Source organism: Aythya marila, assembly GCF_965140915.1.
Source record: "Aythya marila genome assembly, chromosome: 3".
In the NCBI taxonomy this organism is placed as follows: Eukaryota; Metazoa; Chordata; class Aves; order Anseriformes; family Anatidae; genus Aythya; species Aythya marila.
In genome coordinates this window covers 16,605,197-16,676,577 of record NC_139044.1, presented here as the reverse complement: position 1 = coordinate 16,676,577, position 71,381 = coordinate 16,605,197, and the positions used below count along the sequence as shown (strand labels likewise).

The 71,381-nt window shown below is 40.2% G+C and overlaps 4 protein-coding genes across 5 annotated transcripts in view; 2 read left to right on the top strand and 2 right to left on the bottom strand.

Annotated features, from left to right (window-relative positions):
• Nucleotides 1-18,558: 18,558 nt before the first annotated feature.
• WDR43 (WD repeat domain 43) lies at nt 18,559-42,432 on the bottom strand. The gene is made up of 18 exons (XM_082757176.1): nt 42,153-42,432; nt 37,738-37,872; nt 36,021-36,142; nt 30,507-30,627; nt 29,194-29,333; nt 28,590-28,692; nt 27,448-27,512; nt 26,897-27,068; nt 26,354-26,440; nt 25,325-25,456; nt 24,708-24,845; nt 23,811-23,897; nt 22,349-22,380; nt 21,533-21,596; nt 20,571-20,684; nt 20,055-20,124; nt 19,373-19,428; nt 18,559-19,277 (listed from the first exon to the last, which is right to left on the bottom strand). The coding sequence occupies exons 1-18, from the start codon at nt 42,381-42,383 to the stop codon at nt 19,158-19,160; spliced, it is 1,989 nt and encodes a 662-aa protein (XP_082613302.1). The 5' UTR covers nt 42,384-42,432; the 3' UTR covers nt 18,559-19,157.
• A 76-nt stretch (nt 42,433-42,508) lies between these two features.
• TRMT61B (tRNA methyltransferase 61B) lies at nt 42,509-48,581 on the top strand. Of its 2 annotated transcripts, none has more exons than XM_082757178.1 (7): nt 42,509-42,946; nt 43,045-43,147; nt 45,604-45,794; nt 46,777-46,868; nt 47,289-47,527; nt 48,160-48,240; nt 48,389-48,581. In XM_082757178.1, the coding sequence occupies exons 1-7, from the start codon at nt 42,524-42,526 to the stop codon at nt 48,430-48,432; spliced, it is 1,173 nt and encodes a 390-aa protein (XP_082613304.1). In that variant the 5' UTR covers nt 42,509-42,523; the 3' UTR covers nt 48,433-48,581. The 2 variants fall into 2 exon arrangements, with proteins under 2 accessions (XP_082613304.1, XP_082613303.1); XM_082757177.1 differs by having other exon boundaries at nt 48,133-48,240.
• Nucleotides 48,582-48,627: 46 nt separating this feature from the next.
• Nucleotides 48,628-54,494, bottom strand: SPDYA (speedy/RINGO cell cycle regulator family member A; the record flags this gene model as incomplete). The annotated part of the gene is made up of 6 exons (XM_082757179.1): nt 48,628-48,752; nt 50,013-50,307; nt 51,416-51,587; nt 52,842-52,927; nt 53,206-53,264; nt 54,266-54,494. The coding sequence occupies 6 exons, from the start codon at nt 54,492-54,494 to the stop codon at nt 48,664-48,666; spliced, it is 930 nt and encodes a 309-aa protein (XP_082613305.1). The 3' UTR covers nt 48,628-48,663.
• An 11,312-nt stretch (nt 54,495-65,806) lies between these two features.
• The window catches only part of EPCAM (epithelial cell adhesion molecule), a 7,404-nt gene continuing 1,829 nt past the window's right edge, over nt 65,807-71,381 (top strand). The window contains exons 1-9 of the mRNA XM_082757723.1: nt 65,807-66,129; nt 66,586-66,690; nt 67,330-67,570; nt 67,867-67,932; nt 68,919-68,982; nt 69,336-69,437; nt 69,598-69,795; nt 70,210-70,251; nt 70,838-71,381. The exon at nt 70,838-71,381 is cut by the window's right edge and continues 1,829 nt beyond it. Coding sequence (XP_082613849.1) covers nt 66,066-66,129; nt 66,586-66,690; nt 67,330-67,570; nt 67,867-67,932; nt 68,919-68,982; nt 69,336-69,437; nt 69,598-69,795; nt 70,210-70,251; nt 70,838-70,879 — 924 coding nt within the window. The 5' untranslated portion in view covers nt 65,807-66,065 and the 3' untranslated portion in view covers nt 70,880-71,381. The remainder of the gene's footprint in view (nt 66,130-66,585; nt 66,691-67,329; nt 67,571-67,866; nt 67,933-68,918; nt 68,983-69,335; nt 69,438-69,597; nt 69,796-70,209; nt 70,252-70,837) is intronic.

The window sequence follows — 71,381 nt, the reverse complement described above, 5'->3', positions numbered from 1 at the left end:
CAAACCAAACATCCCTCACAGTTGGTTAACAAAATAACTTGCCTTGAAGCCCCCTTTCTCTAGAAATGAAGCATGGCCTCTCCATTTTAACAAATACATCTTGGACATATTTGGTTAAATCTCTGTGCTCTGTTTCACCAGCAGCCTGCTCCCAAGCTACATCTTCCTACAGTAGCAGGCAGGAGTGCAAGGCTGAGCAGGGCTTTTTCTGCCATCTAGAGCAGATATAGAAATAATGCTATGTTAGGCAGGTGTAATCAGAAATCTACTTATTTATTCCTCTTCGCATTTTTCCTTTCACATGGTGCACTTGTTTAGCAGCATGATCCTTTGCAGCAGCCTCACAGCACACATCCTGCTTCTTTTTTGCTCACTGAAACTTCTGCTGGGTTAGGAGCCCTGAGGCTTTCCCCATTGCAACCTCATTTGTGCGCTGGGGATGGGCAATCAACACTGATTCACCACCTGAGCTGGTGAGGGAAACAGCCCAAGCCCCCAGTATTAATTAGCCCAGCAGACAGGTCAGAAGCCAGCAAGTTTATACAGGCCTTCTGGTTATACAACCTACAGCAGCAGAAGCAGGTTATTAATTTAGTACTGGAGGTGCCAATGAAGCTTTGCAAACTGGTAGGAAAGGCTAGAGTTTCACTAACAAATACAAGCTGTGCTCCAAATCCTCTTCCAATTATAAAGATCAATGCAAGCTGAAATACCAACATACAGAAAAGATGGCTGGGTATGAAGACTTTTTATTTTCAAAATAGTCATTTTTTGGTAATACTTAAGTTTTATAACTACATTGCAACTCCTCTCTGATGAGCCCAAAGCAGTTTGCACTCCCACAAGTGGCACTTATCTCCTTGTGTTGATTCAAGCACTGTATAAATATACGGGGACACTGAGGCAGGCAACAGCACTCCTAACTGCACTCATGGCCTTTGAGTAAATAAACTGCAGTGACACCAGCAAAATAAGGTTTCTCTTGATGCAGTGACAGCTGTCTGTGAATGGGTAGCAACTGGGATCAGGGCATCTTGAGGAGAAAATGCTGAGACATTTTTAAAAAATGACTAAAATGAGGTAGGGTTTAAGGGCACTAGTCTCATTTACAGAGGTGCTATATTAAGAGCTGCCAACTAAGCTTTACCAGAGATTTATCCTGTGGGGATCAGGGACTTTCAAACTGATGGATAGAGTATCTTGGCTGCAGCTTGCCGAATATTTTTTAATGGAAAACAACGATTCCACAAAATTGATGTGATCTGTGAAAAAGTGTTTGTTTCAATTATTTCTATGGAGAAAAAAATAAGTTTTAGAAATGAATGTTTGGTGTTTTCCTCAAATTCCTCAATCAAATAAAATGGAGATAAATTTATCTCTATTCTGAATAGCCTTAATTCTAAGCAGTGAAAACCTACCTTACCAAAGACACGTTTCCAGACCAGACCTTGAGACACCCTCTGGTGATTCGGGGCACTGTACACGCATCATGCTTTCCAACCTAATTCGTTTAGGATCATATGGTCCTAAATTAAGCCCACTCAGTTCCCTATGTTGCTAATCTAGTTAACTGCGTATTGGCTAATTGCAGGCTTTAACTCACCACCAAATGTAGCAACTCACCATCTGTTCATTCTGGCTACCCAAAAAGTCAGCAACCACGTGAAGTTGCACCTCATCGGGGGATGCAGAGAAACCAGCTGTCAGCAGCTGCGGTCTAGCACAAGTCTGCATTGTATTTGATTTATCATAATAAAATGGGTATTATATAACAGGGGAAAAAATGAAAAAAGCAACTCAGGACAGCCTTCACAAACAAAGTATGGGGGCAGAAGGACACAGGAAAAAATAGTAATAATAATAACAATCAGACTTCCCTATGATGCTGATTCTTTTGCAGCTATGTCAAAAGCAGGGCACACGAGCCAGACTGCTAACCACACATATGCACATGCACCTCTGATTTTCCTGAGGGTAAGACATTACTAAAAAGACCTCAGTCTTCTCCCCAAGCTTATAAGAATTTAGCATAAATCATTTTGAAAACTGAACCCAAATCCTGTAGTTTTCACCACATGCCTGGTTTACTGAGCTGAAGAGTCAGAGTATGGGCACCCATCTGTTGGAGGCAGACCTTGGCTGGTGCACCTTTAAGGACGTGGGCAAAGTCCATTAGCTCCATTAATGCCACACCATGGACTTTTACTGCAGAGCAATGCACAGCGCTAACTGCAGCCCTGCTATACCTGTGCTGCTGCCTTGAAGTACAGCTGCAGTGCGTGCAAGCCCCAATAACTTGCTTCAGTGTGCTTTGGTAAGCTACTGTACTCACTGAGGCAGCTGAATAACATCAAAGCTGCACAAAAAAATAAATGCTTTTCCACAACGTCACATTAAGGCCTAAAAAGAACCAGAAATCAAACCCCATTGATGCAGAGTTCAGGCCTCAGACTTTAAAATCCTTCTGCTCCTACAGAAGGATTAGTTGTTTCTTTCCCAAGAGCCCTGTTTTCCCCCAGCACCATTCATCTGCCAAGCAGAAAATCTGCCTGACCAGTTTGGGGTGAAGGACTGAGGCTTCAGGACTGCATCTCTGATTTGGAGGGCTCTCAAAGATCACAAGCAGAGAATGCATAACCACAACATCTGTAAAACAACAGGTACATTCACTGGTAACAGAGGTGAAGAAGATGGAGATGAAGGTGTAAAACAGGTATACGTAGGAGCCCACGTTACATCCACACGTTTTACCAGCTGGCAGCCACCAAACCATTTTCAGGAAATGGGATCTGCTAAGCGCTCTCAGTAATCCCCTGTAACACAGCACAGGTCAGAAAGTGGATGTTCCTGAGGGCACTTTATGAAAACTGACACAGGAAAGCGTTGTTGTTTCTTTATGTCTTATAAACTGCAGAGGTCCTACAAACAATTTCAGCTTTGATCAATTCCTTGATAAGAGCCTGGCAGAAATGTACTGTGAGCTAGAGGATACCCAAATTTCCTAAAAGTCTTCCTAAGTCTCCCCAATCAGAGAACATCATCAAAATCAACACAGAGATGAGACAAACTGAGTCAAGATGAGAAAGGACTCAATTTCCTTGTTCAATGGCTTTCCATTGAAATCCTCTAAAGCTCCAGAAATTATCTTCTTGAGCTCTATGGAAAGGAAAAATAGGCACAGGCTAGTAATTTTTCTCCAATAATTACAAAAACTAAGAATTTACATACCAGAACAAAGTCATGGAGAAGACTGCTACGGTAGATGAGTAAGTTCCCTTTTTCACCGTCACTGTTTCAAACAAACTCTGTGCCTATAGTGAAGAAAAAGTTTTCCATGGCTACCTTGAGTTTAATGTGCGTGAAAGGGATGGTAGCTTTTTGTTGTTTCTTTTATGTAGCTGCTCTTGAAATAAAATTGTACAGGATGCAGTTCTATCTCCTTTACCCTTCATTGAGTTTGTTGGGGAAAAAAAAGAAAAGTAAAAATAAGAGGACTGAGTGTGACCCCACTAAAATCAAGCAGCCACTGTGCCCAGGCTATGGACATTTTGAGAAATGATTCCTCTTCCAGATCACATTATCCCTGTCAGTCCTGAGCAGAAAATGATTTCCAGTCACTAGCCTACAGCAGACAATAATAAAGGATGAAAAATAGCCAAGCTATCATTCATACTAGATGCCAGAAATGAAGTATGAGAGAATCTGGGGGGCTTAGCACACTGGTGGGAAAGCCAAGGAAGAATGGGATCAGCCCCTGCCTGCTCCACGGTGGCAGCAGCATGGTGGGAACAGCTCATTTAGCAGATGGCTTTTTTCAACAGGCTGGTAGCTGTGTATGGAGCCTTCAGTATGAACTGGAGTTTGGTCATGACATGAGGCAAACAATGAGTACATTGAAGTGCCATAAATCCCATGTTGGCAGAGCTCGAAGCGTTTCAAGACCCCATGCAGCATTAGGCCTCATGACTGCACCTGAAGGCAGGCTGGTAATCAAAAAATCAGTACATCTAGAAGAGACCATTTCAGTGACAAAAAAAATAAATAAAAATAAATAAAATAAAAAAGGAGAATTTGGGAGCAGAAAGAAAAACTCACATAGAACTATGACTTGCATACAGGTGGCTGCTAACCAGCTTGTGGATTGCAAGCCCGCTGCTCCTCATAGCCCTGCAAATTACATCCCACAGAGCCTCACCAAGAACAAGGGTCAGCACCTCAACGGAGTTTGATTTGCCTTATCACGCCCTCTCTGCGTTCTGGCTGCAACAGCATCTTCTTTCGCTCACCTTTTTGATGTCCTTGCCTATGTAAACTGAAAGCTTTTTCAGGCAGAGGCCAAAGAACCTTCCTGCAGGGTTTTCCTCAGGACAGGAAGAAGCACATACTTTGCCTCCACTGTATATTTTTCTCTAAAAAACTCCAAGCATTCAGCCATAGAAAACAAAGAATTGTGATAAACTAGCCAAGTAGGGCTATCCCTTCCTTACACATGGAGAAACTGACACACAGAACTTGGGTTTCAGCCTTGGTGGTCACTGATTTCCCATCACTCAGTTCTGAGATACTTTGGAAACCACTATGATAGCTCCAGCTACTAGTGAAGCAAAGCTTTCTTCATACATCTTACACTGTGTCATTCAATTCCTCATCTGAGAGACAGTGATCACGTCATTTGTACCATTATCTTAAAGAAAAGCAAGGACTTCACCATTTTTTCTCCAAATATAAAAAGCCATTGTCTAGTTAACATTTTCCGAGAGTTTAGTGAGGGTTCTTTTTTTGTTTGTTTTGTTTGTTTAAAACAAGACATGCTGCCTCCGAAGCAAATGAGATGACTGAAAAATGAGATTTCTAAATGGAATAAAATCTTGCTCTGTTGTGGGGCATCAAGTGCTGCTCCTTATCACTGAGAGCTCTTCTTAATGCCAAATTGGATGGGGTTTGAGCAGTTATTGAAAGACAGGGGAGGTGTGCACTGCTTGTACCTAGGAGCACTAAGCTAGGCATCCCAACAAGGGTTTGGCCTTGAAATCTGAGTCTCAGAGAATGCTTAGTACTGTGACATGCTCCTCTGGAGACTCAGGCATGTCCATCTTCCTCTCTGTAGCTGCTAAAGAGCTTTGAATCTGTGGGGCAAACTTTCACCATGAAACTGTGATCATCCTGAGGACTGATTGAACGTGGCTGCTTGAGTTTTTTTATGGTGTTGTTGTTGGGTTTTAAACCGTAGGAGCCACAGGAAACCATGAGAGGAGATGACAGTTTAGGTCTTATCTCATTCTCATCAGTGCTAATAGCAAAACCGTAATTGATTTTGATTGTCATGCAAAAACCTTCAGCACACAGACTAAAACATGGAATGAAGCTTCTCCATGCAGTCTGTTGTCTGTGCATTTTTTAAAGAAGCGATAAAAACCTTCATTAGAAATATAGTCTTCAATTAAAATATATTTTTTTATCTTCAAACACACACTTAGGTTGTGATCTTTTATTTTCCACAAAACAGGTTAAAAAAAAAGAATGATAACAGTTTTCAGTTGAACAGTAATAAAGATGTTTGAAAACATTTGACAAAGCCATACAACCATCTGAAACATAAACAGCTCTCATTTTTAATGTCTGCCTTCTTAAATTTCCACTAATCAAAACAAAAAAAATGGGGCGGGGGGGATTTGGATAATATACATAGGACTTTTGTAAGAAGTCTAAAGTTTTAGAAACTTTCCAGTGAAGCTAAACCTTAGAGACGAAGTTCTCAGCTTTTATTTATTTATTTATTTTTAAAAAAGTAAAAAAAGTTCAAAGGAATGGCCAGAATGGCCCACTGGGATCTCACTGTTACCCAAAGAAGCCATAAGGAGAGCCCCACGGAAGCTGTGGAAGGGACAGAGTACGCACAAGACTTGTACATACTCCTGCAATCCAGGCTGGTACAGCATTCCACAATGGAGCTTTGCCTGGGATAGACCAAAACGTGCCGCTGTTTCGGCCACCAACAGGTGAACACAGAAGCTAGCTGCAGAGATGTAAAGTCCAATACACCAGGCATTTTAAGCAAATCTAGGCGTGTGCTGCAGTAAAACCATGGATGTGTTCCTTGGACAGACTCAGCCACCCACCTCACGCTGGCCAAAAAGGCAACTGCTCCTCAGTTCAGCATCCAGCTGAGTGGTCTTCCCGGGGTGAAGGGAAATGCAGCACACCGTTTCTTTGAGAATCAGAGCTATGAACTGCTTTTTCAGAAGTGGCAGAATTTTGCATACCAGCCCTAACACATAAAACTCACCTGCTAAAGAGCCATTGGTACATCACCACAGGAGACAGAAGGAGCTAGCATGGATTGAACCTGTTTTTCCCATGCATTTTGCTAGGAATAATAAAGGCTATTATAATCCTGCCCTAACAAGGGATCCTTTAAAAAAACTATTGAAACTATGACTCAAGGAAACAATAATAAGTAAAATCTACTGCCATGCAGCTTGCCAAGGAGTTCAAGTTCCTTTGGCAAACAACGTTAATTGCAAAGCAAATAAAATGCTTGCTGCAAGAATGACAATAAGGGAGACCTACCTTCATCTTTGTTCTTATTTACACGCTTCCATCAATACCCAGAGAAATTTAACTCTGGGCTGAAGGACCTGGCAAGGTGAAGTCCTCAGGTTTCAGCATTCCTCTGGCAATCCACCACCCCTCAACTTCTCCTCTGCAATTCAGTCCCAAGGCATTAAACTGTCACCACTCACTAAGAAATTGGACTTGAAGACACCTAAGCAGATTCATTAACGTATTAGGTAAATGCAATCTCATTGGCTCCTTTTTTTAGGCTTTTGGCAAGCAGTGTGCAAACAAACCTGGAGGATGAGGCTCTCAGGGGAGGGCAGGCATCTTGCCAGTGTTCTTGCTTAAATGGAGGGAAATAAAGCAGCAGCTCCTCACAGCCGCACCAGAGTTCGCAACCTGCTGCTTTGCTTCAGGACAGCAAAAGACACAAGGTGGTATCAGCTGCCTCAGCCTTATGGATATGTGATGTACCTTCTGTATGTGCCATGTACATCACAATGCACAGGGCATTTCTACTTTAAAGGCAGCATGGTACTACTCACAACCAAAACAAATCCCAAGAGGCTGTTCCTTGCATGTAGACTGACACAAACCATCTCTAGATTAATATTCAGGACTGCAGAGGGTTTATTTTCATTATCCATAACCAGGCAGTTGGTGGCTATGTAGCTGCACTGACATACAGCCTTTATACCTCACATCCTACTAGCACAGACTAAGCTATAAGGCCACCAAACCAACAAAACGGGAGGTATTTGCTGGTGTCAGGCATGTATCTACCCTGTTAATTCTGTCATGCCCCATGACACACACCAGCTGTCAAACTGTGAGACTTAGGCATCTGCCCTTCCCAGAGATTCACATTTTGTCACTGATAAATATAACTATTGGTCTCTAATTTGTTAGAGTTACAATTTTGCAGTACACTTGAACACGTTATGATTGGCATATGTTTGACTTGTGCAGGCAATTCATCCATAGCACTTCCACCCCAGGCTATGAGCTCATTAGACTTCATTAATTAAGCAGAACTAGACTCGAAAGATGCTTGGAGGAGAATCTTAAAGTGCATCAGGAAGTAGGATGAGCAATTCAGTAAGAAACATTATTCTAGGAAATACTACTATGCCAAAAATTAGATAACACATTTTGTACATGACTGCAAATCTTGACATCTTTTGGGAAAAGAAAGCAGTAAATCCAAACAAATATGCTCTAAACATTAAGTATTCCTATACCTAAGTATTTTACATTACCACATCTAGGCATTGCACATCACATACCACTTTTCCAGGAAAAGGCTACCTATGGTTGCCTCACTTTCCTTCAGTAGCAAGCAGAGTTCAGAACTGTATTGATCATTTCCTCATTTTGTTTTTAAAAATCTTTCTGTTTATTTCTCTCAATACCTATTTAATACTACTGATTAATATTTAAACAGAGGAGACATTTTGGTAAAGTTTTAACTTAGCTGCTGATTCAGGTAATGGCTGATTGAGCTCTCAAGTCTTACAGCAAAACTACATATATTGACACATTCTCTTTGTCTATAAAAGCAAGCTTTTCTTTAAATGCTTGTATACAAATTAGCTGACAAATAGCTCATTTTGCTAACTACAAACCAATACTGATTTTCACTTGGAAATTGATTATTAGCAAATATTTTCCAAATTCCTCACACAAACAATATTCAGATGAGTGAACAATTGTTCTTGCAATAATTCACCACACTGCTGCCTTTGCATTCATGTGAAAGTGGGCACCCAAGTTATACGGCATTGTTTCTGCTTCTTTGGTAAACAAAATAGGAAAAAAAAAAAAAAAAGAAAAAAAAAAAAAAAGAAAAGAAAATGAACCCTGAATTACAACTACATTTCAGTTTGAGTTTTCAGAAAGCAATTGTCTGTTCCAAAATTCTTGAATCTTTGTGATTTCTGAACATAGCAGTTCAGGCAAAGAACTCCTGCAATGATTACAACACAGCTCTTCCCCAATGATATCACGAGATCATGTATTTCACTCCCATTTTTAAAAAGAGAAGAAAGAAGGACTTGTTGAAAGAGGTTCAACAAGCTAAAGTGCAAGGTTCTGCACCTGGGTCAGGGCAATCCCAGACATGAGTACAAGCTGGGAGAAGAACTCATTGAGAGCAGCCCTGCAGAGAGAGACTTGGGGGTTCTGGTGGACAAAAAGCTTGACGTGAGCCAACAGTGTGTGCTTGCAGCCCCAAAGGCCAACTGCATCCTGGGCTGCATCAACAGAGACATGGCAAGCAGGTCAAGAGGTGATTGTCCCCCTCTGCTCTGCCTTTGTGAAGCCCCACTTAGAGTGATGTGTCCAGGTCTAGGGCCCCCAGCACAAGGAGGATGTTAGAGAGGGTCCAAGAGGAGGGCCATAAAGATGACCTGGGGCTGTTCAACCTGAAGAAGAGAAGGTTCCAGGCTAATCTTGCTGTGGTTTTTCAGTACTTAAAGAGGACTTATGAAAAAGATGGAGACTGACTCTTTGCTCAGTCAGATAATGACAGGATGAGGGAGAATGGTTTTGAACTAAAAGAGGGGAGATTTAGATTAGGAGGAAATTCTTCACTGGGTGGTGAGGCACTGGCACAGGTTGCCCAGAGAGATTGAGGATGCCCCATCCCTGGAGGTGTTCAAGACAAGGTTAGATGAGGCCCTGAGCAACCTGATCTAGTTGGTGGTATCCCTGCCTATGGCAGGGGGATTGGAACTAGATAGTTTTTAAAGTACCTTCCAACCTGAGCCATTCTAAGATTCTACGATATGCAAAAACATAAGCCAACATTTCTTTGAACCGTTCAGCCTGCTCTATGACTATATGACTAATCCACTGTATTTTGGTGAAGGGAGTGAGAGAAAATGAAGTACTACCATGCTGCATTGCCTGTTCATCACAAAGTCTTCCCAGCATATTTAATGTACTGTCAAAGTCTCCTCACTAACAACTGCAAAGCATGCAGATTCTTACATGACACTAAATAGTTAGATATATTTCCACACAGTCTTCTACCTCCTTTTTTCAAATAGGAGTCAATGTCTTACCCTGCTTCTCATCTGGCCATCACTTCATTTTTTATTTATTTTTTTTTTTTTTATATCTGTGTAAATAAGAGCTTATATAATGTTGATTTAAGGAGAGTCTGCAGTCTGGATGACTCCACTGAGAGTGAGACAGAAGAGCCTCAACACGTCAGGGTAGTGTTCATTTGCAGTTTTCTTCGAGTATCTGAATTTTCAAGGAGGGGATTACACCTGAACAGAGGTGTGACTGAAAACCACATCCCTTGGGGATCTTGAGTTCTTATTTAACTCACAGATTATCAAATGGCTCACATAAGGCACTATGAAGCATAGATTACACCTGGGTTTATGTCCTCCATTAGGATGAAATACTGTGTCTGCTCACTGCAGGGCTCTTGTGCCTTTCTCTAAAATATCAAGTCTGAGACTGTCAGAGATGGGATTCTGAACAAAACAGTTTACCTAAACCCAATCCAGTCTGTCAATCCACATATTCATGATTAAGCACCCCTCATCTCTGGCCTCTGCGAAACAAGAGAAATTAATTAGCTGCAGATTTATTCCTTTTACAAACCTCTGTCTGATTTCCAACTAGCTGATTTCACATGCATTTGCAGCCACATAATCAGTAGCTTATTTATAAATACCTCCTCCAGCTTTGCAGACAATACCAACAGGTAATAATAATTCCAAAAACAGGTACATGCTCCAACATCAGAAGTGAGGGAACATGCTTTCATGTTTGAACTATAATTAGCAAAGCAAATCATATAAAGACAAACTCAGTAATATATGACCAGGTTGTTTCTGGGTACTCAGCAAAGGTTTGTGGGTTCAGCATACAAACACTAAGCTCCTTGCAGAAGCTATTTGAGGACTGTTTGGAAAAGGAGGAATGAGCAGGAAACTAGAGTCACAAAAGGGATAAGGACAACTGTTGAGGAGGCTGTTTCTTATTTTTCAGTCAGATATTAGACCTGAGACCTTCAGCTCCAGATCTCAGTAAAGCTTTTTCAAAAACTGTGCACCTATACCCCAAGCCAGCCACAGGAACAGGTCTTTTCCTATATGGGAAACAGAAAAAGCAGTGTACAGACGACATACATCACCCTCCCCCACAGACTGGAACCTGCTGCACTGTGTACATGAGGTGCCCAATGGCACCAGCAGTCCAAAACAAGGCTGGAAACTCTCTGAAGATCAGACAAAGCAAAACTGAACCAGTTAATGAATTTTCCCAAGAAACTAAACACTTGTTTAGCATATACTCCTGGGGGACATAACAGGAACCTATGATGAGGCATTGGCAGGGGGCTGCTGCAGGGCCACCCCTGTGAGGTGAGGCCGGGCCTGCCCTGTGCTGGACACAGCTGGTTCCAGATGGCCCCAATAGCCCCATCCCAGGGCACAACTGAGACCCTCATCCATGCCAATGGAGCCTCTGTGAAAACTACGTAAGGGTTAAACTCTGCACCACAGTGAGGGAAGAAGTGTGAGAAACAGCCTTGTGAGCACCAAGGTGAGACAAGGAGGAAGGGGATGAGGCACGAGGGCAGAGATTCCCCTGCAGAGCCAGTATTTCCCTGCAGACCACAGAGAAGAGACCATGGTGGAGGAGACTGAGTTTTTCCTGAACCTGTGGCCCATGGAGGAGCAGGTTTATCCATTGGTACAGAGATTGCAGCCCTTGCAAATAACCCACAGTGGAGCAGGAGAAAACTACTCCCATTCCCCAAGGCCACTCAGTGGGTGGTCAGGAATGAAGCTCAGTCTGAGGAAAAAAAGCAGGATAGGGAGGGACATGTTTTAATTTTGCCTTTGTTTTTCACCATCCAAATCTCTTCCAAATCTCTTTCAACTAGCATTAAATTAAATTCATTTTCCCCAAATCAGGTCTGTTTTTCCCACAATGGTAAATGGTGAATGAGGGACACCAAAACTCCACAAAATCCACTCTAGATGCTACAAGATAGTTCAGACACAAAGGCAATCATTACTTATATAAAACACTATGATAACTCCTAGAGGCCCAGTTTGGCAAGATCTTGGAAGCAAGGGAAGATATCTGCAGCTGTTCAAAGACTTTTCCTTGCTTGCTGTATTCATGTTTCTAAAAGGAGATTACAGGGCTACACTTGAGTACTTCCCCAGAGGCACACATCAGAGTTGTGCTTGCACAGTTGCTCAGTATTGTTTCCCCCACATCTCTAATGAATGAGGATTTCTTGCACATACACACACTTCCCTTATGCTGTCAGCCTTTTCTCATTTCACATACTGAGCAGGATCCCTATGGAACCGTACTTTAAACTGTTTTGGACTACAGAAATGCAAAACATTGAAGCTGAGATAACTGGAGCAACTGAGACCCCCCCCCTCATCCTCCCGTGTCTTCAAGATAGTACAGCACTATCATACAAAACAGCATTAAACGTTGTTTTTTAAATGACACTGTTAATTTGGCTCTAGCAACTGAGAAAGGATTACAAAATGGAGGACTGACAAATAGAGGGATGACAAGAGGAACAAGAGCAGGCACTCATAGGAGGTGCTAATCCTACAACTGAAAGAGTCGAGCTAACTGGGGAGGTTAATGGAGGGAAGATTTGTACAGGAGAATCTACTCTAATCTTTCAGCAGCTATAATGCGATGACACTTGGAGCTTCACTCAGCAAGCACTATTTTTGATGTTCAGAGCATTTCTTATCAGATGCAATTAAGGCTGTAATCTTCAGTCCTCAGGAGAAAATAAATCTTTGGCCTCAAACTTACATGAGATCACCTTGCCTAATCAGTCATTTCCTCTCCTGAGTGTTACAGTGACATCAGCTCCTGTACCTGGGCTCAGCGTTGCATACTGAACTCCTTTCAGCAGTTCACTCACTATCAGAGGCCTCAGCAGATGATGCTTGCAACTCACATAGGTCTCCAGGGCCTCAGCTACTCTCTCCACTAGTTTCTCCTCTCCTCCCAGTACACGTCAGTGATGTACCAGTATCAGACTCTCAAAAAGTCAGCTTCTGCAATATATTCAACCACATAGTTCAGTCTAGAGCAGAAATTTTGACAGCGCAAATGTCACGCTCAGCTATCACTGCCTTCAAGAGATCTGTGAAAGGATCAAGGAGATAATGCAGCCTTTACAGATGAACTAATAAAGGCACTTAGATTTATTAATTTATTTTTTTTTTACTCATCCCTTGAGGAATATAACTTCCCAGAAATACGGCTACCCCTGTCCCAACCTCAGCATTTCACTCTGATCATCTCCCTTTTTCATCCTAGTAATTACCAATCTGGAAAGAACTGAGCATTGACAACAAAGCAACACCACCAGGTTTTAGGACTGGCATGCCAGCCAACAAGAAACAGGGAGTTGCTGTTTCAGGCCACCTGCATATTCAGCCTGTTCACAGGGTAAATAAGGCTTGGTACTCCAGGTGCTTTTTGACGCCAAGGGAACACTTAAGTGAATCAAATGAACGCAGAGATTCTGTGCACACCATCAGAACTTCATGCACCAGAGAAACGCATTTAGTTGGGTACACAGACCATGCTTGTTTAACCTTTTCTGCAGATATCATCTCAAAATGACTCAGTTGGCATCCTTCATGGTCCCTGAGTGCACTTAAGTTCTGAATATCTCCAAAAGTGCTATTACTACACTTAAAAAATCATCACCAGTTCTTGCTCTGCCATTCCTGCATTTTAAGAACACTACAACAACTTTCCCCACAGAGTAGAAAGGCATGTTGTGCAAATCAAGGAGCTAAAAGTCACACCCAAAGGAGCACACACCAAAGGTGGACCACAAAGGCCTGGGGACAGATTCCAGCCAGCACAGACACAGGTGGAGCACCCAGCATGTTTTTATTACCTGTTTTCTCCACCATTTTGCAAAGCAGTCAGCAGTCTGGAGCTGAGGACTGAAATGTAACAAGAGAAATCTGTCTTTATGATTACTCTGTCTCTTCTAAGTTCCCAAAACCTCACCTGAAACACTGAAGAGTGTGTTAGGTGTTCCTGCCTGGCCCAGCAGGAGACACAACAGGACATTTGGTCCCATTCCCAAAATAGTTCAGATTACAGCACTGTTATCAACACATACATTTTTAAATGCTGGACTATGACTAGTCCCAGGAGCAACACTGCTTCCCACAGCAATGCTGAACAACATGAAGAACTGAAAGGGTCTCATCTGGCAAGCAGCTCTGAAGTAGATTACTTGCACTGCAGCCTGCTGCAGTACCCCTCAGCAGCTCGCCTTGCCAAGACTGAGCTAGAGGGCAAAAAAAAACAGATTTACATCTGGATAAATTTGGATAAATTGAATAAATTATTTAATGTGAGTAATTTTGAATAATAAAAAGAGCCAATGTAATTGTGAATTGTTTTGAGTACCTAGAGGAGATTAAAAAAAAAAAAAAGATTAAAGTCAGATTAAAACCAACCAATACCAAACAAGAAGCCAGAAATTCTGTTATGTTTCAGCCTCTCCCTGCTCCCCCCAAAAAATCCAAAAAAAAAAAAAAAAATCTACTTTTCCCCTCAACTCTCCCATCACTTTATCATTCACATTGCCCTCCACCTTTTTTTGTGCATCAAATTATCGGTCTGCTCATAACTCCCATTTTTCTTCTGCAAATGTACCATTACCAAGTTACATTGCAACCTCACTTCAAGCTTCCAGGAAGTCAAAGTGTTCAAGACACCATTTCTAAACTAAGCACAACTTTATATCCATAACAACATAGACTTCTCCTAAAAGTCAATCAGACCAAAAAGAGGTCACCTATGAGCAGCAATGACTTGCATGCTTCAAAGTCATGATGCAGAGACAAGGATGGCTTCAGCCAGGACACAGAAGGGGGATGTTGGTCATCCCACCAGTGTGTACAGGGAGGTTTCCTACTTACAACATATTGGAAGCACCAGGAATGCTGTTCTATTCAGACTTTAATTGTATAAAAAGGCCAACACTAATTTCTTGCCAGTCTTGTGCACCTTCAACACATCACGCATCAGGCTAGTTTCTCTCCACTCTGGCAGATTGCTTTTGGAAGAGACAAGGATGTACAGCCAAAGCCTCCTGAGTGTTCAGAAGCACACTGGGTGCTGAGCAGAAGGTAGACCACAGGCTGACCAAGCAATTCTATTTCTTGTGTTTTTACAACTCCCTTTACAAAGGGAGTCTTCACTGGAACAGAAAGAAATTTATTTCTCTGTTGAGAGAAAAATTCTTCCTATAAACATGAAAATATTTCACTGGAATCAAGGAGACAGTAGGAAATGAATTGTCACTTTGGAGCTCCTTTTTTACAGAGGTAAAAACATACTGTTTGAAGCATCCAACAGAGTTCATATTTTCCGTAACAGCCTTCTCTTCATCCCATTAGTTTCTTTCACTTAAATGTATCCCTTTCCCAAATCTTTAATCACATCTGCAATGTCTATGTCAGCCATACCCCTTGCTTTGAGGAGCCTGAACGCAAGATTAAGCTTCAGAGAACTGCAAGTTCAGACAGGACCCAAGCCTACGAATGCCTGAAGGCAGTCAGCTGAAGCAGCAACTACAAATACCCGCATTCCCCTGAGTTCACACCATGAGATTTTCTCCCTTGCAGAAATCTCTGAAACAACACAGCACAACTTGAGCAAAAGCAGATTCTGCCAATCTTTGCTGTCAAATCCCCTTCCCAGAAAACCCAGGTTCAGCTGGTGGCAGAAAACATTTGGTCTGATTACAGGAGCTTCCAACTTGAGATAGCTGAAAGGGTCATTGGTTCCTGTACCAGGCGTTTTGCATGGTATCATTTCCATCTGACTTACCTCTACACCAGTTCTGGGGAAGTTGTCACAAATGGTCTCACCCGACTGAGAGTGGGAAGATTTTTAATAGTTTCATTGAGGTGGACATGAAAAAGATTCTTGTTGATGTCAGTTTCCCGCAGCAACTGTTGCCATGGTTATAAATCATTTATTGCCCCCCATTGGCCAACAGCTGAATATAAAGAATGGGTTTACTATGTGCAGGCGAGCATGACAAACACACAGACCTGCTCCTCCTGGAATGTGCCACCAGGCAGCAAAATACTGTTGATGTTTTATTGCAGAAGCTATGGGAAGACCGTAAAATAACCACCAGACAAGTCAGTTGGTGAAAGCAAACTGTCCTCCAATTCAGCTGCAGAGATTAAGGGGTCCTGAGCTTGTATGTGCAGTAACTATCATGGGAGGAATCTAGAGACAAACCGTTCTGCCAAGCCCCCATAGACCTGGAAAGATTTTTTCTTAAGAAGAAAATGCACCACTAATTCCTTAAGATACGCATAAATAACTGATAGCACTCATTCCTGAGCCAAGGTATTTGAAATAACCTAGTTAAGCCCATCTCTGTGATTAGAAAAGCTTTGGATAGGCTCCAGGTCTGGCCATGACTTCACCTCCCCTTTTTGACAAAGTAAGATTCACTCACACAAATCTTGTTTCTCTCTCATACCTCCTTGCTGAACAGTGTTATATCTTGCTGCCAAAACAGAAGCACAGGGAAGCACACTTGGACTTTTCCTTAGGCTCTCTTCCAAGTAGGATTTTCTTAATTGTCTTGATTTTACAAGGAATGGGTATACAATACCTCTGATCTAAAAATCTAAACCTTCCCGTGTTGGAAGAGACCCATAAAGATCATTGAGTCCAACTCCTGACACCACACAGGTCTACCCAAAAATTCAGACCATGAAATCAGATTAAACCAGATTAAAATCAGACCATCACATTAAATGCTGAAATATTTAGCAAGAGAGGCATCAAGCATCGTTTGCACAACGCCCTGGTGCAACAAAGTTCCTCTGGAAGCAGGCCATAACAAGAAATGAGAAGGTGAGTGACACTGTTATACAGCAGGACCTATTTAGCAACCATAAAATGATGCCATCATCAAAGGCATTAATTCACAGGTTGCTCTTGCTGCCTGGAAAAGCAAGGTATTTTTGTGAAGCTGTTGTGACACCCCCTGGTCATTCGTGGTATTGCTCCTTATCACATTCGAAGTGCATTTACTACAATCACCTGGAAAAAATGCCAACAATAACATAAAAAGCCAGCAAGGAAAAAATCCCTCAGGTTGTGCAGGGGTGTCTGGTCAAACATTAACTAGACACCTATAAATGGAACAATACAAATTTGGTATATACAAACAGAAGTACACCTCAGAGTTTACACTGACTGTTTAACAAGCGAGGTTTGCTCTGGCCATATCTAATTAGACTTTATACAAACACTCATCCAAACTCCATTGCTCAGAATGAGCAGCTGGCCTATCCTCCTTACTCTCCTCATAGCTCTAAACACACCAGGATTAGGGCTGCAAGGCAGGGCCTGCCCCATTTCCAACCTCTTTCTCCAGATGCTGCATCTTTGAAAGACAAAAATAGGAATGGCATAGTCAGCTGGCCAATATTTTGGCTTTGATGTGAAAACATTCCTCAAAATCCCTCTCCTTTTCCTGCTACCATGTTCTTCCACCACTCCACTCCTGGAACAGGTTTGTTGTGCTGAAACAATTGACAAGCAATGCCTTCCTTGACAGCGCATTCAAGTTTCCAGCACCATCACTGCCCACGTCCAAGTAGTAGTGCCAACAAGGTACTCAGCTCACTTTGAGCCAAACCCTGCCTTCTAAAAGGACGGCACACAACTATGTGTAGGACCTTGCACAAACCAAAACACGGGTACTGCTTGTGTTACTCCATGCCCTAAGAGCTCAGCACTTACTAGAGATGCAGACCTTCATTCACACTCCTCTTTTGCCTGATTTGAAACCAGTCGGCAGGAACATCAGTACTGCTTGAAAAATTACACCAGATTACCTTAATATGGTGGCTTGTATGAGTACTGAGCATGCACAAGTGTTTGCATTTATTTTCAAAGCTTCTCAGTAATGAAACGAAAGCACAGCTTTACAAATAGTTCAGACACTTTTTTTTACTGTCAACTAAAACATTCCAAAGACCAGAAACCTTGAACTGCTGCTGTTTTACCTCCACCTCTCCAAAGAGGGAACAGCTCTTCCCACTATCAATCCAGTTTCTCCAGACACCACAACACCAATGTAACAGGGAGGTAAGAAACCAAGAATACTATACGCTTTGCAGAACATTGTAACCTATATATAGGTTATATATAACTTCTTTACTGAAAGGGTTGTGAGGCATTGGAACAGGCTGCCCAGGGAAGTGGTGGAGTCACCATCCCTGGAAGTCTTCAAAAGATGTTTAGATGTAGAGCTTAGGGATATGGTTTAGTGGGGACTGCTAGCGTTAGGTCAGAGGTTGGACTCGATGATCTTGAGGTCTCTTCCAACCTAGAAATTCTGTGATTCTGTGATTCTATTAGGTTGGCTTCCTCTTCCACAAGAGATCTGCCTTGTACAAATCAGGCATTTCACCCTTCACCACCACCCTTAGGTACCTAAGGGCTCTCTCAACAAACATCACAGGACAGATATTTGGTAAAGGAGATGTATATTTATTCACTTTACAAAGAGGGCGGTATTTAGTTGCAACAGCTCCATTTATAGACAAATATATTGTACATTATAGTGGTGAATGGCTCAGACCTTTACCAAGTTTTGCTCTTAAAAATGTTTGTACCTCTTCAGCTTCCATTAGCTGAGCAAATAGCTATCCTTGTTCTGCCTCTGAGATTAAAAATCCGTAATAAATGTGTAGCTGTGTGCTATGTATTCACAAGCATTCACCTTCTCATTTCCCTGTGTTACTCCCTTCTCCCTACCCAACTGAACAGTCAGTCTATCCTCTCTGGGTTAGCATTAATCTTATATACAGCCTCAATTAAAATGAAATTAGGAATCAGTGATATAGTTCTAATGTTCTTTTAAAGCACAAGAAAAGTCATTGATTTCTACATACAAAAGTCTTGAGTTCAAATTTGTTAAAAAAAAAAAAAAGCTGTTTTTAAGCCACTTTGGCATTAAGATACTGCCAAGGCATGGCTGAACTGATGGAGGGTGGGGAGAAAGAAAAGAAATTCGTTAAAGAATTTAAATATTACAAAAATATCTTTTTTTTTTCCTTTTTCCTTTTTTTTTTTTTTTTTTTGAAAAAATGCATCAGGATGTCCACTTGCTATTGCTAACTGAAGCATGGAAAGAAGGTATAGATCAGTTGTCTTTGATCCTTGAACATTTGAAACAAATTCAATGTAAAGCTGAACCAAGTTTACCACACAAACAGCGGTGGCAGATTTATTTCACTTGAGATACAAATGCATGTCCACGTGACAGGCATAATCTGAACATGAGGTGGAAGAAATGTTTCTATAGTAAGCGCAGGGAAATAGGGCGAGAAAAGGCTGGCGTGGTTAAACATTCTGGATTCAGAAATGCACAGTGCCCCACATGTGCCTCTGCACATAGGCTGTGCACAAGTCTGCACTCCCTATATGCAAATATGGCATCTTTCATCAAGATGATCCAGAATTGTAAAGTTCTGGTGGCCCACTTGTTTAAACTGTTAAGTTTATTCTTTATGCTGTTATTCTTCTTCACTTTCATTTTCTGGTTCCAAATCAGAATCACCGTTGATTTCCTTTTCAACAGTCATGTCTTGCTCATCTGATTGCTCCTCTTTTTCTTCGTCTTCATCCCAGTTTTCCTGGGGGAAGGGAAAACAGGAATGTTTGAGCTTTTGACAGTACTACAATTTCTGTTACAATCAAATAGGAGACGGTCTGATCCAAGTCCACTTACATCTGAGTCTTTGTCTGCAATCATCTCATCATCTGAACCTTCCTCTTCTGAGGATTCTGCAAAAAAGAAAACAATCCCTCAGTCTGGAGAACAGACTTGAATGTGTCCAAACAAAACCCAGACCCATGTGCTCCTAAACTAAACTGTGCTCCTCCATTGAACCATGCTACTTAAATTCTGAAACTAATTCTACATGAAGAATAGGTTGATCGACATAAATCAGAAACTAGTCATTCTGTTATGATTAAACAGTATGCAGTTTCAGTAGAAACTGCTGGCCCAAACTGGAAGTGTACATGCACACAACGACACTACCACCTTGTAGTTCTGATGACTTAAACGTAGAAGCTCGACTGCATTGATCTTAGCACATGGGCAGTTAGTGCTAGAAATCTGAGTTTGTTAGTTAAGTAGCATGCTGAACTTCCAATTAACTGTTTTTATAATTTGTAAAGCAGGTACAGGAAGGAAAGAAAGGAAACAAAAGTAGGGGAACGAAGGAACAACTAACTATACGATGCCTACATGATTAATCCCCACTTAACTGCCATGGGTTTCCCACAAAAACTTTCTACTTGCAAACCGTACACTAATAGATATGCGCAATAGATAGGAACATGATGAACAGCCACCAACCATCAGGAGCTCAGGAGTCGAGCTACGTGTAGCATGCAACACTTACCGTCCTCATATACCAGCTTTGCAGTCTGGTTAACTTCAGTTACATCCTGAACTGTTTCCGACGCTGCAACCTGAATAGAATTTGTAGATTAGCCTTAGATGAAATCATGTGTTCCCCAACCTTAAAAGTCAATAAAACTCAACAATGCAAATTAAGTCTACATCAAGGTTAACATTCATTCATAACTGTAGTTTAACAGCCAGGTAAATAGGAAGGACAAAATAAACCTTTAGAATCACCTGCTCTGAAGTGGCCTAGTATCTCTTGTTTATTGCTTTTTAAAATGTTATGGGTTAGTAGACATTTGGGCAAGAAAGACCACTTTCTGCAAGCACAGATTGACTAGACAGTCCATGAGTTGTAGTGCTTTGTGTATTGTCAGTGTAGCTGTACAGCAGTTGCAATAAATTCATTATGACAAGTTCCATTAGGTATAGTCTCAACGGAAAGCTAAGACTGCAAACAATGCTTCTTCTACACATCTGTGTATACCTGTATTATGAAATCAGAACTCACCTGGGTGACAAGAAGGAAAAGTCTTCCATGTAGACGGGAAAGCTTTTGCAGAGTTTTTACTCTGCTCTCCATTAACTGGTATAACATTCCCAGCTGAGGAATAAGGTCTGGCAACTTGGGAGAAGGAGAAAGAAAAACAAAGCTGTTAACTAATACAGCTACGTCTTACTTTAAAATTTTTAAACTACCTTTATACATTTGGGATAAATAATCCTTGCTCACACCACTCTGGATAGAAGGAAAAGCTAAGAATTTACAGATATCACTTGCAGACCAATCGACTAACATTTGACCATGTCTAGAACAAATCACCTGCTTTCAGAACATTGCAATTCTACTTACGCTACTTTTCTTTTCCACAGTCACTCTCTAAGCAGGTTTATAAAAGCACTATTCAGAAAGCTGTGTAAATGAGAACTGAATATACACCAGTTTATGAACACAGCATTTGCAAAGCCTTTTTTTTTTTTTTTTTTTTTTTGAACTGAACAAGAATGCTTTATCCATCACTTGCTAAGAGAAGGCTGGACCTTGATCCAGAAGCTACTACATTACCTGCTACCCTGCCAACTTTGGCATACCTTTACCCTATATATTCAGTCATGCTCAACACAGTTTCAAGATTAGCATCACGGTAGCAGGATAAATTTAGTTAAGTTTTAGTGACATACATGTATACTAGATCACATTTATGACAGTTGTATTGCTCCCAAATTCTCTTAGTTATGACATAACTTGTTTTGACTTTGGGATGACTATAATTATGTTATGAATGACAAAGACAATTTATAACAAATGTCCATCAACACAGCAAAGTGGTAGAAGTACAGTCCTCTGTACACTGGTTTGGGCACTACCATATATGGGGAGAAAGAGACAGATTCCTGAAGGAAGATGACACGTGTTTAAACGTTTAAATCTAGTTTTAGTTATGTGCACTAACCTTAATGCAAGATACTTACTGTGGAAAGGTAGGATGCATGTAGAGTAAAAACAGACTTCAGCCATCGAACCATTTGTGAGGCACTAGAAATGATATTAAATGATATTAAAAAGATATTGACTGACAATATCCATTTCATTTTCTATACACTAAGCTGTTCTACAGAAAGTCCTCTACTTACATTACATAAAAAGAAAAAGAAAAATAATATAAAAAGATGGAAATATAATCAGTTAGACTATGAGAGGCCTATATATAAGACACTTACTAGGAAAAGAACAGACATCTAAGTGAAGGAATAAAACTTATGCTCAGAGATCTGTGTTTCTAATGTCTTTAATTGGAGGTTTCAATGGATAAAAGATCAAAATAATATTTTTTTTTATCCAGTTAAGGACATCTAGTCACAGAAGAGCTATCCCTATAGCAGTATAATGGGGGTGGGGAGAAAGGAGGAGAAACTTTCTTAAACAATACCAGGAGCTGTCTAAAGAAAAGGAAACCAGACAAGGAAACCACACAAGGAACACATCTGACAGTGATTTGAGGTCACATATTTAGAAGGTGTGAGCTATCAATATTCTGGGACTTCAGATCCTGTCTTAGAAAAGGTATCCTTTTCATTTTCACACTTATGTCAGCCTGACAAAGCACTGTCTTAAAAGAAGGTCATCTTTGTACCCACAGTCAGGTGAGAATTTTTACCTCAAGATGCTATTACTACAACAACTGTTAATTAGTTACTTTGGAAATTATCACAGGGAAAGAGGGGACCATAATGCACACAATAAAAATGTATTCTGATAAATTAAACTATGGGTGGTTTGTCTCTTACCTGTATGGGTTGCCTTGCAATCTCTTTGTAAGCTATCAAGACAAAAATAATAACAATTAACAAGCAACAAATGCATAATGTGCTTAAATCCCAACATTATATCTACATGACAGCCCCAATATCGGGGTAGAAAGATCTCCAGCCATTTGAAGTTTACTAGAACTAACCACTGCCAAGCTCCAGAATATTATATTGCTGGCTTTACCATCCTATATGCAGGCTCGTAACTTGCAGAAGTTGAGTTCCATTACTACAACAAAACTGGGACTCTCAACATACAAGACGTCCAGAGGAACTTGAAGCTGTTAGAAGCTAAGACGGAAATCCCTTTGTGATTTGTTTGTATGTCTCTGTGTATCTGCTCAGTAAAGCAGCTGCTGCTAAGTTGGCAGGTTGGAGAAACAAGTGAAGACTTGCAAGGTAAAGGCTATTTCATAGAACAAATTGCAAGTTCTGGACAAGAGTTACATGAAGCTCTCTCCATCCACTGAGATAATCTACTGAAATACTTATGATTCTCTGACACAGGTGCAAGAGAAGAAATGCTGCACCTCATTAACATAAGTTTAGTAGGTATAAAAACATATGTGCTTAAAGCAAATCTAAACATTCAAAACCAGGCAGCCTGCATAATTCAGTTAAGATTAGTAACACAAGTAAAAATTAAATTTTACTTGTAGCCAGCACATTAAAATACAAGAGAAGTCTAACCATTAACTTGTTACAGAATGTCATTCATGTAACAAGAGCAACTAACTGATGTTCAGTTTAAACAAAGTAATACATAGATAAGGCCAATTATTGAAGTATTTCTGCCCAAGCACAAATTTCATGAACTATCACTGAATATGCAGTCCAGAAGCCAAATTTCCTCTCAAATGACTGCTAAGTGATGTCACAAATCACAAATATAGCAACTAGTCTTTTGAACTACCTTCAAGAGAAGAATGAAATTGCCCCAAAAGTGCTATCTGAACTGATTGTTTTAAGTACATATTCTCTTCTTATTTTTCTCATATATCTACTGTATTTATGGATTTATGCTCATATAACTCACTCAGGCTGGTATTGCTATTTTCACATTTCAAATTATCATCTACTTTAATAGAGTAAAATAAGTAATGCTTTTTTTTTTTTTTTTTTTTTTGCCATGGGCTAAATGCTTTAGAGCTGTAGCTTACCTCTTCCTTCATTTCCCACCTAAATGTTTATGATAATACTAAATGATCTAATGTTTTTCCTAGCTTTGACAGTGGCACTTTGTCCTTTGGTTAAGCTTCAGCCAGACAAAATAAAAGCAAATCACAGGAACTAAGAATTAAATAATTATGGTATTATAAAACTTTAAAATCAATGTTATTTCATTTACTGAAATTAAGAAACATATCCTGGATTTTCCCCAGATAAAAGACAAGTCAAAAGCAGTTTGTACAATAAGAACATGAAATGCAATCTCTCCTACCTCATGCAGCAGTGGAATGACAGCATGTATAGGCATTCTGGCTACTGTGTTCTTTATTAAAGTTTCCTTTCTTGTGTTAAGCACTTTCTGTTAAAAATGTGGAAAAATAAGATCAGGTAGTCATTCAGCTTTAACACGTGGGATCACAATCAAAAACTCCTGGGTTTATATCTCTTTTTCTACCCCTCTGCATGCTCACATGGAAGTAATAAGCAAAACAAAATTTACTGTGAAGAGTCCCATTTTTCAAGTCAACTACAATTAATAAAACATTTGATTAATTTGCCTAAAACAATACTTTTGCCACTAGTCCACCCAACCCATGTTAGAAACAAAGCACCAGACTTATTAAAGAGAATTTTTCTAGCTATTTTTCTATTTGTTTCACTTCTGTAAATAATTCCCTTTCACCATTGTCTGTGACAAGTAATTTCTACTCAGTGTTAAACTATCAAGAGATTTCATTTTCCTGCCCCGTAGCTATCATTTTCCCCTAGTTCAAGTGGAACAGCAAGATTTTTAAGTGAAACTGTTGTCATCAGTGTATTTTTCAAACAGTATCTATTCAGAAACTGTATCTGAGCACAAATCATTCTCCATCTCAAGCTGAAGGGCTTGCATTGGTAACATCAGTTGTAAAACATCTGAACTCTGACACAAATTTATCATACACAGAAGTGCTTCAAAGTTCATAGACTGACTCAGAAAGCAAAGTAGATTTAAAAAAAATATCACCACCGTAATTTGTAATACCAGTGCCTTGAGCAGCACATCAGCAGAAAGCAGCTAGGAGAAATAATAGGATCCTAACTGTTCAGCCTTCACAGCTTTCACGGGAGCTCCCCAAAAGTCTCAGCAAACAGATAAAACAGCATACAGTGATCTTTTAACACTTACATTTAAGATGTCTGAATCATTGCTTTCCAAGCCCTGAACCAACAGTACTGCAAAGCTATCTGTTTGCGGAAGGCCACCTGGAGTTTTCACTTTGCTCACATCGATATCCAAAGCCCCTAGGCGCTCTTCAATGCTGTCCTGCAGACAGTAAATAAGGGCAGAGTGTTTCAGTGCAGTTTCTCAGACATATCACCTGAAAGCAAAGTAGCTAGACCACACCATTCCCTCCTATCCTGCTAAAAAAATAACAGATTTAGCATATTCTTTTAAACGTACTAAGAGAGAATAGCCAGAGAAAAGAAGCAAGAATACATCTTAGCACAGAGTGACAGACACAAGTGTGCGATAAAGTTCTGCAGTAACATGGCAAAACTATGGGAAATGCATTCAGGGCTTGGATGAGAGTTTTTTTTCTGTTTTTTGTTTTGTGTTTGATTTGTTGTTTTGTTTTGGTTTTGGTTTGTTTTTTACCAAAGAAAAGACTTTCATACAAAGTTATATGATTCACTTTGCCTCCGTTCCAAACACAAAGCAAGTTCAAGTTTACCTAAAGAAGATGCAATGATGATTTAAGACTTTCTAACTCATCTTCGTGTTTTAAAGAGGATGCAACTTACCTCTGGCTCTCCTGGTTTCCTCTTGCTTTTATTTTTCTCCTTTCCTGAGGATGGAGTTTTAACAGCTGCACTATGTCCTGGGATGCCAGGCACTAGAACTTTGGTGTCTGAGTTCACAACTGGTGTCTTTACCTAGTGGAAAGAAATACCCACATATGCATGAATTGCTAATATCTTTACATTTCCTCAAGTTTAAAACACTGATTTTATTTCCAGACTCTTACATGTGTGTTAAAACCAGCCTGCCACAACCAATTAGAAAAATGCTACATGCCCCTGCCTGAACAATTCCTTCCCCACAGCTCTGCTGTGTGGGCCTTTATTTGAAGTACCTGCCCAGCCTTCTGTACTTGTGGGAGCCCTGCTGGGTGGCCACTGAAGTGATACAAAGACAATCTACTACAGTGAGCACTTCAACTTCCACATGATGCGCATAGAAGACAGACTTATAAATAAAATTTTGACTTTGTGGTTCAAGAACTTTACTGTAGAACAGTAGTGGCATTAAAATATTACCCTCTTCGCTCAACACACATCGTCTTTCTCTCCACAGGGCATGCTCAGACAGCCAAGAGAAATGAGTCTTCATTGCAATTCAGCAAAAAGCGAAACCAAGATTGGAGATCATCACTGCATGCCAGGGAGCTCCCAGACCTCTCACAGCATTTCAGCTCTGTAATCCTCCACCTCCAGGGACCAAGGAATTAGCACAAAGGCCCACCAGGCTGATGGAGCACCAGAACTGGCAGCTAAACTGAGGGTTAGAAAACTGGGGCTTTCAATTCACTACATCGATGCCATGAGCTATGATTTGAGCTACTGGAGGGTAACTGTGCGAGCGCATACCAGTACACAGAGCAGCCATGAAGCACATTCCCCCCCCCTCAACAAAGGCTATGGACCTCTGTAACTACACACCACAGATCTGAGTAGGCCTGTACAGTAATCCAAACTGATTTTAGAAGTAAATTCTAGCATTTCTGAAGTAAAATATGAGAAGCAACAGAACTGTATTTCACACAAGCTCACCTTTGTTACAGCAACTTCTGTTTTAAGTGCCAACACTTTCTGGACATCCCTTATCAAACATATGTGGGATTCAGAGGTGTTCAAAGACTAGAAGACCAGGAATAAAAACAGTTAAATATCAGTGAACTGCCCCTGCAATTATTAAACTACTGAAAGGTGAGAACAAACTCCAGAGGCATAAAAGAAGAATGAGCCTCCCCCCCGAAAAGCAGTTGCTTTACACATCTGCCTTTTATTATCAGATCTCCACGAACAAGTTCATGCAGAGAACAATTGCAAAAAGCATCAATGGCCTAATGTAGTAACAGTTGAGATGGCAGGAAACAGCAATAATGCCAAGTTTTACTTTAACTGAAAGAATCAAAGAATACAAATCCCCTTTCAAAACAACTCAGGGGCAACAATCATAACTCCCAGAAAAGGTGGAAGTAATAAGTTCCATCTCAAGATGTAATTCAAAAAAAGTGCATAAAAATCATCCAGATGAGAGCTGTTAGGAACCATATTACAAAACCCCAAACCTCTTCAGTAAGTTTTACATACCACTTTCTCTATGATGGGCTGTAAGGTGTTTCCATACACAAGCAGCAGAGACTGTTTGTCTGTGCAAAATGCAGCTGCTAGGATAGGGACTGGTTTTGGCGTGGAGTCCCCATCATTTCCAGGTGTTGCTATCTGGATAGTACAGTTTGACGTTAAGGGTTTTTTGCAGTAACTGCAGGAAAAAAAGGAATGATAAAAAAAAAAAAACATGTTTAGCTTAAAAGACTTCTACACCTTGCACATGTAAGCACTCTTCATTATCAAGTCCTCAAATTCAATCCTCAAAACTACATCTTTTACAGATGCTTCAGATGAGGTACAGACAGGCAAAACCTCAGCGAAACCAACATAACATATTACAGTATAACCCCCCAACAAATAAATTCTCCTGCATTTCCCCAAAAAACATGTCAAGTAAGCCAAGACAAGGAATCCATTGGAAACTGGTCTGTGAAGAGATGCAAGAGTTTAAAGGCAGCAGCACAACAAGATGAGCTTTGCTTTCCAGTTTGCCTTTTCTAAAAACACTCTCAGAAAGAATAACAACTTACCCATTTAAAATGTGTTCAAATAAATGCAACTGCCCATCTCTGCACACAACTGCTAACTTCACAGGCTGAAAGAAATCACAACAGAAGATTTTAATTAGACCAAATGACAAACATCCCACAACTATGAGACATCAGGAGACATTTGCATGGTTATGATTTGACTTTTTGCAGTAGCTACATACATTAGAGATATAACTAAATCCATAAGAAAGTTAAGAGACACTAACATCTCAGGAATAATTAGTACAACTATTAGGAGGCAAAAAGATAATTTGTAACTGTACTTTACTGTGTCACTACTGATATATCCAAATCTGACAGCTCAGACACTAACAGACATATATAACCATAAACAACAATGTTCCAAAAAATACAGTACCCAACTAGTCTAGAGGCACTGGTCTACAAGGCCACTGACACTGTCTCTGTTTCTTTCCTGTGAGAATATTTACAAAGTAAATATTTTTTGAGCAATTAAATTACAGGTGTGCATTACAGAATATTCTCATCTCCATTGCATACAATAAGAACGCACCAATGGAAACATCAGAAAGTGTAGCATGAAACACTGGTTTTGGAAAGAAATCTAAAGGCAGCAGGAGAAAAATGTTTTAAATCATTACAGAAACTATTTCTGAATGTTTCATATGCAGACATTTTTTCAAAATACAACTGCTATGAAACACCTGTACTTGCTGAAATTGAGACTTGGAGAATGCACATTGCTCCTTCAACTTGTAAAGGTTAGTTAATTCAAAATGCAGTTAGACTACTGAAGCCATTTGTGATCAGAATAAAACAGGACCACACAAATTGCATTTTTAGAAAAAAATCAATTTTTTTTTTACTGACAAAATCTAACACGCATTTTGATTACTAACTTGTCCTAAATAGAAAATTTCGGAAATACAAATGGCATTTGCACTTAGTAGCTTTGAAAATGAATGTTTCGAACTATCGGCTATATAAATACAACTGCAATAAATATCCTCATACTTGTGAATCAGCAGTCAAACCCTTTCCTGTCATAAAAGAAACAAAATACAGTAATTCAAATTCAAAGTAATTCTTTCTTTGCACCCTAGAAAGGAAGCTAATGTGAAAATTGTTAAACATATTTGGTTATAAACTACTGCTCCTACCTCTTCTTTGACTTCTGAAACAGTCAGGTCAATAAAAGTTGGTTCATCTGTTACTGTGAAAGACATCACAGCATTCTTTTCTTTCCTATCTGATCTGATCTGCCTGGAGACACAAACAGCACAGACAGATTATTTACAAGAGCAGAAACAGCAGCCTCTGCATCTGAAAAGCAGCACAGTGTTACAGAACCTGTAAATCACTCATGACACTTATCTACCTCACCCATGCCGTAACTGCAGCTTTCAGCTTTTGAAAGTGTTCCAAATTTCAAATACAAATTAACTCCCATGTGAAGTCCAGCAAGAAGAAAACTTAGCTTAAACTTCACAGCAAGTACAAAGAACAAGGCAGCCCATCACACACTGTGTTCCTAGCATACGTTGGGAATTCAAGTGGCAACTACTGGAAGCATGCTCAGACACAGCCAAGGAAATTCAAGTCTTCACTCAACAATCAGTGAATTGAAACCACCATGTAAGAGATCATCACTGCATTTTTCCAGAGTGCCCCTTCTGCTTAATCACAAAGTTCAGAACATACTTGTCAAGTCTATCCTCAATACTGATCACAATCAAAGTTACAAATTACAAAAAGCTTACATACCATACGCTCAGTAACCGGTCATGTATAGCTCCAGACAAGAAATAAAGCCCTGTAATTCCATCAAAGGACTTATTTTCATTCATAGGCTTCACTGTAGTAAACATTAATGATGACACTGATGTGGCATGGCCTGTGAAATGCTAAGAGGAGAGGGAAAAAAAAAAAAAAAAAAAAGGAGTTCTTCAATCATTGCCATAAGCAGTCATATGACAGAAAATAAATATTAGTTAAGGAAAGCTAAGAAAGATCCATGCATTACTAAGTCAACAAGGATATTCCAGTGTTTTTTCTGTTTGTTTAACTAGTGATCAATTTTGCTGCATTCCTGTATTTCTACATTTCATGGAAATGTTTTCAGACACTACATATTCATCACAATTTAAAAAGTTTAATGGGGAATAAAAGGCAAACTTGCTGAAACTAATCCTGTGAAAAGAAATCACATATGCCTGTACTGCTGTTACTGTCAGAAAGTACTTCATTTCACATTTTACAATGAAACTAGATTCACAGTTTCATTCTCAACGATAAGATGAATGTACAGGTCTGCTAACACACCAAGACTGTTCAAACAGAAAAAAAAAAAAACTATTCGATTTTTATGTTCACAAATAGTGTTTTTGGTCATCACAGGATGATATGTCATCACAGACACACGTACAGTAGTTGCCAGACGCCAGCAAGTCCACAGTAATGGCACATGTGCACACTTAGCAGGCTCCAAGTACCAGGAAATTCAGAAACAAGCTGCTTCCTCTCTGCTGTCATGCAATAAAACATGACTGCATTTATGGAACAGCCAAAATGTGGTACCTTGCTTATGTCTGAGCCCTGCACCCAGGGAACAATAATGATTTTGCTCCTCTGCCTTTCAATTGTTTTTAAAGCAAAGTTGATACCATCAGATATGTACAGTTTAGCAAAGAAACCTGAAGGAGCTCTTGCAAAAACCCATGCCAGCAGCAAACTAATAGTGTGCTGAAGTGAGTTCCCTGATAGAAGGGCATCAGAAAGGGACCCAGTCAAAAAGAAAGACACCTAAGGGAAAGGGTTTTGGTGGCATTCTCAGACAGCCAGGAAATTCAACATCCTCACTGAACTCTCAGCAAGCTGAAACTACAGTTCATGGTATCATCACAGCAACAGCTTCCAGCAGCCCCAAAGATGCCAGCTACCTCCTCATACCCAATAAAAAGTTTTCAGATGTCTTATTAGGAAACAAATACATAATGTCAGCAACCAAGTACGATTTTTATTATTTTATTTGTTATTATTATTTAATTTTTACAATCTAGTTGAGCAAAGTTACTTACTCTGTAGACTTCTTTGGTCTCCAGGTCCCACAGTTTTATAGTTCTACCAGCTGAAAGCAGCATTTTCCCATCTGGACTGATGCACAAAGAGCTGACACTGCTATTGTCGCCTTTCCACTTACTAAAATTTGGATGTAGAGTTTTTGTCCAAAGGGAGAAAGATGGAGAAATAGAAAAGACAACATTCATTAGCACAATCTGAAAATGCATGCCAACGATGCTGAAAAATTTAAGGCAGTATGTACTTTTAAAAAAAATAGTCAAAAATGAGGTTATTCTGCTTCTGCTCCTCTTTCAAATTAGTTCACACAAAAATACAGCAATTCAAAAATAAAGAGATATTTTGAACCACCGTGCTTTGCTTTGTTTGTTTGCTTTTTAAATATTTGCTTAGTCTGTTCTGAATGTCCCCCTCAAAATTATCTACCATTAAGGATCAGGTAAGAGGAGACGTACCATTTCAAGACTTCTCTCAGCACCATAATCCAAAAAGCTTACACCAACCTATTCAGAATGGACTTCTGAGTTTTAAGGCCCACACAGTTCCTGGCACTCCTCTCAAGTCTGTCAATGACACTGACAATAATAACCTTGGCCTTAAAGAGGTCCATGGTTGAAAGCACTATTTAAGAAAAAGAAAGATGCAGTCATGAAAAGCTTGCATCTGCTTAGAAAGAGTGTGAGTACTGTTATCTTCCTCACAGGCCAAAATTACAAGGAAATCATTAACGCAAACCCTTTATAGATAGTAAGTACCTCAAAACTCATCACGGCCTGATTGTGAACAGCCCCACTGAAATACTTCCAAATAACTTTCACATGCCTAATCACCACCTCTCCTGTCTTCCAAAACAGAGCTCATTTGCAGCATCGCCTTTGATTAGATTTCACAAAAACTGCAATTTTTACTGCCTACAAACTTCACAAACAACGTTATACTTTACACAGAGTATAAAAAAACATCTTCCAAATGAGAAGGTCAGGACTAAGAATTTCAGACCAAGCTCCATTTAATGAAGTGAACCCAAGAAGATATTTTCACATGTTCTAAAAAGACTCATCTAAACTAGACTACAGAATTTAAGTCACAGCAAAAAAATGTTAGTTTTTACTTAGGATACTCTTTATATAATTTTACAGGGAAGAGTTGTTAAATAGGACACCATGAAACACGAAGTTGCATAAGGAGACAAACTGAACACCTCTGAATGTTCAGAGTTTAAGACTTGAAAAAGCTACAAAGAGAAACAAAATATCATCCAGAATTTTCTGTATTACCTCTCTCCATCACCTTGTCTTGCCTCTTCTTCTACAGAAACTCACTCTTCCCCAACTTGCTCTTCTACCAGAAGCTTGCTCTTCTACCAGAGGTTTTCATGTGTGCTGGACAGACCTCCTGAAGAGGTTCTACAGACTACTTCTACAATAATTAAAAAAGCCAAACCTAAAGCCACGTGATTTCAATTCCCCATCTGGAAAATAACTAGAAGACTGCAAACCAAAAGAAGTTGAACATCACTTCTCTACCCCAGGAGCTTCTACCCTGAATTCTGCAGGACACATACAGATTCACTTCCAGGCACTCACAACTGTTAGAAAACGCAGGCAATCTGACATACACTGGTCATAAGCAGTTATTTTGGTTACCTTGTTCCTTCTAGTCTCCTCAATTTGGCTAAAATTTTAGAGAACTCTTTTTTTTCCTTCTCTTTCCAATTTCACTTACTTTAGATATGACTTGTTATACAAGTAGAGATTTTTTTTTTTCTGGTAAAAAGCATAATATTATACTGCCAGTGTGCCTTTCATTTACATACTCCAGTAACTATTTTGTTGTTGTTGTTGCCATCTTCAAAATAAAAGAACGTAATGCCTCTAACTACCTTTTATATGCTCAACCCCTACCATCAAATCTAGGAGTATTTTTCAGCATTTTCCTAAGCAATTATTACAATACAACCCAAACTGCCACAGAGTAACATCATTACTGTTGAACTCTTAGCAGTTTGTCAGTGGCATTCTCCTCAATTCAACAGAGAAAACTCACACAGGAGTAGGCACATCCTGCACATCAAGACCTCGTTAAGAGGCTGGCATCACAGGCAAGTCCTTGGCTTGTGTGACCACAGTACTCTCTTTCAGCCACAGACTGCTGAGGGGAAATGGTATCCATCTTGTAAAGTGAGAGAAGAGCAAATAATCACCAGGCTTGCTAACCTAACAAAGAAGGAATTAACCTATGTTGTGAGACAGGCACCACAGTCCCAAAAGAAGTGGAGGTATGGGAAAGAGGCAGAGGGAAGTACGCAGGTGTAGTGTGATAGGAAAAACTCCCACATTTCCCGGTACAGCAGCATGACTGGACCCATCTTGATGGCCGTGCATGAACACATGCAATATGAGAAACAATCAGGATGAGTTATATATCCATGGGCAGCTTCAGAGCTTTGATCTTATTGGGACCACAGAGAAACAGTGAGAAAGCTTGCAAGACAGGAATGCTGCAATTAATGGACTTTTAGAGATGCTATTCAGTGAAGACATGCCAGGAAGGTGAGGAGGGTTCCTCTGCACAAAAGGGTGGCTTGAACACATGGAGCTTTGCTTTGAAACAGGCAAAGAGCCAGTGGAGAACTTACAGGTACATATGAGAAGAGGCCAACAATGGTGATGTGGTGAGCATCTGCTACAGATTGTCCGATTAAAAAAAAGTAGATAGATCTTCAGAATCCCAGGCCCTGGTTCTTCTAAGGGACTTTAACCACTCCAGCAACTGCTGGAAGGGCTGCACAGAAAGGCAGAAGCAATTCCAGAGATCACTGACAAGCGATGAGGACATTGTCTTGGCACAAGTGATTTACAACTAGACTATGAAAGGTGCTTTACTGGATCAACTACAAAAAAAAAAAAACACACCACCCCACAGGTCAGGGATGCAATGGTTGATGACAACCTTAGCTATAGCATCCACAAGACAAAGGAATTCAAGACCCTAAGAAAAAATGAGCAAGATAAACAGCAGAATAGCAGAGTTACAACTGTGGACTTCAGAAAAGTCCAGACTGCAATTCATTAAGAGAATGATTTGCAGTATCCCAATGGAAATTGCCCTGAAGGGCCTCAGGAAAGCAGGTTACTCTTTCCTTGAAACACAAAAAGGTCCATTCTAATGTGCAGAAAATCACTGGGTGTTGCAGAGGGGTGTCTTGGCCAAACAGATAACTCCAGAGTCACCTCAGAAATGCAAAAAAGGATTATAGAGAAGGTTGAAGTGGGGATAGGCTGCATATAAAAATATTGCCCAGACATGCAGGGACAGAATTAGGAAAGCCAAAGATCAGTTGGTGTTCAGACTGGAAAAGAATATGAAGGCCAACAAAAAGGACATCTGCTGGCATATCAGCAGCAATATGATCATGACTGAGAAGCGTGCAGGCCTGGTGCTGAATTGTGTAGGGACCCATCAACACACAGAAAAGGCCAAACCACTCAGGAGCAAAGTCTACTCTCAAGCCTCCTATGCTCCCAAACCTAGTGCCAGAGCCAGAGGAAGCAAAGCATTACCCACAGTAAAAACACACCAAATTAGGAATCACAAGAGCAAAGGTTCACACATGCTGCTCCGTAAAACAGAGTATGGGATAAGTATAAGCATACTCCATAAGCAGCATGGGACGCACCCAGAAATGCTGAGGTCAGTGGTATTACAAGGCTACCCTGCCATCTTTGAGAGGCCACATAGCTCAGAAGAAACATCTGATGACTTGGAAAGAAAAAGGACAAATGTATCTGCAAAAGGGAGAATACAGGAAACAACAGGAAAGACTGTACAGCACATCCACCTACTAACCATTTCCAGGTAACAAAAAGGTCAAAAAAGGGACTGGAAACTGCCAGAATAGATTTTAAAAGGGAAATCATCCCTAACCAACCTAACTGCCTTCTTAACGAGACAACTGGCTTAGTGGGCAGGCACTGTATACAAGTTAAATTGACTTTAGCAATGCTTTTGACAATGCTTTACATCAAGCGACATAACTCCAGTCTGGCTGCAGTGATACCAACTGGATAGTCTTGAAGGTGGTCTAAGAACTGCATGGATCACTGGGCTCAAACACCTGGAATCGCTGCTATGAAGTCCAGCTGGTGGCCAGTTACTGGTGTAATTCCCTAGGGACGTCTCAATGCCATTTAACAATCTTAGTATTCACCCAGGTCTTCATTAGTAACCTCGGAACATGACAGTATGCACCCATAACAAGTTCCCCAGATTACAGAGATCAGCAGATACACTGGAAGGTAGGGCTCCTATTCAGGGGCATCTCAACAACCTGAAGAAGTAGGAAGTCAAATCTCAAAGATCAAAGGAAAATGTAAAGTTCTCTGCGTGGGATGGAAACACAAGTTAGTAGCGAGCATTTGTAGCGATGAGGTCAACTGCACGCTGACCTGCATTAGCTAAAGCATGCCCAGCAGGTCAAGAAATGTGATTCTTCTCCTCTGTGCAATACTTTTCAAATTACACCTGAGCACTACCACCAGTTTAGAACAGTACAAGTTATTGACATAATGCAGTAAATCCAGTGAAGGACTACCAGGAAGGTTTCGAGGCTGAAGCACACGGCATAACAGGAATAGGTGAGGGAATTGGGCTCATTCAGACCTAGTAAGAGAATGCTAAGGGGAAATCTTACTGCCATCTTTTGCTGTCTTATGTCAGGGTCTAAACTTAATACAACATAGGGACACATTCCTTTCCTAAGAAAACCAAGGAGGTTACTGGTGATCAGCTGTCTGCAATGCCCACACCATCTCTAATGAAACTGGTAAACTGCTGCAAGAGTAATTTACAAGAAAGTAACAATAGCAGACGAGAAAGGTTAAGATGTCATCACATACTAGGCTTCTATTGAGGTAAGATAACCAGGATCAGTAACAGAAATCTTAGTTTCTTCTTTTAAGTTTAAAAAATGTTTTATTTTATTAGAAAAGGAAAAAAAATGCCTACCTCAACAGGAGTTTAATGAGTAGCAGCCTGCTCAGACAGCCAAGTGGAATTGTCCCCACTGCACGTCAGTAGTGAGCGAAACCAATTGGGTTATCATCACAGCAAGGCCCTTTGGGCAAAGTAAGGTGCACATGACAGATCTAACTAGGATGAGGTGTTCCAATATCTTCTAGAATCTGCATTTTTCAGTGTCAGAAAGCTTGTGTCTCACTCAAGGACAGCATGGAGGGACCTAAGCCCCTCTTAGCAGTAACGAATTCATCTAGCCTTTCCAGTACAAGGAGGATCCAACAAAAGGAGGAAACCTGACCTGTGAGAATTACACTTTTACCCTTAACAAAACTGCATTAAAGCCCTCAGAAAATCAATAGCCAACAGACAGTTTTGTCCAGCTGGCATGAATCCTACATAGAGTGCAACATTTCAGCAGGACATCACTAAAACCTGTGAAGGAGGAAATACATATCAAGCGCCAAGAAAGCCAACCAAGAAGAGGCATCACTCACCATTTTACTTTGCAGGTCTGTGTGTTCCATTCCACAATGTGTTTGTCCTCTGAACAGCTATACAAACAGTAGTTGTCCTGGTGCCACCTCACACAATTTATTCTATTGTCATGACCACCATCCTACAAAAGAGAGGGTCACTTATGAATAAATGAAGAAGTCTTGCTACTGAGTCTTCCCTACCATCAACAATGTGAACAAGCTGCTCTTTCAAGAACTGAATTCAAATCATTGGCAACTCATAGAGGGGTACACAGCATGCAACTTTTTTTTTATGCTTTTAAAGATCAATACACATTATACAATTATAAATTACAGATACTTCATATTTTGGTTTGTATTTGGACTAATTCTTGTCCTAGGACTTCAGAGTTAACAAAAAAGTTGTCTTGTCCGCTACCAACAGCCAAAGCTGTCTAAACAGTATGAAATTTTCTCAAAAGAATGGCTAGCACGTATGTCTTGTTGATAGTTATCTAAGTGCTTGATTAAGTACATTTAGAGATGGGTACCCTTCTCTTCATGCTCAGCATTCAAGAGTGTGCAATCATCAAATCAGAAGACCCTACAACAAGTATGTATCATCTACCTTTCTTAATGAAGGACTGAAATATCTGCTGGTCAAATCAACAAATCTTTTAATCATTTATTGTATTTTCTGCAGTTTATAAAATTTCATGATTTGAATCAGCAACAGCCAGCTCAGACTGCTTCCAAGGAAGTCACTGTAAATTGGCCTTGAGCAAGACAAAAACCATCAAAGCAAGACATTCTGTTTAATAAGGACAGCTAAAAGTGACAGCTCTATTTCTAGCAGGAATAATCTTTTAATTCAACCTTTATGTATAAAAAAGTACTCACTAAGTATCATCTGCTATGCCGATAATATAGAAGAGCAGACTGTTTCCAAACTGACCCACACTGTGAATTTTAACCTAAAACTCCTTTACTTTGTTCATAGTTTTCAGGCCTAAGAAAATTTTCCATAAAACAGTGTTGACACTGTTGACCTAGTGTCACTTGGATGCATCATGATTTTAAGATGTCCTGGCTTTCTCCTAATCCCTGTACATTTATTACTACGAGTTTAGAAGCAGAAGAATGTGCCCAAGTATATCAAAGTATTGCAGTAAGTTGCTTACACAGATTCACATTGCTTGTTACATAACCCAAGCCTAAAAAAAAGTTACTTGGGAGTAGCAGAAAAGCTAACAATGAGAAGTGAAAACTTTGAAAATCAGAATCCCATCTGAGGAAGATCAGGCTCTGAGAGGGTTCCAAAGCTTCCACAAGGAGGTAAGTTTCTATCTGTACAGAAGATTCCATCAATGCAACTTTCACAAGAGTCAATGAATGCTTCAAATCTGCCCTCTTTTCCCACAGCCCTGTGCAGAGGCAAGGGGTACGACACTTCCCATGAACCTAACTGTTCAGTTAGACATTTCATCAGGTCTATCATACCGAAGGTAAAACAGTAAATCCACACACAATATTAGGATACCGCATAAACTTTCAAACTAAGAGTTCTTGATGTGTACATACTGCTAACAATAGAAGAAGTATCATTCAAACATTTCAAAGAATTTGAATTACTGCACCTCTATTCATATATGTAGCTATTAAGGAAAAAAAAAAAAAATCTGAATAATTAGGTCAGTTTAGGATAAATTGACACCGCCACTGTTTGGTAGCACGTGATGAAGAGTGTATAACTTACTAGCTTGCTCTGTAACTCTCCTTTAACTGTGCTGTACAACAAAATGCTACCAACTGCTGTGCCAATAGCCAGGATATCCAACTGCTTGTCCGCTTCTGCAGCTTCAGACTTCCGTTTTTTCCTCTGGGGCCCATCCTGGAGAATTGGAGAAAAAAAAAAGAGAAAAGAAAAAGTGAAACAAATTGGTCTGACCAGCTATTCTTAACAGTTAAAGCAAAGGGTAAAAAGCTTCTGCAAGTTTGAGACCCAGTCAGCTAGCACAAATCCACAGAGGCATAAAATGAAGACACTGAAGCACACAGAACCTTGAGGTTCATCTTGTACCTCCATGTACAACCATAGCGAAGTTGATATGAGTCACTTGGAAACATTCACTGGAGGCCATTTTGCTAACCTAGCCACCACATATGAAGGAAAAAATAAATAAATCAAGTTTTTCACAGAGCTCACTTCCCAGAAGCAGAAGTAAAGATTACTACAGTCACATAATTTCATCCCCTGGATGGAAATGTGTTTTTATCAAGCTTGATCAGTTTACCATTTCAAAAAACCTATTCAGAAAAGTTTTGCAAACACTAAGTATTGATAACGCCTCTTAAAAAGAAAGTGTTACGCCACTTTGCAGAGGGAAGCAACCAGGACTTAAAGCTAAGTCACTTGTCCAAGCCCTCCTCTGATCAGGCAATTCTCAAGCCTTCACCCTCTCACTTCGTAAGTGATACCAATCACTTTTGGAAGGAGTTTCCATTCATCTTGCTCTACCAAATGCACACTAAATGAAAGTATGAAAAAGGCAGAAGAAAGAGCTACATTTATTCTTACAGAGTTAATCTCACATAACTAATCACCAGGGGAAAAAAAAAAATGGAAAAAAAGTGTTTGAGCACTTTAGAAGAAAAAAAAATCATCCCTAATGCCAGTGGTTAGTTTTTAAATCGGACTTTGGTAAGTCTCCTTACATTTGTTACATCATAGCAAAGCATTCTCTCAGATTAAAAATAATACCAAAAAATACACACAAGGTAAGGCTTTCTCTACAAAACAGATCCATGCACTAACCAACAGCCAGACAAAGGCACAGGAGACTCAGATAAAACGTGGGCTCTGTGCAAACGCCATGTAGTGCAGCTAATCTGTCATACAATAGACATCACACAGCAGACGTGAGTAATTTCTACTCAGCCCCAGAGATATGATTACAATCAGGCTTCAGGAGTTTTCATTACAATTAAAATTTTAAATTTTAACAGTGCAGGGTAAATAGTTCGGTTGTTTGAATTACTGGGACTTTTCTTCCCCTTCATATTTCACATACACAATGTTTTCCCCAAAGAAAAGTGTTTCGTTTGGAGCTAGTAAATACAGAAATGCTATATTGCTGGTTTAAAACAAAAGCAGACTCTAGAGAAAAGAGAGGACATCGGCTTTTTTGCAGGCAATTGTTTAGGCTTCATCCTTCCTGGGAAAGGAAAGTGTTTGGAAAATATAATGAAAACATACGAGCTAGGAAATCATCACAGTTACAACGCACAACCAAGTAATCAACCACATTTTAAGACAATATGAGAAAAGGCTCACACACTAGTTAAAATTTTGGCAGTGATGCCAACTAAGCCATCTCCAAACACGTGTCAGAAATGCAAAGATTGGGACCACACAGCCAGTGGAGATCCAAGTACAGTTTGTCTTTTCAGGCACTTTTCAAAATCTCTTTATGTACTTTTATTAATCACCACTACCAGCCAGGACTGCAAATCAAAACCACAATTAAAAACAGATTTTATTCTCTTCCCTTCCATAAAGCTTTTAATCAGAATTCATTCACCTTCTATTTCAGTTTGTGACTGATGTCAACGGTGCTTCCAGTGTCTAGGAGAAAGCTAGGGGCAACAAAGGTTTCTCCAGTTTTATGTTTTAACATCTATTGCTTTACTGAACACGCTCTATCAGCACCGCTAGAGGGTCATTTTGTCATAACTTTTTGCTTGAAAGAACTATCAATGGAAAATTCAGACACCTATTAACATTTGAAGTGACAAAAAAGCATAGCTTTCATGGAGCAGACAGTGGAGATGAACTCTTGTCTAAATTATCTGGTCCCTTCTAATTTTTCCAGGTTTATGGACACTCAAACTTATTTAGAAATACTGAAAAAACATAGTTTTAATAGCAGAGATGGTTAGAAAAAGTTATTTGCAAAGGGTAATCTTTTTCATAATGCTCTTTTTTATGTAGGGCAGCTGTTGAGAATGAGGGTTTTTTTTATTTTTTTTTTTTTTACTTTGAATTAACAGAAAATTCATCCCCATTGCTAACACATGAAGTAAAACACTTAGAACGCTGAAGTGGGGGGACTCTTTTAAGGAGACTTAAGAGTTGAAGGTGAAAAGAATAGTTGTGACTTATAAGGAAGAAAGTGGAAGAAGCTATTTTGAAAGTTGGTGGTCGGCATCCTCTTGCAGAACATACCGCTGCATGGTAGGGGAGATGGTGAGCAGGGCAAGCAGGAAGCACTGACACTGCAGAAGCACGTGTGCAGGGAACATGCCAATAAGCCACCACTGCATCAGCAATTCCAGGGCCTGGAGTTCAAAACTTCATTTCCAGTATTCCCCTTGAAACACACAGCCTTTGTTAACGTGGCAGCAGTCCAGAACATGGTTTAGGTGTGACTTGTTGAAACAACTTTTACAGATATTTATTGGCACAGTTTTACTTCAGAAGACTAGATACTAGTACTACACATGGAGATGTCAACTGCCAGCAAAACGAGGAAAAAAGACTAACCAATACAAGAGAAAATACATTCATTTCAATGGATTTGGAAGAGCCATCACAACTGCAGTTCTGCAGCTTTGTCTAAGGACAGCCCAATGAATTATAAAAGTTTATGGCAAGATTATTCCAAGAAGCAGTATGTTTTGAAACTGCAAAAGTACCAACTTCCAGGCAGCGGACCGCATTCAAACTGCTAGAGTAAGAGAAAGCACCAGGAGGAGACCAAAGTTTGTCTGATTAAATTCTTTTTCCATACAATGCTAAAAACAGTTACGTTGTAGCATCTGTAGCTTTTAGGGGTGGCTGTCTAGAAAGACATTTTTTAATATGTTTTTAACAGCTACTCAAGGCTTTAAAACTTTAAAAAAAAGAAACATTTTTAAAAGTCTCCTGTGGTTGACCTAGGACACCAAAAACAGTGCAGCATGTTAGGTTTTGAAGCTGCACTGCACGAAGCAGAGGTTAGCACCGCTTTCATGTGCCAGTTTCAGTTTATGTAAGAGCTTAGTTCCTACTCAGCCTTCTAATCAATGTGTGCATTTTTTTCTTCTAAAGTGTATTAAAAATGAGTAATTTAAAGGCCAATTTAAGACTAATGCTTTCTTCAAATGCCCTTTTTTAAAAGTTGCTAAACTGAGCTGCTCAACTGACAAAAATGGGAAAAAACACATCTTCTTTTGGACGGGCAATCTAGAGTGTGTTATGCACTTCAAAATACCTGTTAAAGTATTTTTCATAAACAAAAATGTTAATATACCAAGACATGTTTAAAAAAAGTACTTGTTATGACAAAGAGCGTGCATCACATACAACTGTCCAAGGTATAAGATTCGCTCAGGAAATGGTATGGTCTATGTAAAAGAAAAGAAAATGGCATAGTCTAGCTAAAGGGATAAAGATTACTTCAACATAAATGGGATGAAAGGAGTGTATCTGACGGTATATAATAGAGCTATTTTCACGTTGAGTGTCCAGTTGAGCTGAAGTAACCGAAATTCAAGGTGGGAGGTGTCCAAGCCCTCCGATGCGTGCTCAGAGGTGTCTTGCTGCATACAGAGTACCTGCTTGCAGGGTTCCTGAGGTGAGGGAAGCGTGTCGCCGGCAGCGCAGCCGCCTGTACAGCCGTGTTGCTGAGCCGGGGAAGCAGAGGCAGGGCCTGCGCCGCTCCCTGCCCGCACGTGGACGCGGGCAGCCTCCCGGTAACGCGGCGAGGCGCGACATACCTGGCTCCTCGCAGAAAGCCTCCTTCCACGCGGGGGGGGTACAAAAGACAAACGATGGTGGCGGTCAGCGCTTTTTTTAGAATTGAAGAAAGGAGGAGAAAGCCCTCACGGCGCCAGATGAACACCTGAAAACCCCCTTCCAGCGAACAACCCCGCGGAGGGGATGGGAGCGAGAGAGAGAGAGGGGGGGGACCCCCCACACACACACAGAAGAGACGCGGGGATGGGGCCGGGCCCAGCCTCGCCCCCTGCCCGCCCGCGGGGCTCCCCCCGGCCACGCCGCGGCCCCGCCACATGGCGCCGGGAGGGCGGGGTGAGGCGGCACGGCCGCGCTCCGCCGCCCCCCCCACACTCCCCCCATCCCCTTCACCTCCCCTCACCGCCATCCCCGCGCCCCCCCACCCCGCTCCGTACCTTATCGGGGGGCGGGCGCCCCCCCGGCGGGGCCCAGGCCAGGCAGGTGCAGGCGGCGCTGAGGTGGGCGGAGGGCACGTACTCGTGCCGCAGGCGGCTGCCCGCCGCCTCCCAGACGCGCAGGCGGCCGTCCGAGCCGCTGACGGCCAGCAGCCGCCGGTCGCAGGGCGAGAAGGCCAAGGGGGGCCGCGCCGCCGCCTCCCCGCCGCACGCTGCCGCCGCCGCCGCCATGGCGCTCCCAGCCCGGCCCTGCCGCGCCGGCGCAGCCCCGGCCGCGTGTTCGCCGCCAGCGCCTGCGCCGCGCGCTCCGCTGACGCCGTTCCGGGCCCGGGCAGGGCGGAGCGGGGCGGGGGCGGGGGTGGGGCGAGGCCATGGCGGCGTGGAGGGGGCTGCGGAGGGCGCTGAGCGGCGGGCGGAGGCCGGTGTGGGCCGCCTCGCTGTCGCCCGAGGAGAGGCTGCGGAGGCTGCTGCCGCCGGAGCGGGGCGCGGAGGAGCCGAGCGGGGCTCCCCGGGGGGAGTCGGCGCCGCCGCCGCCGCCGTTCCGTGCCGGGGAGCTGGCGCTGGTGGAGGCGCCGCGCAGGCAGCGCGCCCCGCTGCGGGCGCTGTGCCGGCTGGCGGCGGGCGCGGCGCTGGGAGCCCCCGGGGGGCTGCTGCTGCCTCACGACAGCGTCATCGGGAGGCTGCCCGGGGAGGTGGTGCGGCTGCGGGGCGGCGGCAGGCTGCTGGTCAGGAGGCCCTCGCTGGAGGAGTACGCGCTGCTCATGCCCCGCGGGGCCGCCATCGCCTACCCCAAGGTGCCCGAGGAGGGGTATTTTGGGGGAAAGGGGGATGAGGGAGCGGCCTTCGTGCTGGTAACGCGGTGCTTTGCTTCTCTCCCCCCCCCCCCCCGCAGGATATCAGCGCCATGCTGCTGATGATGGACGTGCACCCCGGGGACACCGTGCTGGAGGCCGGCAGCGGGTCCGGGGCGCTCAGCTTGTTCCTGTCCAGAGCGGGTGAGAGAGAGCCGGGGGGGGAGGTGGAAGCGGGGCCGTGCCCTGAGGGCATGGGGTGTGTGTGTGTTAACCAGGGAGCGGCGGCCAAAAGCACTTGAAGGTAGACTCCAGCTGTATGTTGAGTGCGGGCATGCAAAGGGTCCCTACGGGTCCCACAGAAAGCTGAATTTCACCTCTTGGTGCTGTTGGCTTTCTTGCTCATTAGGCCCATCCTCCTGGCTCACACCTTTTTTCATTTCCTTTTCCCCATCTCATTTCACCATCGGAGTAATGAGATTGCTGGGTACCAATGAAAATGTTTGTTGTTTTTTTTTTTCTTTATGTTCCCAGCTAGCCTGGTTGGAGCTAGATCTCAGCGCTCTAGCAGATGGAGAGCCTTTGTTTGCACCCATCGTCACTGTTGTGTTTGTACCATTCAATTCCATTAACAGCTGGTTCGAGGGATAACTCGGCAGAAGTCTATTCTTTTCCTTTGTCTAGGCTCTAGGTTTAGTTTCCCACTAGTTTAGCGCCCTAAGCCTGCGCCCTGCATGGCCAAAAGAGATCTGGTGTCTGCAGCAGGGAAGTGACAGGCAGATGTCACTGATTAGGGCAGGAGGTAGGCAGGACCTCCTTGCAGTACCCCATAGATAGTTTAGTTTTGCTGGAATCCGTCTGTTTTGTAGTTGTTTGAGGAGAAACCTCACCCTTAAACCTCATCTCATCCGTAGGCATCCTGGTAGCGGACCACAGTTCGGAGTAGCTTGATTGATGGACTCCTGATAGAAAAACTTCATTAAGGAATAATAAAAGATACCAGATTGTTTCCTGTAATTGTTTTTGCACAGACCTGAAAAATAAAGCACTATTTTTTCTAACTTTTTTAATGCATTTCTGCTTTTGCAGAATATTTAGCTTTCCCTGCAACATTAAAAGAGGTTTGAGGGTAAAGGTGGAAATATCATCACGGCTCATATCAGTCTTGAGCTGATAAAAGAGAAAAGCATAACTTTTGTATCTTGAAGGCTATGTTCAAATATATGAGGTTTGTGGGCAGCACACTGTCACAGTGACTGAACACCTGCTGACTTACAGTAAGATCTTTGAAAAGTAGAAACTGTGATGTATGCAAACTTCACATGCTGCAGCTTCACTATAATGGAGGTGTTTTGTTTTGTTTTTCCAGATAACTGGTTGTCCTTATTTTTCTGGAAGTCAGTTTTAAAACGTAGGAAACTAGAATGAGCAGAGTGAGGAGTAAGAGTGACTCCAAGGTGAACAGTTTTATTCTTCATATTTCCAAATTTTTAATCTTGAGTAATAAGGAGTTGGTGCTGCAATTTTACAATTGTTTAAGATGATCTAAGACTAAAATCCTCCCTCCTTTCATATTGATTCTGGCCTCTGCCTGCTGCAGGGTGAGCTAGGTCATGGAGAGATTGGCAGGAAGCCCATCCCTTATTTTCTTTGGGTTTTTTTTGGATTCACAGTGGGATCAAATAGGTGAGGGAAGGAGTCTGTTGACTCCACCTTAAAATGGCTTAAAAAATCCTGGAACATTACCTGCTGAGCTGCTCATTCCAGAAACCTGTACTTGCCCGTTAAAAAGTAGCAATGAGAAGCGAATGGTACGATAGGTTTGAGAAATTAGAATAATGCAAGTATAGAATAATAGAGCAATGTATACATTGCTGGCTTTGCCTGGGTAGCCTGCTAACACTTCCTTTACTAAGAACATTGTATACAGTAAATTTCAAGTAAATTTAAAACTTAAAACAAGTAATGAAGTAATGTATAATGGTCATAAACAATAACATGAAACTAACACAACCACGTGTAAATCAGGGAGTACATGAGGAAAACCCGTCTATGGAACTGAGATCATCGAGCAGGTCTGTGGGGTTCTTATCCCTTCCTCAATTCTGATTAAGGGAAAGGTGGAAAAAGAACAGCAAACAGTTGTTTTTAGTAAACAAACAAAAAATCAGAATCATCAAATATTTAAAACTATCACTTTCAAATCTTAACAACAGAAGCAGTGACTATCTGTCCCCTTTATATCATCTGTGAGTAGTGACCTGCATTACAGCTCTTTCAGCTGCTACCTCTGTTAGCTGTGGTAGATGAATCACAAGTAGATTGGGCCACAGATATTCAAGTCATCTTTTGCTGCAGGAGTTACTTTGGAAGGACATCTTAGGAATAGTTTGCAATGCTGTAAATATGTTTTGTTTCTATCTATGGATTGATTTCAGTCTATAGAAGAATTAACCCAGCACTTTATCTGCATATATTTGTTTTAAATGTAAGAGAAATAATAAATTGTAATTGATTGTTTCATATGTGGTTATTTCCTAAAGTGAAGTTGAGATTTAACAGCATACTTCTGTCACTTACAATGCTACCTTTTCTTAAATTCTTTATTGTGGATGGGGAAAAAAAAAAGTAGTAAATGTAGTATTTTTGTTTGTTTTAAGTCGGGCCCAAAGGACGAGTTATAAGTTACGAAATCAGAGATGACCATCACAATTTAGCAAAGAAGAATTACAGGCACTGGCGTGCTGCATGGGAAATAGGGCATTTGGAAGAGTGGCCAGATAATGTGGATTTCATTCTTAAAGACATCTCAACAGCTGCTGAGGATATGAAATCTTTAACATTTGATGCAGTAAGTGCAATAAAAATCCCCTCATATGACATAAATCAATGCTTATATTTTCTATATAACTTGAAACCTCTAGTGCTCACACTTGCAGTGGGATCCCCAAATCTAACGTGATTGCAAAAGCAATCAGATGATCATCAATGAAAGAAACACCATGATTTTTTCATCAGGGCATGGGTATTTCAAGGTTTCAATTATGCTTTCCCATGTAAGAGTGATATGCTATAGTAGGGAAATATTAAAATTACTCACTGTTGTCTTGTAAGCGAAGATATACTTATTTTCTTGTATTTTGGAGAAATACAGAAAATTTTGTATTTGAATAAGACATTTCAAACATTAAGAAAAATATACAAGCTTATTAAATTGTGAATACTTAAACACTTTGCTACCAGCTCTATGGAATACATAATGTTCCTAAGCAAACAAACTGCTTATATTAACTCTTCAAATAAATGACAATTGTGTTAAAGGATTTAAATGAAGAAACAAAATAGTACAAAAATATCATTTTTGAAAACTTTCAACAATCCACAGGAAGGGTCAGATGCATCCTTTCTCATCATTTCAGTTTGAATAGTTTTCTAGCAAAAGATGGATAAATTGACAAAGAAGTTTTCTCAATCTTGAAACAAGGAGCAAGTTAGACATCGAAACTGTAGTGTGATCACTGTATTATGCAGATGCATTGAACGTTTTAATGTTTGTAAACAGGACATCTAAAGCTATTCGTAAATATAGTCTCACAGAAGTTTTTATTAAGGTGAATATTGTGGAGTTTAATTAGGAGGAGGTTTAACATTTCCACAGGACTACTGTGTTGGTGAAACATGACTTGTGTTGATAGATATTTCTCTAAGCTCTTCAGAAGCAGTAATAAAACTAGTTTGCAATGACATGCTGCTATAGTATGCATTCATTTTTCATACATAGATGTTGTTTTTCAAACACCGTTGTTATGGAAAAAATAATCTTTCTCTTGCAGATAACTCTGGATATGATTAGCCCTCAGTCTGCTTTATCTGTTGTACACCCAAGTCTTAAACAGGGTGGTGTATGCACTGTATATTTAGCAAAGTAAGTATTTAATTCTGGCACTTAGAAATTTATTCAGGCATCACCTGAAATTGTTACAAAACCAAGCACCTCCTAAAACATACATCCAATGTAAATGTAGTAATTTTAAAAAAAAAAAAAAAACTTTTTTGCAACTTTCATTTATTTCCTTTTTTGGGAGTTGTATAAATTACACTTGGCTATATCTTTTGGTCTGTACTTCAGGAACTATGGTCAGTGGAAGTTCTTAGTTAATGACATCCTCAAAGTAACTATGTACTGTTTTCAATTCAGTAGTCAGGTTGCTATCTTCTTTACCCTAAAATCCAAGTACTTGTATAAACAAAGGTGAAGAATGTGACAAAGGCAATAGAATTGAGGCTAAGTTTACTATATTGATTTCAGTTTTCAAAATATTTATCCTTTGCATTTCTTCAAAAGCATCACACAGGTTATTGACCTTTTAGACAGAATACGGACCTGCAAGCTCCCATTTTTATGTGAAAGTATTGTTGAGGTAACTCACAGAAAATGGTTGGTACTCCCTGCTAAAATCAAGAATTGCAAATCAAGCCAAACAGCGGAAACTCAGGAAAATACTGAGGAAGAAGCTCACCAAAAAGACTATGATGAAATCCATATTCAGGATCAAATAGTTCTTAAAGACATTGAATGCAATGGTAAGAATGTTATTGTTAATGAGCTAGCCTGTTACTAGAATTTTGATAACCCAAAGATACAACGAAGGCAAAGTTGGTTTTTTTGTTCATTTTAGGAAGATGAGGGTTGTGTTTTTTTTTTTTCTTCGAGGTCAGCTATAGACAAGCTTTTTGGACAACATTGTCAGATTTGAAAAAGAATTTATTAATGGTCATTTAAATATCTTATTAAAAATCCAGACTAAATAGAAAATAAGTGGCAGTCAGCACATACAAAATGACTGCCCTTCCACTACTATTTTCAAATAAAATTCAGTCCTCCATACTCGGCCTACTGCTGTTTTAGAGAACCCTGGTGGGCTCAAGGATTCCACAGAAGAAATGTTACCACTGTACTCTGTATTCTAATTGTGCTGTTTTAGCAAATCCAGAAAATTTACTTTATACAAATATATATATACTTGTAAATTCTATGGTAGAGCACAGAGGTCTGAATGTACTGATAAATAGCAACAAAACAATTTAAGAAAAACATTAAGAAAATGAGAAGATGTCAAGGAATACTGCATGTGCGTTGCTAACTGTAGTCTGTTTTGTTGTTTTTTCTTTGAAAACTTGTTGGAAAGAATTACAAAAGGATGTATTTCTCACAGAATCATTTTCTGATGATGCTGAAACATACTGCTCGGTACCTTACGTTGCTAGACCATCTAATTGGCAGGATGCTCATTCAGGTGAGACAGAGTGTATTCTATACATATATATATATATTTTTGTACTAGGACTTCACATGTTACTATATCATGAAATCATAACATTTATAATAAACTAAAAATTTTACATTGAAATACTGAAGTAGTAACTTGTTCTGTTTTCAACCAGCGTTCCTCACCAAGCTGAGAAAGTTTCGACCCCTGAATTCTTGATGCTGCTGTGATGTTAGCTACTAATTTGAGTGTTGTATCAGAATAAACTGTTACAAAATAGCTGTGTTTTGCAAGTTGTGTAACTTAAGTAATTTCTGCTTTGATTTCTACTGCCTATAAACTCTTAAATCCCCTGTGTGATTTAAGGGGAATGTTTTAACAGAATCATTATAGTACTACCGTGCAACACAAATTTTTCTGCAAATCAGAGTATCTGTATCACTCAGTTTTTCATTCTTCATGGCTTGTAAACCAATCCATGGATTTGTCTTGGTTCAAGATGCTACCTCGTCTGCTTTTCCTGGACTGGCTCTGACAGTCTACCAGAAATCAAGAGAAAGAAAGTAAGAAAATAGTGGATCGATATTTTCTCTTTGAAATGAAAGTGAAGCAACTTCTGAGTTTACTAAGTACCAAACAGTGATTACCAGTTTCTCTAAGAACAATGTTTGCACAACTGTAAGGGAAACTGAAATACATTAAACATGGTCTTTTGATAAAGCCGTACTCACTTCAAGAAAAAGATCAGTTGATGAAGTACTCAAATAGTTAAAATAGACACAAACAGAGCTATAAATTAACTGTACCTCTATGGTTAATTAACTGTAACCCTAACCAATATTAAACATGTATACCAACAACATTGCACTTTATCTGCATAATTGAGGCCTTACACAGGAAATTTACATCTCAAGTGTGTTCCACTCTTAACAGTAAATTAAATAATAAACGTTTAAACTAACTGCTCTATGTAATAGAGGCTTCTCATACAAAGGCTCAGGAGACTACTTTGAGTAGTTCAATATGCAGAGGTTCTATTACATTAAACAATTTTCACAGTAGACTGTTGTATTTTCTACACATACCCCCAACCTTAAAAGGATATCTTCCATAAATTGTCAAAGACTGAGATACACTTAAAAGAGAGTGTGAAGTGCTGATTTAATGTACATACTAACTGACGACTGTAATTGAGGAGCCTGCCCTTTCTAAAAACACCACTTTCGAGAAGAGCACTTATAACTCACGTAACACACACTCCATTCGTGTGACAGACACACCAGTATTTTTACTGTTTCTTCTTGCCAAATGCTTTTCAAATAGGATTCCCAGTTTAATTTATAATATGAAAATAGTAACAAATGCCTAAATAGACTAGAACACAAAATTATCTAGAGTAGTTGATGAAAACACTTTGAACAGACTCAATGTGTAATGCAGTTGGTACTTCTAGGAGGAAACAAGATGTGAAAGTGTCAATTAAATGTTTGGCTGAAGCAAGATGGTATTTGTGGCACAGAAAAGGAGAACAAGGAATATTTTGCAAACATTAGTTCAGATATGGTAGTAGTTCTGTGGTAGCAGGTGGTTTTCCTGATACCACAATGTCCAAGTATAAAAGTTTACCCAAAATAAAGAAAGAAAATGGTAACTGCATTTTTAGTAGATACTTCCACTAACACAGAGGTTGGGTCTTGTCACACCAAGAAGCACATAGTAGTCCCTACAGTAGTCTAAACAGCAAATACTGTCCCAGTTACATAAGCTATTTGAAAATTATTTGCAATATTAAACTATACCTTGGGCATAAGAAACAGGAGAGTCAACCAGCATTTTTTCAACTGGAAAGGTGTCCTTCGTATCCTGGGCTGAATGTAATTCAGTCATCTCCAGTGTGCCAGTTGAGGAGGAGGAGGAAGATAATCCTAGTCGCACAAATCTTCCTTTCCTACCGCAAAGCAAACAGTCCACAGGCGTATTACTAGGTCCTCGTGGCAGCTGTTCTTCATCTTTGTTGTAGCTCCTCACAGCTCCACTGTGGTGCACAGAACGTTCTCGCTGCCATACATAATGTGTTGGAGCGATAGCCATTACCTATCAGAATAGCCATTCTATCAGGAACCACAAAAATAACTGGCAAACATATAGCTGAAAACAAGGGATCCAATTCATATATGGCAGAGAATTAAGACTAGAGAGTTGAAGTGGGTGTCATCTATTATTTATCTGCCTTAGTCTAACTAGAAAGTTTGCTACATTAGGCAACAATAAATGAACCAGTTATGAATCAGATGTTGAAACATAAGTTTTATAGCTTTGTATATTCGTGTAAATCATCACAAATACCAGTTCATGCTTTGTTGGACTGAAGATAGTGTCTTACTATTAAACTAGGTGGATCTTCTGACTCACCATGTCACTAAACTAACAACTGCTGAAAATTGGGAGGGTATGCTGGGATAAGCATTCTACACTTGCCTTGTTCCTTGTATTTTTCCCCATTAACATCTCATCCCATCCATAGAGATGGGATGCTAGAGTAAATAAGATCTTCTTTTCCACCAGATGTAGTGAACAGTACCTGTCAGGGCTCTTCCAGACAGACACATGCCATCTGGAAAGTGAGGAATGTCTATTTTTTCACCCAATATTTAAAAAAAAAAAAAATGTAGGTTGTAACAGGCTATTAATAGAGAATGTTAAAAACGCAACCTTTCTTTTTTGAAATGCAATGATAAACCATTACCCTACAAAGTCAACTGAGGTTATGCTGTTAATTTTGAAGAGGAAAATTTCACCTGAGGTGCTATGTTTTGGAAGGTTTTACTTTGTGTACAGTTTAAAATTTATAAAGCAAAGACACAGATAAAAATATTTCTACAGTGAATGAAGTGAAACAGCTAATGCTAAATTTTAAGTAAAAATATCTGCATAAAGCAGAAAGATTCTTCTCATTAAAAACTGCTTTTAACAGCAGCATAACTTATTCTAATTTACCTTAAAAGCATAGTTTCAAAGACTATATTTTGAAAGCAGAAGAAAAAAAACTTTTGGAGGGTAAATGGGCCATTAAATTTTAGCTGCATCTTTTCCTTCTTATGGCTTCTATACACTCTTTAAGGTAAAAATGTTTGTATAGAACTATAGTGTTATCTGGTATTAATTGCAGTTTCAGCATCTACAATATTAAAACCCTCCCTACCTCTTCACAGCAACGTCTGCTTACAATAGCCCTGTAGTCAATTCTACTCCATAGTTGATCTCTTAGCTTTAAGAAATCAGGAAAGAGCTTTCTCCATTTTTTTCCCAAAGCCCATGGGAAAATGTCATACTTTGATTCTTCATCGTCTTCTTCCACTGTATTTGCCAGATACCTTTAAACATATATATGTTTGTGTCTGTAAGTGTTATTCAATCTAGAATCATTCTATCGGTGTGATTTCTAACAGTAAAAGATGTAATATTCAAGTAGTTCTTAATATCATGAGAAAAATTGCTAACAAAACATTTCTCTCTCAATATTACATGTTCTTAACCAGAAAGTCCCACATATATCTTTCAGGTAAACATAAGCTATTATAATAAATGTTTTACCCTAGAGCCTCCTAAATTAGTAAGTAGGTAAGAACTAGCATATCTTGAGAGCTTTCACCTGATACTGAATTCCTGTAACTCATACCTGAAAAAAATTCTAGTTCTGGTCTCCTTCCCATTTTTCCTCACTTGATCCTAATCTCAGTCTTCTCTCCAGGCCCACTCTAATGTGACCCTCTGACACTTTCTAATTCTCTGTTATCTTCTGTTATCTTCTTTCTCCCTTCAGTGGAGTCAGATAACCTCCTCTCCCATGCTTTATGGATGCTATCTGGAATACCACATATGGTAGAAGGAGCAGCCATCTTTCTCCTTGCACTAGTGTGCAATCAGAGCAGCTGCCAAGTGCTATTATAGAAAAAGATGACCTGAGCTCTGTAACACTATGAAAGAAAATACTTCATCACTGTAGGTATAGCATATATCCTTATATATGTATCCTATAATACAGAACTATATAGGCTCAGTAAAGACAGATTTATGATTGCACCTCTATTTCAATGTATAGAAATTTTATAAGGGTTCAAAAAAAAGTTCTCTGAAATTACCTACCTATATTTTTACAGTTGACTCAAATCACCTTGACAGAAACTTAGTTAGTAAAGTTACCCCAGAGTTGTGCATCAGGATGAAACAATTCAGTTAAAAGGACTTAAAAGATGGGTAAGATATTAAATAAGGTCTTATAAGAAAAAGCGTGAGCTTTACATATGTTGCCACATATTGCCTTGCACTTACTTCTCTTAATGGAAAAAAAGTTCACAGATTAACAGTTCTGTAAGCAGAAGTCCATGCTATGTATTACAATACCCATGTAAACATCCCCTCATTGCTACTCAGGTTGGACATCAGGGAAACAACACTGAATTTGCACTGATTATAATGTGTGGATTATGTTTCTTTGCTTCATATAGAACCCCAAACAACTACAAAGTGGTTATGAAGTCTCACTGTATATCAGAATCATTAGTAAACAAAGGAAGAAACTAATGCAAAGTTTATGCTAATAAACCAGATAATTTAAGAGTACTTACAGAGCAACAAAGAAATTGATTCTGGTATGCTCATTTATTGTGAAGTTAGCCCTCTTGAAATAAACGAAAGTCATCGCCAAAAGATACTGTTTTAAAATGTAAATTATTACATTCATTATTAAGTATTAACATATTATTTCAATATAACATTTCCTAAAATGCTTACATGTTTGCCTCACACAAAACTACTTTGTTCATTCTTATCAATGAGGAAAGCATAAATTGAGTTTCTTGAAGTTTCCGTATGAATACATTAGAAAAAAATATATATATGGTCTGTATTCTCATAAAATTAAGTGATTAGCAGTCAATTTTCACTGAATAGTTAGTTCTATTATTAGTTCTGTTAACAAAGAACACTTACCTTGTCTGTAATTTTACAACAACAGTCCATCCATAGGAAGTCTTGAATCACATCATCATCTGCAACAAAATAGTCATAGCATTTCAAACTATAACATTGTTTTTCTTAGGAAGTCTATGTAAACAAATAACATAAGTTCCTTTTATCAAACCAAACAAAAGAAGCTGGACCCACCAGTAGAGAACAGAGAAACTGACAGGGAAATGGATTAGGTATGAAAAAACAGAAGACAAACTACGGGAAAGGTAAGGTGACTGACAGTATCTCACTCCATGACACCAAGTGAAGGTGAAAAAATCACCAGTATTTTTTCTACTCATGTAACCTTTTCCTGCATAAAAGGTTCCCTCGAGTAATGTACAGTTATTTCTGATGAACCAGAGACTGTTGAGATCTCTGCACCTTGATTACCTGACAGCTTTTACAAAGCAATACTTGCTTGATTACTTGTGGTCAGTATACGTCTCTGTGAACTTGTACTTTAATGTTCAAGTTTAAATAAATTAAAAAAAAAAAAAAAAAAGTAATCTATGTCTCAATCTCTTCTAAATAAATACAAAACTTTATATGAAAGAGATACAAATGCAACAGAGAGGCACAGCAGTTCCTCAGATATTCTTCTCATTCAGTTTCTCTCTCTAAATTCTTATTCTTATAATAAATAATATGTATATAGAACTGAGAGACCAGCCTCTTTTAAGCCTTGTGTAAAACAAGATATATGTTGTTTTGCATGTGTTTCTTGATTTCTTGAAAGCTATGAAGCTATGAGAAAATAGTAAGGTATGGGAAATTATTGTTGAAGGAGGTACCATACCATATTGTTTTCATTTTTCATTTTAAAGGATGATTTTCATCACTTCAGTAGCCTTTTTTTTGTATTTTTAACTTAAGCATTAAGTGTTTATACACTAGAATAAAACAACAAAATATGTTTAGACAAAGACAGCAACTATTTATAAAAAGCTCTCTTGAAATTATCATTGAGTTTAGAAAACATACTTACTTATGGTTTTCTACTGTTCAGTCAAAACACTGATATCTATCATTATTAACCTACCAAACAACTTAAAGAAAGCTGTCATTTCCTGACGCTGAATAACTAGGCATGGTCCCTTTGGATGTATATATTTATGACTAAGAACCCTTTTTTCACAATTTTCTTGATGGTCTTTAAAAGCAGGCCGCTTCAATCTAACAAGTTTTTTTTGCTGATGTGATCTGGATGCACTCGATTTTACATGAACAGTGACAGTGGGAGGTGTCTGACACACCAGATTGTGTCTCATTTTGGTAAGTAAAAAGTTCCTGTTAAAAAAGAAGAAGAAGTTAGCTACAAAAAAAAATATATATATATATATAGTCAATTTTAGCAGTACGTCTCTATAATTGTTTTGTTCAAATGAAGCGTTTTCAGCAAAGCTTCATCTGTCAGGTGATATAAAAATTTATTTTATCAGTACGCAGTGAATTAGGCAGTTAAATTTGGTTCTGATTTGATAAAGCTCTTTTTCAGTGGAAGCAGACTTAATCGTTCATTTTTCATTCAAGATTTGAAAACACATCTCCTTTCCAGAAGAAGTTGCAATTTGTCAGATCCTCATGCATTTATCCAGGTCTACCAAGGAGTCTCCATATCTCCGCTCCTATCTATGAAGGGGTATTTTTAAAGTAATGTTAATCGAATCAATGTAACATTGCCATAATCAAACCATATGATATGAAAAATAAAATCATGAAATGCCGAATTATTTTTATAACCTTTGGTTATAGCCGCTGGGGACAAAATTTAAATTAAGTAGGAGATAATGCAAAGGCATAACCAAGGAAACAAACCTATGGTTTCTTTAAAAAATCAAGAGGACACCAAATGGCGCGTGAGGAAAGCTACGTTTTATACACGAGAAAACAACTTTAATTCTTCAGTAGGTCCCTACACAGGGTATATATAGGGAGACAGCCTCCCCAGCTCTTAGTTATGACACAGAGGGAGGGGGAAACAATAATAATAATAAATAAATAAATCTCACATTGGGTACGTAATTACCCAGTTTTGGTCCCCAGCAGGTGAGTCCGGAGGAGGCCCCGCCTCACACGGGCCGCCGCCCCCCTCCCCTCCTCGCCTCTCCTCAGCGCCGCGCCCTTGGCAGCCCCTGGGAGCGCGGGACGCTGCCGCCCCCGGCCCTACCTCTGCCGCCTGGGGGCGCTGGGCTGCAGCGTTCCGGCGGAGCCCGCCGGGCCGCGCCAGCCAATCAGACGGGGCGCGGCTGTTGCTAGGGTGGGAGGGGTAAAAGCAGGGACGGGGCGCACTGGGCCTGGCGTTCCTTCACGGGGAGGCCCCGCGGGTGGTGTGGTGGCTGGAGGCCCTTTGGGGCACGGAGCACGACGTGGTGGAGCTCTCCATCCCTGGGGAAGCAGGGATGGTCAGAATCTGGTCATCTAGAAAGCCTTTTTTAACACAGATGTTTCTATGCATGCTCAGTCAGATTGAGTCAACCTGCATTAAATTATCCTTCATGTAAAAACAAACAAAAATTCTCTACCTTTTACACGTCCATACTCCTGTTTGTGCACAATGCTGTTCATCTAAGGCACTCCAAGCACTCAATTACCAATCATTTGATAACTGTGGAAAGCAAAGGAAGGATAAGTTACAGAAAAATCTATTTAACCACACAAACCATCGAAACTAGGAAGATAATTTTTGTCATTTTTTGAAGTCTGTAAAACATAAAGCTGCAGTTATTGTAAAGTGTGTGCATTCTTAATCTTCACACCTTCAGATTTGCATTCCTCACAGCACCAGTAAAAAGGAGGTTACAAAGTAAATCTTTATCTATACAGCTTCCCAGCGTTTGTATGTTTTTTTTTTCCCTACAGCTCTCTCCTTTCTAAAATAGTTTGGCTTTTTTTGACTGTTTTTTTTTTTTTTTTTTTTTTTTTTTTTTGAGCTCTTGGTTCTGCAACAAAATATCACAAGATCTTTTCTTTTCACCCTCAAAGATCTGTTACAATCAAGTTCAAATTACTCAAGAGGTATTGTGATCCACTCTCTGTAAACCTTTTCATACTGTTCCTCACCTCCCAGGACCCAAGGTTCAGTTGCAATACATGCTCAATGTGCTCAGACTAGCTTGGTTCAGACTAAGGAAACAGGAGTTGTGAAAAAAAGCAGTGAGAAAATTTGCAATTTTAAGCTTCTCTCCTTGCAAAACTTTACAGATTAAGGTAGGATTGCTGAGATGGGGATTACTCAAGCACTCAACTTGAAACATCATGGAGAAACATCAACATGGAAAGGCATAAAGCCCAAGAGGAAAAATCAGGGTGTCTGAAACTGACAGCTCAGACCAGCAAATTTTTTCCAGGGAGTCACAAAGGCTCACAAAACCCTCCTGGATGCTAGCCTGGCTAGCTACCTCTTTGGAGGTGATGAGCTTAATGTAGTGGTTAAACTCTGCATATATTTTAGGTACATTTACTAATAAACAATTGTTTTGTATTTCTGAGTTGTGTATCTTACATTCAGGTCTCTACTGGGTATATGGTAAGAAGTTCTTGAACAGAGTGATAAGAAGGAAACAGAACTTTACTGGACTGTAAATACTCTGCATGATGTAGAGGACCTAACTGGTTCTCAGCCTTTATTACTAAGGTATTAACTACAGGTTTTACATATGTATCATTAACTACAGTTTTTGGAAGTTTGTTGAACAATTAATTCATCCAAGCATATCCGGGAGAATGTTTTTTGTTCTCTGATTTCCGAGTAACTCAGTGAACATCAGAGGGCACTATTTCACTACAAGCAATTTAAACTGAGACACTATAGCATTGTCCTGCCTCCTACGCTGAATTTATATAGTACTTAACTCAGAGCCCTTCCCATAGGATGACATTAGATAGTTTGAGTTACTCTTTATCTTTATATGCTATTACAGTTTGAAGTATTTTATTTATATATATATATAATTAAAACCTTTTGGAATTGTTTCAAAATCTTGTTTTTGCAGAAAGAAAAAAAGATTTTTGTAAATACTCTGGAACTGAATTATGAGAGATATATAGTTGCATAATTACCCAGTAGCTAGTTCGAAAAAGGCAAATAGAAAGCAGTTTACTTCTCTTAAATTAAAAAAAAAAAAATGTTTTCAGTAAACCAGTTGTGAGACACATGGATTAAGAAATATCACTGAAGTAATACTTGTAAGGTAGGAAAACAAATGCCTTTGATATGTGGTATCCTTCCTAGTGGACTATCTAGTGGATGATCTTAGAGTTTTTTTCCACTCTAAATGATTCTGTGATTATAATGAGGTTTTTGTTGTTGTTGTACCACTGGAAGAACTCCTGATACATCTTTTCAAAGGAAGTCATGAAAAATAAACATTGGTTTGTCTAAATATAGATCATTGTTCAAATATAATGTGTATTTGTCCAATTATAGACTTTTTCTATTTATTGCTGAATGTAAAATAAAAGGAAATAAAATAATAGCTCTCTTCCCTGTAGAGAGAACTCCTGCCCTTGTCAGGGGGAACCCAGTCTCTCAGTCAAATATGTTCTAGATGAAACACACACAGGATGAGAACTCTATTCCTACAGACATGTAAATAAACTCAAGCATTCATCTAAAAATTAAAGGCTGGACATGCTATAACTCTGTTAGAATATAGGGTGCAATAAAGCAACAAAGTTTCAGAATATTTCAAAGAAATAGGCAAACTACATGAATCCACATCTATCACCAGTAATCTGCTTCTTTTATTTGGAAAGGGAGAGTAAGAATTTAGATGAGTTGTGTGAAACAAATCATTACAGCATTGTGGTGCCTGAGCTAGAGCTACACTTAACACCCTGAATATGACTTACCTCTTTGGTACATGAACTAGTAACTAATGACACTAGAAAGGATTGTTATAGCTAAATCTTTGCTGTCAACAAACACAACAGTAGGATTAAAACTAAAAATGATCTAGTGCATCTTAAATATATATCAGTGATGGATGGATGGACGGACAGACATGGAGATTGCCGTCTGCTTTGTTTGCTTGAAAACTTCTAAGCAAACAGCAGGATTTTTTAATACATAAATCCAAAACTACCTCTGGTTTCTCCCAGGTGCTGAAAAAGTCAGAAACTATTAAAAAAAAAAAAAAAAAAAAAGGAAATACTGCAGCGAACAAGAAACAACAGATGACAGAAGAATGTCAAGGCTGCCAGCGAACACAGTGCATGTCTAAACATGCTGCTTCTGCATACTGCAAATCAGCCAAATGCTCTGCAGCGGCAAATCTACATAAAGTACTGGGGACATACATTTGAACTTGCTGTTCATTTCTACTGTAGGCTGATATATCCTGTATGAACTTAACTGACTCAAAGCAGAAAGTGGAAGCGTTTACTTTTTTTTTTTTTTTTTTTTTTTTTTTAAGGATTGGCAGTTCTGTTCTGGTTGTAAGTGAAACCAAATAGTCTTACCTGAAGAGATGAGACTATGTGAGACTATGTTAGGTCTTCACCATCATGTGTCTCTCAACATCATTGACTCTGAACTCTTTACTGCATATTTTATATCAAGGGGAAAAGACATGAAGTGTACAGTGCCCCTTAAATAATTTTTTTTGAACCTTCTGATACCACCCACAACATTTTAGCTTTTAAAAGTAAATGGAGGTTGCATCCTGCACATTAGTGAGCATTTAATAAGCATGGATATTCATTATCCTGTTGTGCCCATGAAGTTTCTTCATACTGTATTGTGCAAAGAGCACTAATAAAACAGACTCCTGTACCACCATGACCCAGAGCCATTTCTTTCAGATGCAAAGAGCAGCAGGCTGCCTCAGACACGTGCAGGAGTGAGGAGCAGCTGTGTCAGCTGTGCACAGGGAGCTTGCAGTGTACTGTGTGTGTGCAGTGACTGAATTGCCTGCATTTCTATTGAAAAATACGAGCTCTTCAGTGTGCAAGTTTTCACTTCTCTCCTCTCAGAAACTAGCAAACACTAGACTTTACAAATCTTAGCAATGAAAATATAGCTGGACCAATAAAATTGTAAGACCTTTTACTTTAATCAAACAAATGTTTTTATAAAATCACAATACTCATTTCACATCTGGTGAACAGCAGCACACATTCGTAGTCCCATTGATGTTAATGCATATGCAAACATTAGTACACAAAATCATTGAAAATCTAAGCAACTAATTATCCAGAAAATATATCTATCTTTCTACCTAAGGAGATAAAAAGTAGAAAAACTTCGGTGCTTTCAAAATAATGTCCTTTTTTTTCTGAAGGTAAGTTCATCATTTCTTAAATTCATAGCTGTTTGAGTGGATGAAGAATAGGTGGGAGCCTTCAAACTCTAGCTAGCCAGTTTTTAATTCTATAATTGGACAAAATCTGTAAATTATATCATCTTTCTGACCTTGTTTTCCAATTCCAAAGTTTAGATTTACCTGTTAGTTTACTGGTCGCATAACTCAGATCACAAACTCTTCCAAACACAGGGTATCTATTTATTCTGGTTTTACACCGTGGAACACAATTGAATCTTTTTCCATGACCATAGCCTCTATAATATGAAATTATATTAGTAATTAAGATGTTTTAATTTCTCTATTGTCAAAGCTTATTTTGACAGCAGGGCATTCACAGACTCATCCCATTAAAGGATTAATCAACAATAACATAGCTATAATTTCTGAAATAAGGGAAAAATATTTTTATATGCAAATATTTTGACTCCGTGCTGAGAAAGGAAAAGCCTCAAGTTCAGTAGCAGGAAGGCAAAACTTTATAGACTAAAACCAGATTAATTAAATTGTAGGCTGAAGAGTCTGGATGTTTTTTTTTTCACCCCAATCCAATGGTTCAGGCTTCAAACGGTTAAATTAGAACTGCCACAGTTTGTTAAACATTGATTGGCCCTCCCTAGAAGCAATGGGTTCTATAATTACTCTACAGCAGGTCAAAAAGCTTTCTTGTTTCTCTGAGATCAGTAATCGCAAATTGTAAAAGTTTTCTCACCCAGAGGTTGAAGCAATAAAATGACTAGTACAAGGGCTGTAAATTAAAGTGCAAACTGAAACAGATGAACTTTGGTAATAGCTAGCTAACTGGAAAAAAAAAATAAAGATAAACGCATGAAATAGGAAAGTAGTTACAACACAAAAGCAATGTATTTCAGTAAGAAAAAAAAAAAAAAAAAAAAACACAGATTGTCAGCTATGAAACACCTCGCTCCTTTTAACCCTACTCTTTGGTGCCCATTGTGTTATGCTAAATGGTGTTTGTGGGCTTAGCTGCTTCTGCTCAGCTCTTCCGTGTATTTATTCAACTTTGCCTTGGGTATGACTACAAATACAAGCTGCAATGAGGTAAGACTGGGTGGGGATTTATAGCATGTGAGCTGCTCCACAGAAACTACCTCTGTGAATGCTGTGGCCCTGTCTTTGTGTTTTGTTTCGTTTTGTTTTTTTTAATGAATAAATGTCTTTTTTTACTGCCATGTACAACACTGTCCATAGCCTGTTACTGTGGATTAGCTGATATATGGTCAATCTACACCCAAGTTTGCCTTGTAGTGACCTGTACACATAGACAAGTCTGACATAAGGAAATTTAATAGCAGACACCTCCAAGTACTTAACGTACCTTCCAATACCATCATACTGAGAAACTGGACAGCTATCTGTCCATACAGCCATCTGCTTTGGTTCTTAGAACAGCACTGAGATGTTGTCACACAATTAAACATGTTAAAATCCATTTAGGACTCTCAAACAGTTTTTAATAAATTTAACTTTTGACAAAGTTCCATCTGTAATGGCTAAAAGGGAAAAAAAAATCTTATATTCCAGAACTGAAACAATTTTAGTTTAAATGGAGCTCCTCTGACTACAGCTTGTGATGTCACATTTTCTTCTAAGCCCTTTCCAAACTATACGAAAACAGTGAGTATACTAAGGGACTGGGCACAGTATGAGATTACTGTGCTTGACTCTCTGCTACAAAGTAGGCTGGATGAAGACTTACTCATTTTTTTTTTTACCTCTAATGCTACACAGTTTAAGCAGCTTTGAACACTGACAATAGCTGCTGTGAAAATGCTGTAGGTATAAGAGCCATGAAGACATATTTCCATGGCAGTAAAGAGAGGGATGATGACGAGCCTGTTAGTGACCCCACCCACTGGGGTTAAGACTAAGCCCTAGCAGAAAGGTGAGGATGCCATGATGTATCAGACAGGTTGGTTTCTATAATCCTCAAAGATACTAACAGAACACACATTAATTGCATGAGCATCTCTCTCCAGTGGCTACACCCTGTCTACTTTTACAAACCTCTGAACCAACAGTTGTATGCCTCAGGTACTCTTACTTTCAGCCCAAGCTTGATGGAGAACCAAGGTGCAGGCATCTAAAGCTGAGGACAGGTTTATGACTGTTGCCACTGCCTCTGCACTGATTTTCATCTCCGGTGTGCACAAAAATTTCAGCAAAATAAACAGTTACATTTATAAACTGTGTTACTACTCAAAGAAAAAAATGTCATGATCTATAAACAGGCCAAAAATACACAAAACATAAGCTATCTTTTTACAGTGTTCAGAAGCAGTTATGACAGTCTTGCAGAAAAGACACAGTTGCTCATTTATTTTTTTACTGGGTCTTTATTTGACCAGCTACACGTGGCCAAAACATTTAAGCTCTGTGTTACTCTCGATGTTCTCATTATTCATAAAAAGATAATAGTACTTACCTGCTATGTAGTGTTTTTCAGTCCTGCAGGAAATAAAAATGGCAATGTTATTACAGTTCTTTGAGCAGCAGCATACACTGGTTTGTGAAGGTCTGGAATCTTCAGAAACACATCATGGACAAGATATTATATATTATTTCTCAGTATTGTCCTCTTTCTATGGTACTTTCAAGTGGCTTTCTTATGGTCCATCCTATGTAGAGAGTATAGTCTGAAAAAAAAAAAAAAAAAAAAAAAAAAAAAAACTGATTGAACACATTCTAAAAGTGTCCTAATAAAAATTTCCTTAGGTTATATATAACATATAATTGCCTGTAACGTAGAAAATGTATATAACAATGTCTACCATAAAAATAAATAAATAAATAAACCTGTTTTCATTTTTGAGCATAAGACTGTTTCTGCTTGTTTCTAACTTCATCGGCCTTAACCAGTTGAAAGTCATCATGAATTTTCAAAAAGCATTAATTTTGTGGGAAAACACTAGTAGCACTGTTTTGCACTTTGGCATAATACTTGGCCTATTTTTAGGGACATCTTCAGAAGAGCACAGCCCAAACCAACCATGTTTGGAGCCTCCGAAAAATCTCAGTTAGAGCTGGATTGCCAAATACTCCAATGAAACCGATCATCTTCTCCCTACTCATCTCTCCGATCTGCCGACCACAATACATGTCACAGCCCCACCTTGCATCATTTCCTGATAGTTCAGGAGTGACTCATAGATTCTTGCAACTTTCCCTGAAAGCAGATTTTATCCCTTTTCTGTGCCTGTGGAGTGTCACAAGACCACTCACCCAAGTTCTAGGGAACACCTGCAAATTACGTTGTAAAGACACAGGCCAGATCCCATTATCACACTAATTCTTACTGGCTTCTGAAAGAGCTGAATTTATCTCCTCGGACCTGATCCACAGTTCACTGAGTCAACAGAAAGTCTCCCACTGGCATCCACAGTTCTTCAAGTAATACTTAAGTGAACTGAACTAGCTTTATTCTCCAAACAGATCTGGAGCAGATATGAACTGGAGAGCAAAAGTTGAACAACACAGATCACCCAAGTTTCTCAAATATGAGCTTACATATCCCCTAAAGACTAGTGATCAAAACAATTTTATACATATATAAGAACCAGAAATGTGTTTGTAGCATTTAAATTATAATTGGTCTGAGCTGTAATTATGCTTTCATAAGTGTAAACCACATCTATCCTACACTGCACTGCCTAATTGGCATTCAGCTGTTTGCTAAGAGGAGATATGTCCAACAGCTGATAAAACTCTGCTGTTTGTAACCAGTAAGCAAGATCTTACCTTGAGAGCATTACACTGGGAAAAGTCACTTTAGAAACACCACTGAACAAAGTCATGCATTTCACCCCAAAAAAGCCTTTTATATCACTACAAAAGGTTCAAAAATGGTCCTCCTCTCTAAGCCCCAGACACTGAGTTGTCTCTGTAATTAAGCTATTTCAATACCTGGATTGTTTTATCTCTCTAACCATATGCCTACTCCACTGGTTTATGGTTAAGAGAAGCTTCCCTCAAAATAACCTGGAAAGACGGTAAAACTAATGCAATTGAGAATGGTTTTTCACTCCCATTGCTTTGCTGGAGGATGACATTGTGAAGAGCAACTCTCACAATTTCCAAAATAATAAGCAACATCCACATGTATAAACAAGAATTTATTTCGATTTGGAAAACTGGAGAAATTAAAGATAATGAGACCTGCATCAGTTCCCGCAAATTGGAGCCAAATCAAATGCAACATGGTGCACCTATCTTTCCATTAGCTATGGTTTGGCTTTCTAACGCTGATAGTTAAGGGAACACTTAATGTGTCACACTACAAGGCCAAAACACACTGCAATGGGCTTCTTCAGACCACACATATATCCAGGTTGAATTCAACCTTTAGACACTGTTTTTTGTACACTGACAATAAAGACTTGTCCAGTATTTGGAGGTGGTGGAAAAAGCAGCTTTACTTTCAGTAGTAGCCACTATGAGGTTTCAAGACTGCAGACTAAGGCTTGGTTTATTAATACTAGGCACAGAGGTTTACCTATCCCAAACAAGGGCCAGGGGAACAAGGATTAGCATGTGTTCACTCTGTCCTGTTTCTATAAAGTTACAATATTAAAACAAAACAAAAGGCAAAAGCCTATCATTAAGTGTACTGTTCCCTGTTTTTAAAGTCGATGTAGTTCAGCTTGGCAATTTGACATGACAGGGTAACTCCTCATCTTGAAAAAAAAACAATACATTTACACACAAAAAGAGATTTACCATAAGACAGGCATTTCTGAGCCTATTGATCCTGCTCATCTTTCTGCAGAATGCCATCATCTGACAGCAACAATGTGAAAAGTCCATGTGAGAGACTTTAAAAGTCTTTCCAAGTTTTCACTTCGCTAAGATGATGCTGTTAATTTGAGTCATTGAAAACTGTACCAGAAGAGTATTAATAAGCCACTCAAAACTGCAAGAAGAATTACAAAAAAAAATAAAATAAAAATGGAGAAGTCTCATTCAGACTGTACTAGGAGCAGACTTAGAGAACAGTCATTTAACTCAGACCCATCAGAGAGAGCTCATCGATTTCAGCGGGCCGTTGTGGACTACAGTAAATATGGAAACAGAGATGCAACACAGACTCAGCTCACATAGAGACAAAACGGCACAGACCGCTAACCTGTGCTTACTTTCAGAACATGCAAAGGTTTTAAACAGTTTCATTAACTGAGATTTGCATGTAAAAGGAGTGGCAACGAGTTTGCATTGTACAGTGAATATCAACACTGGTAAGAGGAAGTTTCAACTGTCCTTGAAAATACCGATTTCTCATAAATGCGGGATGTCGTTGTTTTTCTCCTTTCCTAAAATAACTTAGTTTTCAGGACACTGGTATATCTTTCAGAAAGATTTTTTTAAGCTGAATTAATACATTCAGAAAAGATTCAGAAAAAAGGTGTACCACACCTTCTTTTTGTTTTACATTTTGGCATCCCTTTTCCACTTCGGAGAGTAATTCTAAAGCCAGCAGCAAGCTTCCCTACCTTTCGTCTTCTGTAACATTGCCAGGGCTTTTGCACTACCTACAGTTTCACATGTTCCTGGTAAGCTGCACTGCTCAGGGACATGGTACCAAAGACTTTGATTTCTCAACGAGGAAAGTGCAGACAGTCCCGTGCCAGAGCGATTCGCTTCAGAGCAGTCCTAAAGGGGAGTAACCAAGCATATACAGTACTGTTTTAGGGGGGGGGGAAATAGGAGAACGATTCCTTGAGAAAGCGTGCTCTGCATAGACAGGTGCCTGTTTTTTTTTGCTAAACTAACTCCGGGATTATCGGGATTTCTGTTAAACGCTCATAGAAAAAGAGTTCAGCAGGCACCACCGAGCAGAATTAATCATTAAACATCGCTATCTACCGCTGCTCCTCGGCCCGACAGAGGGGGGCTGCGGGAGCAGGGGGTGGCAGCGCGACCCCCGGGGGGGGCACAAAACACCTCAGGGAGGGAACCAAAAGGGCGAGGCAGGGCCGGGGAACCCCGGACACACTCGGACACACTCGGACACACTCGGACACGCCTTCCCGGGACTTCTCCCGGTGACTAACAGTTTCTCCTCGTCGTCGGGGGCGGCTGCCTGCTGCCACCACCCCCTCCTCCCCCCGCCGGCCCGGGGCAGCGCGGTTTCGTCCCCTCTCCCTCCCTCCCTCCGGGCCGCACCTCGGGGCGCTCCCCTCGGCCGCCCCGGAAGGGGCTATATTTGGGCCGGGGCAGGGAAAGGGAGGGCGCTGAGCTCGGGCTCGCCCTGCTCCATCCAGTTTCGCCCAGGTGCGGGGGGGAGGGGGCGGTTTAACAACGCCCGGCTGCCCGGGGAGGAGGTGCCGCTGCCGCCCTCTGCGCCTCGCAGGTGTAACCGGAGCCAGGAGGGCGCGGCGCGGCCATCCCCTGCCGAACCTGTCGGGCGGCTCACATCGCTCCCCGCCGCGTACGCAGCGCTCTCTCTCCCTCTCTGTCCCCAAACCCGCTCCTCCGAGGCTTTCTCCCCAGCCTCTCCGCGCCCCACCGCCGGCCGAAGCCATGGAGCCGCTCCGCGGGGCTGCGCTCCTGCTGCTGCTCTGCGCCGCTGCCTGCGCCCAGAACGGTGAGTGCCTGCCCCGCGCCCCTCGTCTCGCCCCACGCCTTCCCCGCTAACCCCAAACGGGGCCCTCGACCCCCCTGAGGGCGACCCTGCTCGTTCCCCGCGGAGCCGCCCCCACGAACCGGGGCGGTGGGCGCCCCGCTCCGCCCGGCCCCTGGCAGCGCCACAAAATGGCGCCCCCGCCTCAGCGGGGGCTGCCCGCGGGCGGGAGGGTGCCCGGTCCGTCGTGTCCCTCTCCCCCGACGGCTCTCCCCACGGTTTGGGGTGCCCGGCAGCAAAAAAAAGGGCCGGAGCCGGTCCTGGGGCTTCGAGGGGAAAGTTCTCGCCCTACGCTGGAGCCGCGGGGTGCGTGGCTGCGGGTGAGGGGCGGCTGTGGCTCCCCTCCTCGCCCGCGGGGTCAGCCTCCGCCCGGCCTCGCCTTCGGGAGCATCTGCGCTCATGGCTGTGTGTCTCTTCCAGACTGTGTTTGCGAGAAAAACAAGCGTGTCACCGACTGCACGTTGGTTAACGGCGTCTGCCAGTGCAGCTCCATCGGCTCCGGTGTCACCGTCAACTGTGATACTCGTGAGTACAGCCCGCTTGTCCTCTGTGGGTTTTAACCTAGGAGCTCTCGCTACTATGGGGATCCTAAATAAAAGTGCCAGGTACCGTGTAAGAGGGGGTATGTGACCCTGCGCAAAGAGCTCCTGGCAAATAACGACGGCAAGGGAAGGGAAGAAAGATTCTTCCTGGTCTTCTAGGTCAACTGGCGATGAACAATGAGCGCGTCTGATTCCTGCTGCGTAACTTATGTGCATGACTCCAGTTCCCTGATCTCTTTCACTATCTGATCCTTGCCTAACGAAAAGGATTTCTCAAACGTTAATTTTTTGCTTCCTTCTAAGCACATATCGTGACTTTTCCTATGAATTTATGGGTGAAAGAGCCTTTTCTAAAAGCCTTACTTCTTGGTTTGAGGTAGCCTGTAAATCTTTCTCTGGGCGGAAGAAACCGAAACTGCCTGGACTTCTGCATTTGGCTTCAGAAGCTGATATACTCCAAACCATATTGGCTTTATTTATTACCTACGTCTTTGGTGTCTGATCTTCCTTGAAATGGCTTCAAATGCAGTTGCTTCTGAAGTAACCATGTGGTTTTATGGAGTTTTGTTTTTGTGTGTGCATGGTCTGAAATCGTAAAATGTGACTTTCTGGTTATTTTTAGTGACATCAAAATGCTTGTTGATGAAAGCAGAAGTAAAAAGCACAAAATCAGGTCGTCGTGAAAAGCCAAAAGATGCGTTTGAAGATACTGATGGTCTTTATGATCCTGAGTGTGAAAACAATGGTGTCTTCAAGGCAAAGCAGTGCAATGGAACCACCTGTTGGTGTGTGAATACAGCTGGTGTTAGAAGAACTGACAAACATGACACAGACTTGAAGTGCAATCAATTAGTCAGAACAACGTAAGTCTTTTCAGCAGGGCGTGCTGTGACCTAAAAGCATTCCTGTATTAGGTTCTGCCTTACAGAGGATTTATCTGTGTGAGTGATACACTGGGACTGAATGAATGTGGAGTAATAAGTACTTGTTTACTGCCTTTTTCCTTTGGAAACAATGACATTTGTGGGGAAAAGGGAGGAGATATATATATTTTTTTCCCCCTCTCACTGCTTCATTCACCTCCACCCCCCACATGGGATTAGATTCTTGGTGTACGCTGTTTATATGCATGTGTTTTTAAGAATATTCATTACTTCAGGTGGATCATCGTTAAAATGAAACATGCTGAAAGAGAAACTCCTCTGAACACTGAGTCTCTGAAGAAGTAAGTGACCTACTGTACTTCTAAACAACCAAGTGTTTAAAAGCATTGTCAAATGTGTGAACTAATTTCTTTGTAAGACTTGTAAGTGACCTATAGGTCCTTCATAAAGCTTGCTTTAATTTTATTGGAAATTAACGGTTTAAATGGAAACGAATCACCATCATTTTTAAGTGGAAATGTACCTTTTAATCAAGTCAAGATAGTAAAGAAGATAATCGGGTGAAACTGCTCAAAAATGAAACTGATGGAGAGATAGAGGAGGGACTTCATAAAAGAAGTAGGAGAAAAAACGTCAGGCTAGCTATATTTCTTGGCTTAAATAAAATTCTTCTTGTCAAAGGTCATATAGCAAGAAAAATGTGCTTGTAGCTGTGGGGTTTTTTTTGCTTATTGCTGGAACAGAAGTTTCTGCTGTATTTGTGAACTCTCAAAGCTATTTAAAGTCTTTTGATCTTCACCAGTGCAGTAATTGTTTGTTTTGCAGTAAGTGCAACTTCACTGTTGGGAATTAACAGAGCTCTGGTACCTCTTAATGAGTATGCTGGGCCTGGCTGGGGTGGAGTTAATTTTCTTTGTATCAGCCAATATAATGCTGTGTTAGACTGGTCACCAAAACAGTGCTGATAAGAATCAGTTAGTTATAGTGTAAAGGTCTTGTCTGTCTCTCCCTCTGCTGCCTCAGTGAGTAGGTTAGGGATGGGCAGGAGGTTGGGAGGGGAAACATCCAAGACAGCTGACCTGAATTGACCAACGAGCTATCCCAGATCATATAACATCATGCTCAGCAATAAATAAGGTTTGGAGAGGGTGGTTCCAAAGTAGCTATTGCTTGGAGACTGGCTTGTATAGGTGTCAGCTAGGGTCAATCCCCCACAAACAGACTTGGGGGTGGAGGTAGTGGGGGGTGTAAATTGTACTAGTTATCTAAAAAGTGATGTGTAAAAATACTACTGCTTTTAACAGTTGCGGTTTTAATATCCTTGTAGATTCTTCAAAGAAACAATTTCCAGACGTTATATGCTGAATGGGCGCTATATAGCCGATGTCACGGTAAGAAGCACATGTTTTATTTTGTGACTAATTCACTAAAAACTTTCAGTGACTTTGAAGTTTTGTTGCATAAAGTACGGATCTTAATGGAGGCTTGCAAAATAGCTTAACTTATTGAACACAAGCAAATAACTATCTGAATTGAAAAATTGCATGTCTGTCTTCCTAGTTCATATATGAATTCACTTTGCTTTATCAAAAATGTGAAATTTGAATTGTTCTATAAAAACTTTGCTTTAGAAGTACCATAAACTTGATTGAGAATGTTACCTCAAGTCAGATTGTATTTTGCTGCATATTTAGTAGTTGGGTCTAAATTAACCCCTTTAATTCCATACTGTCTTCTTTCCCAGTATGAGAACCCTTACATTTTTATTGATCTGAAGCAAAATTCCTCAGACAAATCTGCTGGAGAAGTGGATATAGCTGATGTGGCCTACTACGTTGAAAAAGATGTAAGTGTCATGGGTAGAGTCTTCCAAAGACTAAATATGTATGGCATTGCGTTTGATGGTCATAAAATATTCTGGCAAAAGCAAGATAAACAATTGTAACGCATAGAAGAATGCCTATTACAAGGTGAACTAGTAAGTCTCTTTTGTTATCTGTCCTTAGGTAAAAGGTGATTCCATCTTTCTTAACAACAGACTGAATGTCAGCATTGATAATGAAGTGGTACAGCTTGACAAAGCAGTAGCGGTCTACTATGTTGATGAAATAGCACCGGAGTTTTCCATGAAGTCTCTGACTCCTGGCGTCATTGCTGTCATTGTAATAGTGATAATAGCAATAGTTGCTGGAATTGTTGTTCTGGTAAGTTCTAACAAAGCTGCCAGGCAGGGTGGGTATCAGTGTAATTTGGGGAATAATACACCAAGGTAGTTGGACTCTGATAGAAAGTCTGCCTCTGTAAACTAGCTGTTTGTGGGCTTTCTTTGAGACTTGGGAGTAGAGAGGAATTCATGGATGGACTGTCACTGATTTGGGTTGTGACAGAAGGGTGTCGCATGGAAAATGAAGTATTAGGAAAACACATTTAGGTGGAGGAAGTACCTGTCTTGCCTCCTGGTTTAAGGTAGTCAAGAGTGGCAGAGAGCCTGTTAAATCTGGAAGGATGGGGAATGGACAGTTTCAAGATCAGAGTGCCAAACAGATAAAGTGAAATGTAAATCAAGACTTAAACTTAACAATTAATCTGTCCTTCCTTTACTCTTTCTTTCCTTACAGGTTCTCACAAGAAGGAAGAAAGGGAAGTACGTGAAAGCAGAGGTAATTTTTTTTGATATATGGGGGAATTTGGGGGAGGTTGGTTAGAACCTAAACTTAGAAGTTTCTGCGGGAGTTTAATAGCTTGCTTTGGGTGCTTCAGATATGTTGGAGCGTGGTGGTGGGGATTGAAATTTTGTAACCAGTTTAGATCTCTGTATAGTTCACCATGTTGGCTCTGCATGTTAGTTTCAAAGGCAACTGGCAATCTGATGTCTTTCCCAGGATTTGGGAGGGGGGAGGTGCTGGAGGCAAGTACTGTTTTTACATTTCTATAGCCAGGGCTGTGCAATCCACAGGAAGCACTGATAGTCTTGTTTTATTATGGAGATGTGGAGATCTTCAGGGGTCTTCAGCTTCAACTGCAAGGGCCTTGCAGTTCCTATTGATGTGCTACTTCACAATGGAATTGTGCTAAGGTGTATGGTGTTTCAGCCCCAGGTACAGAGTATTCCTAGAGGAATCCAAATTTTGTAGCTGACAATTACCTCTTGCTGATGAAAATCTGGAGTAAAGTTATTGATTTCTGGGTTCTCCTGTTAAGTAGCACAAATGTTGATGTTCCTCAACCTATTTCCTCCTCCCCCAGGTGAAGGAAATGAATGAAATGCATAGAGGACTGAACGCATAACTAAATCAGCTGAACACCAAGTAAGATTCAACCAAGAAGAAAACAAACAGTGGAGGCATGGATCTTAAGAGTTAATATTCCTTGTATGGGGAGGCAATTGTGCTTGCTTAATGATTGTTAAAACAAAGCCTAGACTGACAACCATGCTACTACTTTTACTATTTGTTGAGAGTTAAATCTTAAACATACAATTTTATTCAAGTCAAAGTTAACTACTACCCCCTGATTTTTGTAATGAAATGAGCTGTCAATTGCTGCTACTGGGCTTTTGAAGCATAAACTTTTAATGGTTGTTTTAACCTTGTGGGAGTTTTTTGAAGACTTTTTTTGTAGCCATGTCATGAATATTTGGCTCGTGTATAAGTAACTGAACATGGCTTTGTTTTTATGACTATTTGTACATATTTGAACTTACTGTAAGTTTTTTATGACAAACTAATAAAACTTTGAAACAGGCTTCTAATTATTCCATGTTGAAATGATGATTTGGTAAACTATTATG

Bases quoted from the DNA above. Each gene is read 5' to 3' on its own strand.
- WDR43 (XM_082757176.1), bottom strand. From the start codon at position 42,383: ATGGCGGCGGCGGCGGCAGCGTGCGGCGGGGAGGCGGCGGCGCGGCCC. The intron at 25,457-26,353 runs GTGAGCTTGTGT...TCTTTCCACTAG, and splicing joins CAGAAGTTGCTGTAACAAAG to GTAAAGACACCAGTTGTGAA. The intron at 19,429-20,054 runs GTAAGTGTTGCA...TCTTTTTTGCAG, and splicing joins AAAGCTGGTATATGAGGACG to AATCCTCAGAAGAGGAAGGT.
- TRMT61B (XM_082757177.1), top strand. From the start codon at position 42,524: ATGGCGGCGTGGAGGGGGCTGCGGAGGGCGCTGAGCGGCGGGCGGAGG. The intron at 47,528-48,132 runs GTAAGAATGTTA...CTTGTTGGAAAG, and splicing joins TAAAGACATTGAATGCAATG to AATTACAAAAGGATGTATTT. The intron at 48,241-48,388 runs GTGAGACAGAGT...GTTTTCAACCAG, and splicing joins TTGGCAGGATGCTCATTCAG to CGTTCCTCACCAAGCTGAGA.